The sequence below is a fragment of the Apteryx mantelli genome, chromosome 5 (genome assembly GCF_036417845.1).
Source record: "Apteryx mantelli isolate bAptMan1 chromosome 5, bAptMan1.hap1, whole genome shotgun sequence".
Classification (NCBI taxonomy): domain Eukaryota; kingdom Metazoa; phylum Chordata; class Aves; order Apterygiformes; family Apterygidae; genus Apteryx; species Apteryx mantelli.
In genome coordinates, this window is record NC_089982.1 from 47,104,532 (window position 1) to 47,176,620 (window position 72,089).

General features: G+C 35.3%; 1 protein-coding gene across 1 annotated transcript; it reads right to left on the reverse strand.

Moving 5' to 3' along the window:
• Nucleotides 1-8,341: 8,341 nt before the first annotated feature.
• Nucleotides 8,342-50,351, reverse strand: GPM6A (glycoprotein M6A). Its single transcript, XM_013942161.2, has 6 exons — nucleotides 50,238-50,351; nucleotides 36,310-36,466; nucleotides 20,965-21,118; nucleotides 19,150-19,226; nucleotides 17,734-17,799; nucleotides 8,342-10,618 (listed from the first exon to the last, which is right to left on the reverse strand). The coding sequence occupies exons 1-6, from the start codon at nucleotides 50,276-50,278 to the stop codon at nucleotides 10,466-10,468; spliced, it is 648 nt and encodes a 215-aa protein (XP_013797615.2). The 5' UTR covers nucleotides 50,279-50,351; the 3' UTR covers nucleotides 8,342-10,465.
• Between the last annotated feature and the right edge of the window lie 21,738 nt (nucleotides 50,352-72,089).

The window sequence follows — 72,089 nt, forward strand, 5'->3', positions numbered from 1 at the left end:
AAATGCATTTTTAAAGTAGGTGGCAAAATCACTAACCACTAAAAAATGCTTGTCAAATTATAAGTAATTCCAAGAAGTGAGGTCACCACTGAATTCCTTTTGCTGACCAAAGATCTAGTTATTCATTTCCCCTAAATTTACCAATTATGACTAAGATTTAAGGGATAAAGCTACTATATATTTATATAAAGAGACAGTGTCTTTGATATTTCTAAGGTATAGTACAGAATATCTTTCTAAATACACAGAACTAGAAAAAGAACAGACAGAAGTATTCTCCTGAAAGCGATTATTTGAAATAATATTATTTGAAAGTGTCTTGCTAAATCATTAGCCAAACACATCTTTCCGTTTTAGGTGTTTTTTTCCACTAGAGGTCAGTATTTTATAACCTTCAATATGAGATCTTACATGGTCTTCCCCTTCAACCGTTTTCCTCATTGTCATTAAAAGTCACAAAATAATACTTTATGGATAATCTCCTTCTCATGTGTCTATTTTTAACATGGAGCATATTTAAATATAATAGGGAATAAGCGTGAAGACTGAAATGCTTTCACTTCACCTACAATAGTCTCTTTTTCTGCTATTACTCGAACATTGTGTTCTGTCATAAGGACAGAAAAACATGAATTCCATAATGCTAACCCTTCTTGTAGGGATTTCACTGATGATTATTCAACATTACATCAAACAGACCTCATGGATAGTCATCAAGAAACAGACTGCCTGAATTTCATAAGAAGATTGTTAAACCAGAACTAGAACCTTGTTAAAGATTCACTTTGAACATCAGAGACTCTGGGAGCATGATAATCCTTTAAAAAGAAAGGATAAGTAAATTTAATTAGTTTAGTTAGATTTTTCAGTCTCAACAAATCAGTTGAAAGAAATAGACCTGAGATGATTGTATGATTGTAAATTTCTACAGAAAAGTATATTACAAAAAAAAAGTTTTTGAATGAGCAAAAACTTCAGTATCATACAAATGGAATTCAATTTACAACTTCTTTCTACTTACAACCCGGAAGAAATTAAATTAGGTCAGCTCTAAGTATGTGAAGTCATAACTATACCTGTCAAAATAGAGAAAAATGTAGAATAAACAAAGGTAAATTTTTGACTCTAACATCACTGAAGACAGAATTTCAAGGTAACACAGTCTGTTATACTGGCTGACAATGATCTATGCTTGACAGTATAGAAAAAAAAAGAATAATCTCCACAAAATTTATCAAATTGGTCTGTAATACAAGATTATGTATTTCCCATTCCTAACTAACATCTAACTAAAAGCTCACAAGTAATAGCCAAAACAGTGTTGGATTAAATACAGATTTATTTTCACCTTCTCTAGAAGGCTCTCTATATTCTTTTTTGCAGTAGGATAAAATAACAATAGGACTATGAGAAGGACTTTGCCCCTAAAAAAAGTGGCAAACTATGGACTGTTCCAAGTTAGTCTCCTGGGAAAATCTGTGACACAGAGTTTAACTGTAATCTTACTGCAACATGTTTATTTATACATAGTCTCAAATTCTGGACCAGAAATAATCAAATTTTCTGCATGTCTATTCATAAATACTTGTTCCATAGATCTGGTACATATACTAGTCTAGGGACTGAGTGGATTTTTTTCTCAAGAATTTAATCTAGTTAGATTAATGCAGATAACAAACTTACTGCTCACGATGCCACACAAAGAAATCTCTGGTAAGAAGACATGACTTTTACAGAGGTTGATGGCTCCTTTATGCACGTGGCTTTCTATTATATTTTAATGAAATTAAATACAAATGGATATATGAATCTGTGTATTGTCAAAATGCAAAATGTCACATCCTACACAATTAATCAAAACATTAAAATGTATCACATTAGTAAATAGTGCTAACTAGTCTTGTATTTAAAGAAGGAGATTTCTTTTCCCTTTTTTCATAGACTGTTTCTTTGGAAAAATGATGAGCATTTATTATAGTTCACTTAAGTGTACTATATATATTATTTGGTATAATCTCATATTGTTGCTTTCAATATTTTTTCATAAACTTAATAGGGTTTTTTTCTGATTCACAGAATATTTGAGGTTGGAAGGGACCTCTGGAGATCATCTGGTCTGACCTCCCTGCTCAAGCAGGGTCAGCTAGAGCAGGTTGCCCAGGATGGTGTCCAGCTGGGTCTCCAATATCTCCAAGGATGGAGACTCCAGGCAACCTGTTCCAGTATTCAACCACCCTCACAGTGAAAAAGTGATTATCAGATGTGTTGTCCAGTTTCTCTCTCACACACACACCACTTTTATGAAGAAAATCTCTTGTCTAACATTATTATTTATGATTTTGTCTAGTTTGAAAGAGAAGCAATAATGTCTTGAACATCAGTTGAAAAGTGTTGCACAGCACAAACTTACATAGGGTTTAAGGTAACATGATATTGTATGTATATAGATTTCTTCCTTTCCTGATTTTTCTTTATTTTACACTTAGAATATTGAAGGACAATAGAAGCTGTTTTAAGGAGCTGAAGTTTTTCTCCTTTGTCTTCTCCATAGCCTTCACAGGATATCTGCATTACTGTAATGAGCTTATTCCTCGAGTTTGGATGATCAGGCTGAGAATGTGCCAGAACAAGTATGATTAGTAATTGTGGCAGGGACTTACTGGGTATAGCTTCACGTTTGCTCAGAGTCAGATATCATTAATCCTTATGCCATTCTCAGTAGCTTGCAGCTAGAGCAGAGCTGACTTGCTGAGACAGAGGTGGAAGCCATGCCCAGCAATGCTTTGCCCCAGGAGGCAATGACATATCGCTGAAGGGAGCTACCACAAGAAGAGTTAGGGGAAGGCAAGCATCAAGTTCCAGCACTGGAGGTTAAACTCCAGGGACTATACAGAAAGAGGAAGAACAGTATTTAGAGTGTTAAAATGAAACAGGAAAAAAACTGCTCACACACACACTTACACACATTAAGTTCTAGTTGAAATCCTAAATACTATGTTTTACATATCTGCCAGGTTGTTTGGAAGATCTGAAGAGGGAAAAAAAAAACATGAAGGCCTAAAGGCTGACTTTTAGCAGAATTCACAAGAAGCTGAATAGTCCCATAAAGAAGAGCCAAAGCTGCTATTATTTTCATATTTTATCTTAGCATTTGCACAAATATCTGATGAATATGGTAGAGTAAAATAAATGTCATTTTTAACAGGAAAAAAAAGTCACCTTATCACTGAATTTCAATTTTCCTTTAAGGATGTCTTTAATATTAATGTAGCACAAAGGTTTATTCTCTGCATGTGCAGCTGTTACAACCTTCTAAGGAAAATGGGATACCTATGGACGTGTTCAGTACAGAAGGTGTAGCCAGCTGCAGTACCAGATAGTACAGTTTCAGACAAGTGAGCATTGACTAGTTGCATATTAAAAAACATTTCTATGTTTTATCAGACTATATATATTTTTGTGTGTGTTTGTACATATATGATTACAGCAACTTCTGAAAACGTAATCACTTATCTTTAACTATTATGTTGTAAAAAATTCTAATGTTTCTCATTTGGTTTTAAGCAAATGATACAAATCCAGATTGCTGGATCTGTAACCCTGACCACATTGACTTCTGTTAGTGTCTTTGCTTCAGTGGGGTTGGGATTACACGTATGCAATGGTGGACGTCTTCTGCATCATCCACTCAGCTGCTTTAAATGACACAACCTATACCTGATTATTCCATGGTGCTACACATGCAGCACATCTGCTCGGCCATCATGTTACCCACACTGGGAATGGAAACCAAGAGCACACGGCAACACCACCAGATACTTGGTCCTACTGTGACAATTAAAGGCAGCTTGGAGCTACAGGTTTCCCTCAGCCATCTGTTCCTTTAAGGAGAAATATGGCTTGGGCCTGCCCAAAATTAAGATGCTCCAGGCAGCACTGGTCCTTTGTAGCTTGTCAGAAGCTCTCACTAGACCTTGAGTTCCTTAAAGCCAACTCAAGGTGGAGGATGCTTGGGAATACCTGTATAAAATTCTTTATTTGAAGTGCAGGTCTTGAGCCAGACTATTAGCTTGCAGGCAGGGCTACTAGAAAGAGGAAATTTTATATTCCTCTGTCCTTCTCCTGGTCTTTCTTTCTCTCCTCATCCCTATTTCCAGCCATGTGATGCCCCAGTCACTGGCAGTGGTGATATCTCCCTTTCTCAATAGCAACAAGGTTTATGTCACTTAAGCTGCATTTCAAACTACAGCACAAGGAGCAGCAGGAGCAAATAGCAAAAGGAAAACACAGACATGAATGAAAACATCCTAACCTGGTATTCCTGCCTAACATGTTATTTCATGTTACATAGCATAAAATGATGGCCCCAATATGAGGGGTTTTTTTGTGTCATAAGACTACCAAGGCTGCCTTGTTGAGAGATTTCTGTCTGCCTAATCAGCTCAAACCAGCCAGCTGAAGAACCTGAGGATCTGCTTCTGTGTCTAACCATGTGATTTAGCTAATTATTAGAAGAAAAAAAGAAGAAAAAGAAAGGATAGAACTTGTGAGGGTGTGAATGTACATGCAAACTGAACTGACTGAATTACAAACTTCCAGAAGATGATTTACATGTTTTATATGGGGACGTGAACTTTCTGAGGATAAATTTGTTCCCCTAAATTCATTGTTAAATTAATATTTATTTTTTTTATGAAGAATGCAGGTGACTAACGCTCTTGTCATTACTTTTTGGCCTATGAAGCATTTCTGGCTTGAGTAACTCCACATGCAGAACTGTAGGATATTCACGTAAGCCTCTCGTTAATTTTTTCAAGTCTTTTTTCAGTCTGCTTGCAATCTAGTGGCACCATTTCAGTTGTTGCCGTGTTACTGCCACAGCTGTGGCAGCTACTGCGAAAAGAGCTTTTGTTTGACATTCCCTTCCCTGGATGCTAAACACTTCTAGAGGAGAAAAACCTATCCCCCAAACCATCCCTTTCAGCCACCAACGGTTCAGCAATGCAAAAGAAAAGCAGGCAGATCAGAAGTGCCAATTCAAACAGCAACTAAAATATCTTTCCTGGGGCTCACATCCATCTGGCCAGACTCAACCTGATACGGGAAAAGAGTCCACAACAGCTTGTACAATGTGGGCAGAATCATCTTCTTAAAAGAAATACCCCCACAGAACAGCTACTAGTTTCCTGGCTAACACTCAGAATCTTATAATCCGAAGACAATCTGTTTCGATACCAGTAACCAACTCCCTCACTGTACCAGCAGAATTACTTACCTGTTGCATCATTACTAATAACTGGTAGATATGGGAGTAACGCTCTGAAGTGATGAAATCATCTGCAGAAACCTGAAAGAACAAGAAACTAGAGTTGGAAATCTCAAAATTCAGCAATTCTTAGAGTTCTTCCCTTGTAAAGGATACAAATCAGAAGAATCTATGTGGGATGGAGAGCTGCTAAATGTATAAATTGCTTGTTCTCTTCAACTGTTATTTACTCAAAATATAGGCAGCACTGCGATATGATAACACCTGGAGACATGGTTTGATTTCCTGCCTAAATAGTTTCTATTTGCAGAGTTCCTGTGCAACTCAGTGGAAATGAAATGTTGCTCATCTTTAAGAGAATAGTTTGTAAAAACACCACCTTTCCACTCCTGGGATGAAACACATTATAGCCTGCTCTTTTACTGGTTAGCTGAATTGAGCTGTGCTCTTCAGAAAACCAACCATATTAATAAATACCTGTGGCAACCCAGTACTGAATAATCTGAAAAACATATTGGAACTTAAAGATGGAAAGAACTATATAAACTTTTGTCACTGATTATTATAGTAAGTATGGTACAGAAATGTTCTGTCCTAAGATCTACTATAACAACTGCAGGTGAATTGTAACCACTGTCATGTTCAACCAATATTTTTGATCAATGGTGGAAGATAAGCTACTATCCCTTAAAACCTCTCAAACTGAAGGAATGGATTAATTTACTTTCGTAGTATAATAAAATCATCTGGACTATGTTCCATTCTGCTGTACTCAAATTTGTGGGAATGAAACAAGAGGGTTGGGTTTTTTTTTTTGCCATTTATATAGTCTCTAGATTTTCCTACCAGCTCCATAGAATGTATGTAATTGGGACTAATATTATTTTATGAAGCACTCTAATAGCAGCCGCAGGGCATCAGAATTTTATAAGAGTGCCAATAGTCAAAGCATAACACAATTATGTAAACAGACTTCAAATGCTAAATAGTATGTACATATTAAAATTTAAATAACTGCACTAAATTAACATTGATAATTGCATATATTATTAAAAACAATGAATTTACAATTACATTTATAAATATATTAGAAATCTTCTTGCTTTAATTTAACTCCAGTAACAAAAAAAAATTATTTTTGTACATTATGTGCAACTTCAGTAAATCTAATAATGGAATTATTGGAAATAATTCTTCAGATTATATATATGTGTGAATATATATGGGGAGCGAGAGAGAGAATAATAATTTTTCTAAATTCTAGACAAAGCTTTTTGAAAGTAGGTTATGTTTGTGAAGGAAGAGTGTATCAAATCATTAAGTAGTTAGAAACATGAAATTAGCAAGTCATCGAACTGCCTTCTGCTTTTAACTTCACAACCCAGCTACCTGCTTTTAACTTTACAACCCAGCCAAATGATACACTGGCCTCATAAGGAAGCTGGCTTAGCGGTCTCTTTTTCCCCACCCCTGCTGTGGACATTCATCCCCGCGCCTGTGCTGCACTTCACCATTGCCTAAATCATGCTGATTCGATGGTTTGTGAAGCTGTGCTGAAAACAGATTTACTGACACAATACTGCTGAGGAATAAAATAACTTTGTGGAAAAAATGAGGTAACTGGGGCAGGGGGGAGTGGGGGGCAAAAAGCATGCTGCTGAAGGAATAAGATAACCTTGTGCAAGAAATGAGGTGATGGGGGGAAGTGGGTAGGGAGAAATTCTAACTCAACCACTGTTTTGTAGCATGCTATCAGCACTACTGATGGGACAAGTAAACTGGGAAGAAGGTGTGAAACTGAGGAGCTGGAGCTGGGGACCTCTTAAACTGGAATCTTCATTAACTACATCCTTTTGTGTAGCAGCAGGCAATTCCTGCACCAAACTGATTTATCTAAAATAATTTCTGGTTTCTAAAAAGCACAATAGTCACAGTTTAAGACTAAGTACAGAATTGTCTGTAGAGAGCAAGATCCATGCAACCTACCCCAGGATAAATCATCTTAGGCTGTCAACTAATAGAGAAGAGAGTGGAATAAACAAAATACACACAGACTTTGAAGTCAATCAGTTATGACTGATGTGCTGTGCTGTGGGAAGCTCCTCTACCCCCTTGGCTTGTGCTGCTGCTGAAAAATTGTTTGCCATTAGGGGCACCTGTTCTCATCAAAAGCACACAAAGAGCTACATAACAGCTAGTTAAATGAGAAACAAACACATTATGGATGTACAGTTTAATTACCTTTCCTCAGTGATATCATATTAATTGACACTATAGACTTGTCTTAACCTTTTAAATTACTTTACACACACATAGGTAATGTATTATCATCATCATGGTTTCAAAGTATTAGCCACTATAATATCCAGGTACCAGCACCTTCAGCACCAAACTGATGCCAGAGCAGCTTCTGTTAAGCTGTCCCAAATGACACTGCAGTTCTGTGAATCTTTCATAGTTATTCTCATAACTGATATTAAAAATATATTCTGCCTTGCTCTTCTTGAACTATGAAATTCTGCCCTTAGAATATATTTTACTCTCTTATTCTTGGAATATATAATTTCCGGTACTAAATGTTGATTTTAAGAGGTGCATTTGAAGTAACCTGCCTATGGGAAGTGACCAGAACTTTAAATGCAGTGAACTATCCATAACTGAGGAAGAATTTCTAATCACAGGAAGGCTGCACATTGTGTCTTTACCTGTGCATGATTTAAGAGATACACAGGCCAGAAGGAATTCAGAGTCATGAAACAGGTGAGACTACCACTCTGTTTTTTGTTTATTTTTTTAGTTATTGATTGTAATGAGAATTTTTTTTATCACAGATCTGACAAAGACATCCTCTATAATTAATGTAATATCTCCAGATTATATTTTATAATTTTACTTTTTGTTCTCAAATTTCTGCTAAAGAGACTGTCTCTTGGATCATCTAAAAGCTGGCTTTACAAAAAAAATGCATAGTACTGAGAACACTCTTTCAATAGCAAGGATATGGGAACAGGCTTCTTCCATTTCTGGTTGCAATGATTCTTCAGTATAGGAAAAGAAAAAGACATACAACACAAGTAGTTAATAAGTACACAAAGTACACAGGTGTGTTTATTACATTTTTGCAAGCACTTTGTTCTACATTTCAAAAACGCCACCATCAAGCTGTTGGCACATTTATGTACAAAACAGATTAATTGTAATGCCTGCTACAAAGCATTCTTTGTGAAAATACAAACTCTAATACCAGAGAAGAGCCAAAAGCATTAACATCATTACAGGAGTTTAAAAGACATAGTTTTAAAAATCAGCACAAACGTTTTAAGACACAAAACTGAAACAACTACAATATAGAATCCAAAAGATGTTCCTAATACTTTTCCAGAACTGTAATACCGGTACTGCACATACCAGAAAACTGTTGACCCCGTAGGACAGCTCAAGTGTAAAAAAAAAAAAAAAAAGAAAAGAAAGAAAGAAAGAAAAAGAAAAAGTCAAAAACACAACCAAAAAAAACCCAAAACAAACAAAAGAAAAAAAATCCAAATCAATTAACTAATACTACTTAATGCATTATCATGCCACAAATAACTATAGTATCACCCTCTACTTACTACAAGAATTGTTAAAAATTACTGATGATGCATGACTAGTAATAGTACAAAGAAGAGTTTTACTCAAGAAGTTTTATTAGAAATGCACTTACACTGAGAGAGAATTCACAATGGTCCAATAAGTGCACAAAACTACCTAAGATTTTTAACACTGACAAAAATGTCTTGTCAGGCTACATCACTTTAAAAGACACTTTACAGCATTCTTGTAGCATTAGAAATAGGCAAAAAAAAAAAAAAGAAAGAAAAAAAAAGAAAAGAAACCACCAAATTTGGTCCAATAATACTGATTTTTTTTAAATAGGATTTTTTGTTTTCTTTTTGATACAAGTAATTCCTTCAAATTAAGATGACCTACATTTCTGATAACATTTTCCTACCAAAATAAAGGTTCAAATATATTACTACACTTTCAAACAATAAGATCTGTAGTGGTCTTTCACCTCACTTTAACATATTACAGGTAAAACAGTATGTGTAGGAAAACTAGAAGCCAAGCTATAACATTTATGGAAGTCTCCTTTAATATATCTTGTACAGTTCAGACAGGTGCAATCCAGTTAAATTTTTAAAGCAGGTAAAAAGACTTCTGACTCCTACGGTCACTGTATATTTGATATATTACTTTCATAAATGTAGCTAAGCAGCAATTTTTCACATCATCATATGAACAGCTCCAATTTAGCATAACCATCATTGAATTAAAGAGAGATCATTCTGTAAAAAACTATGGATAACTATATCACTTAATTAACAATTGTCTATATACCATAACTCTTTAACAGGTAACCGTGGTATTGAATTCCTTCAAAAGGCAAGTGGCCATGCATTGTTAGCACCACGGTCTGCATGCTCACAATACAAACAGGAATTATCACCCATGGAACTTGGAACAAGAGAATATTCTTTAAAAACATCAAGAATAATACAATGTTAACAAAGATAAGAAGCACTTTTTTCTTTTTTTAATCTTTTTTCATTTTTCTTTTTTTTTTCTTTTTTTACCCACTATTACAAATTTAGAAATTGCACCTTTGATTGTTTAAAATGTTCTTAGGACCTTCATTCAAGTTGAGCAGGGTCCATCTGGCAATATTTCCAAATATAAAGGAAAGTCATCAGAGTGTTTTCTCTATATATTGTACATCATGTACAATGGTCCCTTTGAAGTATACCTGTAGTTAAAGTAGTATTGAATTTAAAACTAAAAAGTATAAAAAGCTATTTTTTTCAAAAACATATAAGAAACAATGCAAAAGGTGTTATGCATAACACATACAAAGTGATTAAAAAAATCAAACACATTTTTGTATTTGACAATAGTTTAGTATCCTTGATCTAGCAGAACTAATTGGCTTAAAAGGATTCAGGAAAGGCTATTTAGGAGCTTTGTGGTAGAGAATGGTCACACAAAGTAAGAACTAATTAAGAAACAAGTGCTAGACAGCCAAGAATTGTACATGGGTGACATGTAAGTCACCCAAACTATCTTTTGTGAGAAGCACTTTCAATTGTTTTTAAAATGGTTGGATGGCCTTTAGTTAAACAACAAAGCATTCAAATGTTAGAAAGTAAGACAAGGTTTCTCTTATGTGTACGCGTTGAGCCGCTCTTTAGAGCGAGTAGAATGAATATCATGAAGCTCTTGTTCCTCCTTTGACTTAATATCCTCATACTTTTGCATTCTGCAAGCATCTTTCACATAGGCCCAGTTAGCAGACAAGACCATGAGATAATGAACCTGCAAGAGAGGTAACACAGGGTTAGAAAGCAACAGAGCGAGTCAGAATGCAGCACGTTCAAAGTTGAAAACTACAGGATAGATTTTTGGATTTCATCAGAAGGGACTAAGCACTGTTAAGTCAGGAAGTAGTATAGAAATAATATGTAAAGTTCAAGCTTGAGCTTCACTAATCCTAGGGTTACTCAACTCAAAGCTGTTGCTGCTACAGTGACTAGCAGTTGGTGGCAGTATCTAAGCCCTTCGCCTTCTATATCCTGAGAGCAAGAAAAGAGTGTGGGACAGGAATATGTACATTAGTCTTAAGTCAATATAAAAACACAGTGATCTTCCTGGAATCATCACCCGAGATTCATCAAGCTGCTTTAGCTAGTCGAAGCATTTTCTCTCCTCTCCTCTACTTTACTGTTTCAGCCAGTTTGCAAATCTATATGGAAAAAATGCCTTTTAGTTATTTCTTGTAGTTTTCCCTACTGAGTCACTACTTGTTGAAGCAGTTGCTTATGATGAAAATATGATGTAGATTTGCTGTAGGGAACGGCTTTTTCTTTATGGTTGAAGCTTGCATTGGTTTTCCATTTAGCCATGATTTCTTTCATTGACCTACAACTCTAGCTATTTCATAAACAACAACTGATTTGGGAAAAATGGTCAAGAATTGTTCAGCCATGCAAAATGTGACAAAATATAATTATTACTAAGCTTTCTCTTACTAAGGGCAATATATTTGCCACCTTTTAATCTAGTAATTATATTTCACTGTTATATAGTTATACCATTTTTTATTTGTTTACTTCTTAAAAATGTTTAGAGAATAAAAAAGTGATTTGTCTGATTTTAAAGACAACTTTTACATACACCTGAATAGAGCAGAAATGATATTCTTGTCCCATGTAAATTCTGAAGATTTAAAAATATGCTTTTTATTTTTCAGGAGAATAAAACAGAACTTTCGAAGTGTTCCATCCAAAAACAAAACAAAAAATGATCTGAAAAGAAGGGAAAAAAAGAAACCCCACAACCCACAATTAGAAATGCCAATAAATTGAGATTGGACTGGCTCACACGCAGCCATCACAAATCGCTGGATAAGCCGTGATGACACATTCCCAAAGAACTTGGTTTATTTATGCTAGCAAGTGTGGAGGACAGAATGTCTATGAATACTTCTCAAGACTAAACACCAGTTAAAGGATATTGGCAATATTGGCACAAGAATAAATGTAGTAACATGGCTCAGAATAAATTTAATCTGAACATTAGTGAAAGTAGAAAAATTAGATACAGCAAATGTTTTCTATTGTGAATACAGGAAGTAAAACACCTTAATTACCTTTGAGATGGAACTTAGTAGTTTATAAAAATCAGCCAGTGACTGAGCCTAATGACCTCTGGTTGTCCTCCCAGTCCTATGTTTTGAACAGTGGCAGTGTATGAGCAAAAACGTGATAAATTTTATTACAACTCCAGGAACACCAAGGAACTACTTCCAAAAAGAGTTTATTCAAAACTTTCTCATTCAGGGGCATCACATGCTGTCTGCAGACAGAGTTTATGTTCCTCATTCAGTCCATTTCAGAGTTAGTTTGCCTAGTCTTTGTGTTTATGTGTTCATTATGCATAATTTAGACTCTGGCTGCCTGTTAGAGCAAAAAACTGCTTTCTTGCCCACTTCAGCTTCCCAGGAGTGGGCCTTTCAGAATGTTTTCAGACTACCAGCTTTGCTTTCAAAAGCGGATCCCAAAGTCCTACCTTCAGTCTGCTGGATCCACTTGCAAGGAGCCTCTGACTTTCTCCAAACTTGTCTCCCTCTCACCTTAGGACAATATTCTTTACCTGACCTCTGGGAAGTACAACATGCTCTATTCACTCTGTATTCAGCTGGAAAACAACAATGGTCAGTGACAACGTCCAACTGGTTTATTCCAGGACTCTCTGGACAGTTATTCCTCCCCTAGCAGGCTTTCAGACACTTTCTCATGGAAGCTTCTCTTATGTTTATAGTAATCATCTGCCTCAGAGGACATGAATAATTTCCTGAAAACAGAAAGATGCCATCCCTCCCTAGGAGATCGGGAAACTAAACTGGTATTCAGTTAATGGAAGATGGAATACAGTGATGTTAAAAACAACTTGAGATGATGCAAATTTGTATTAGGCTGTTGTAGGGCTATGAATATCTTAGATTCATGCTAAATGTACAGAACCAATTTCGCATGTTCTTTCTTTTTTGGAAATGCCAATGCTGGCTTTTTCCACAAATGTTTGGTGACAATCGTTGCTGATTAGGGCAGGTTAGCACTGTGTGCAATTCTTAATCCAGATAATTAAAATCAAGGAAAGCATTCTGAAGGTCTTCACAGGAACAATTATTTTCCATGCCTTTTTTTGGCCTACTAGCCTATGGCAAGCTTCCCCTCAGTTAAACCCTATTTGAGGAATACAGCCTGGGTGGAGGAGTCATAAAATAGAAACAAGTATTCAAAGAATCTGTCCTCTATGAAAAGCATGTACAGAGAGTAGTATTCCTGTATATCCTTAGGAGTTTCTTATTATTCCTCATAGAGTATTAACAATAAAATCTGTGATGACAATGCAAGTGTTGGAGACGACACTGTGCACTCGTGTGTTACTCTGGGACAAATTCTGTTGATCATTTAATACACAGGAAAAAGAAATGCCCCTTATCAAACTACATGATCCCAAAAGATATCACCAGGAATAGTCTCTGGATCATGCATTTGTGGATCAAATGGGAGACTCTGATAGTAAATACCCGCTCAGCTGAATGAAATGCTTTAAATCTCTTTCACAGTAAAACTCTTCACAAAATTCAGAAGAAACAGGCTGGTAATTCTATTCATTTTATCATCTCAGACAATTATGATTTGCAATCCAACAAAAACACCAGTGCTACTCTTTTGAGGAAAAGATTTCAATTCAAAAATAAAATCTGAGCCTGGAAGAAGTAGACTGGTGAGAACACTACAAGTTGGGGGTTTCTGAGCAGTGTATTCACGTCTTCCTGACCTTTTAAAATCTATCAGTCAGAAAAGTTTGCAGTTGAAGCATACATGATGAAAATAGGACCATGCAAGCACACTTCTTACCCATGCAAAATACTTACTCCGTAATGTCCCACTCTGAGACAAATTTAAAACCAATGTCATGCAGTTTGGTATTTATGCTGGATTTTCAAAAAACTATAAAACAATGACAAAATACTCTGAAGGTACATTGGCCACAGTCTGACCTTCATTATACTCCCATTTTTCTCACATCTCTATCTTAAAAAGTTACAGAACCAAAGTTCTGGCACAGCTACTGAAAATTCTTTTGGAGTGCACATTTACTACAAGTAGATTGGCTTTCCTGGAAATAGCTACTTTCACTCATATAATGAACATAATCTCAAATACATGTACATGTTATATAATTACATATATGCTAAATAATCCTGTGTAATTTGGTACCTAGTGATCAGTGCAACTTGAAAATAAAATCTTACCATGTACAGCCCCGTAAGGCCTTTCTCCATTTGAACAAGAATAGCAAATATTTGGAGCTTTATTCAGAGTAGACTGAAACCATTCAAAGTCCTGCCACCTTTGGTTTTTTTATTTAACACCAAGTTCCTGGCTAACATAGTCACACTAAGGAGGTCATCTCTAAGTGGCTGTCTAATTGCATTTCACACTTGCATGATCTGATCAGCCTGAAGTTAGCGGGACCATGTCAAGGCTTATTCAAACTGAGGCAGGGCAGCTTCCACAGTCTGCCTCAGGATGCTTCAACTACAGACATATGCAAGACTCCATGCAAGGGGGTCTGTTCCTGCTTAGAGTTCTTCTTAGAGGAGAAAGTATGCTTCAGCCTTTCAAATCCGTAGAATTTGTATTTCCTTATTTCAGCAGGGCAAAATCTGAAGAAGTGTTTTTCTACCCCTCACCTGCATCTAATATCCCTCAAAAGAGCACAACTATACTGGAGGAGAGGAACTAGCCCACTTATATAGCACATTCCCCATGCCCCTTCTTGTCTCAACATAATTGATTGCATCTTCATGTTACAGGACATAATTAAACTCAGTTTACGAGGAAGTTTAGGTGGAAGAATACTGTTCAGATGGTCACTTTTGAGAAGAAACTGTATACCTGATAATTCAGTTTTGGCGTGATGGTTTTTGGAAAACATTACAGGCAGTATTTTTACTAGTTTTACAATCAACCCTTTAAGACACTAGCATTTACATTTAAACCACTTCATGTCTCTGTTTCTATCTGACACAACTATGAAAATTAAAAAATTAAATCATATTACTTAAATGATTATTTGTGTAGACTTTTATTTCTATCCAGACACAAGAAATAACAATCCTATTCATTTTCACAATAAATGCCTACATTTTTCTAAGTTATATTTTTAAAATACAGATTAATGAAAAGTATCCTGGTGATAGATGGCCTTAATATTTATGAACAAACTGATTTCTTTAGTAAATTTCATGACAAACATTGACAACTCACAGAATTAGAGAAATCCAAACACATTAAATAGTCTGGCTCTTTGAAATGCCCATATCTCCAAAAGTGATACTAGCGAAGCCTATCAACGTCAATCACTTAAAATGTCATTTGAAAAAAACCTGGTTTTACCATTTAAATTATGCAGCATGGATGATGAAGTACTATTACTAACTGGTAATAAATACAAAATACTTGACTACAATAGTCAGGCAGGATATTCTAGTTGAAAGTAAAGAATTGTAAGAAATCTTTCAAATTTACAATAAAATCATGAGCTTCCTTTTCTGTAAAGCACTTGTATTTTAATCTCATTTTTCTGTTAAGAAGTCTTGTTGAGAACTCACCAACCTGGAGATCTGCTACTGCTGTGGATACATGCAAAGACACTAGACTGTAACTTCATTAACTGAACGCATTGGTGATTCATCTAGTGACAGCACATATGAGGGAAGCTACTGTCTAGTCCTCTTAGATGGCTTCTGCACGTTTTGTACTCTGGCCCACTGCTGATACCCTACCACCTTCTACTGTCTTGAGGGTTGGATCTAGGAAAAAGGGAGCTTTGTTCTTGCTATATGAGACATTTAGGATCCCAAATATATTCTTCCTCCCCTAAATCTACTTCTGAAGAAAGAGGACCTGATAATATCTGCTTGTCCAACTGCAAAATCCTGAACTTTCCCTCCTGTCTTGTCTACAGTCTTTGGGTTATTGTGTAGGGTGTGAAGCACATTACCCAACCTATAAATGTGGTCTGGTACGCCTGGTATTGAAAATTATCATCATCAGAGTGGAATGTGCTCGTCTTCATCAGGTACCTTGAGATCACCAAGGTAGGGTGATCATTACAAAATTGAAGATTCATTACAAAATTGAAATAGAGACAACACAGTTGCAAACATTGTAATAAAGGGTAAAAAGAAATTAGAAGAACACTAAGCAAATATTTATGAGCTTTTACACCCTAAACGCTTTACAAGGACTTAGACCCTGAACTTACATTTCTGTTGAAATAACCAGAGTGCTTTCATACCAGCTTTGTACAGTCACAGAATCCAATAAAAAGCATACTTGCATAAGGGCAAACCATGAAAAACATGTGAATAAATGTGAGCTATCAAAGTGAATTCCTAGTGCGTTGGTGCTCAGTGTATTACATTCATGGCATTTTTGATATGGAATTGTGAGCTTTCAAGGGCTTCTTTAAACTTTCTTTGAAATATCCTATGCTAAAAGTTCAATACACCTACTTAATGTATTTCCACTGAAAACTTACTCAGTTTGTTTTCACTGAATATCTGCAATTTCTTTTATACTCCAAAGGCAGTTTTGGTGGCTAATTCTGATTCAAAAATCTTCTTTGAAATGCAGAATGGTTATCTGAACAAATTAGCATTTGATCAACTTCCCATTACAGGTGAAAATACCTCAAAACAATACTGCACTGGAGAAATAATGTGCTCTTGAATATATACTACTACTACTACTAATGTATATACATAAAAATTACTACTTGGTCACCATTTTTTCAGATAGAGTCTATTTTTGGAAAATCACAGAGTGAATTAATTCAATTATTAATATAATATAAAGTACTATACTACTATTTTATTTATTATTTGTCATCTTGAAACAAAAATTACATTAGAACACGTAATTTTCATTTAGCTAGCTATGTGGCAGGATGTCATGAAATACTGCAAAAACTGTAGGTAAGCACAAAAACTCTAATATGACAGGAGTACTAGCTTCATTGAATATTCTCTGGTTCTCCCTTTTAATAAATGTAGTTTGAAGGAGAAGAAAATGTTTATGGCCCCAGCATTCAATGAAAAATAGTACCGCTATCATAAAGCATAGTTCCTATTAATATAAGCATTAGTAACAGTAGTAATAGTAATCACCATCACTTACACTTTCATTATGGAATACCTCAGTACCAAGCAACAGTCGCTTTTTATTCCCTATTCCAGGGGGTACCATACACGCCCGCAGTGGTACAGAGCCCCCACTCTCAAAATCCTGGTGTTTAAGAGGACATGGCAAACAAAAGCCAGAAGAACTGGGCAATAGCCGCCACGCAGTCTCCCTGAAACATTTTCATTGGCAAAATGTCATCATATTCAAAGCAATCTTCATTAGGAAAAATGGCAAAAATTAGTCCTGTAAAAAGAACTAACACATGCATGCACAGAATTTACAAAAAGAGTCTGCTCCTAAAACAGCAGCATGGCAAGCCTGTGACTACCCAAAAAGGCACAGATCATAAAAGATTATTACTATGGTCTTGAGGCATCCAGAAGACACTTGTCTGAACCCAACAAGGGAGTGATAAAAAGTTTTTGCATGTACTTGAAGGAATTTTATATTTAAAAAAGTAATCAGAACATTCTACTTCAAAAGGAATCCATGAATATATTTAAAAAAAAAATCAAGAGATAGTATTATATTATAGAATTATATTTTACTAATAGCACTGACTGATAGTGTGCAAACTGAATGACTGATGCTCAGTAAAGAATCAGAATGTATCAGTGATTCAGACAACACCAGATCTAAAGGGTTCGGGAAGTGTGTTGGGTAGCTTACCATAGCAATGACTGCTGCTCCAGCTCCAGCGAGTGCCACAATGAACAAGTGGAACGTCATGTTTAGCTGCAAAGGGGGACAAAGAAAGGGACTTTCATCGTGGTAACAGTAAACAGAAACTGAACAAAAAGTCTGAACAGTGCAGCGCAAATAACTATCTTCCTGCTGCCACCCTTCTACAAAAGTAATGATTACTGATATTTTTTCTGAAAGATCGAAGGCACTGCCTGGCATTGTATATGTACCTATGTTGTAATAGTACTTATATCAAGAATAAAGCACCAGCAATCCTTAAAAAAATCTATTTAAAAGTAATTAAAAACAATAATAAATAATTTAAAAATAATTATTTAAAACTAAGATAATACAGCATTTTTCTTCTACAGTTACAATACCATCTAACTAGATCAGCAAGTGGACGTAGTCCTTTCTTCAGAGGCAGAGACAGCCTAAGAAAACCCTGTTCCCTCTGTCAGCTGCAGCTTCCCGTACTCACATATTAATTTACTGCCCTCTCAATTTTGCTAGTAAACTTGTTCATAGTGCTACAGTATAAATCGGGTTACTGAAATAATCCAAGTTAGCCACCTCTTTCTTCCTTGCCTCACCCAAACCAAAGCCTTACAGTTGTTTTTCATTTTAGATCTGGTTTACATAGCAGCCCCTGGCTGAGGGCTGACTGCACAGTAAGGGTTCCATTTTCTTAAATGGTTTTGGTATAAAAGAAGGCAGATTGTGTAACTTCAGTCTAGGAAGATTTATTCAGGCAGGGTAAAACCCAACAAAACAGATAGCAAAACACCCGCTGACTTCAGAAGGATCAAGATTTTATTCTCTTTCTGTTCTAGATAGACATCATTTTATTTGTCCTGTCCTCCTCCCTGTTCATTTAAAAACAAACCAAAAGTCTCAGCTGCACTGCAATAGGTGAATTTTGCCTAAGGGAAAAACAAAGAGAAAAATATACTAGAAAGTTGTTCTCTTCGCCCATTGTAAAAAAAAAAAAAAAAAAAAAAAAAAGTTGGTCAAATCCATTTCTAAACATTACTCTCCTGTCACAACAGTAATCATAATATCTTCAAACAGTGATTCCATATACAGTCAATTATATTGTGCAGTAGGTGCATTAGCCTTCAAAAACATGTTAGTAATAATACACCTGGCTTAATGGAATCTTTAAAAAATTAAAATAAAGGTGTATTTAGAAAATTAATGGCTGGAGAAACTGCACTGACTAATTTGGGTACCTGGTAAAAGAGTAGGGAAAGTACTTGATGGTGTATTTTCCACTGGGATTTCATTCCATCACTTTAGCTAGGATTAGTACATTAAAAGTAAGAAGAAAGCATACTCATCAGTTACTTCCTATTATAATATATGTTATGGTTTTGCAAAAATATTATCACATTTTCTCACCTCATTAGAGTCACACATCTTGATGAAACTTTCCGACATGGTGCAAATCTTCTTTTCCTCTCCAATAGTTACAATACCTGGAGCAGAATAAACATGCACAGTATTTAGTATTCCAGCTATGCAGTAGCTTACTTCATATGAGCCAGGAAAGCTGAGATACAAATTCTTGGCTGCCACGCAGAACTTTACATTACAACAAAATCAATGTCTCCTACTTCAGCTGTCACAAAACGGACATATTACCTATTTAGCAAAAGCTGTAGTAGGAAATATGCAGGTAATAATTTCTTAGCCATTTTTTATAACATCTTCATTCTAGATTTTGATCAGCAGAGTATTCAAATGCCAGAAAATAACTTGCAAACAGTGTGTGCACTTACCTTGTTGGTATATTCATAAGTATTCTTTATCCTCATGTTGAGGAATGTGCCATATATTGTATTCACATGTGTTGATCTGATACAAAGCTTCTTTAAGAAGTTATAAAAAGCATTACCCAAAGACATGCTTTGTTATAATTAGTTTCTATCAACAAAAACTCTTGCTATTGAAATTGCTACACTGCTTGCTTTAGCTGATGATCAGATACTAAATCAAAGACCAGCATGAAGAAAGCAGATACAACTGAGTTACCATAAAAAATGGTAAAGCATTCTTTCCTATTAGGAAACAGCATTTTTTACAGTGGACTGGACTGTTTAGGGGAGACAAATATATGCACAGAATAAACATTTGATATATTAGTACTCTATGCACACTTTAAATAAAATTAGTAATAAAATAGGCATAAGTATAGGAAAACAAAATCTCATAGAGAGAAGAATGAAGACTCCTGATGAAATCTATACAGATAATTGCTGCCAGCCTGAAAAAAAAATCAATAAATAAAAAAAAAGATTTTTTCCCCCATTAAAACAATGATGTGAAATATTTTGTTTCAGGTGAAATTAAATGTTCAATATGAACCAAACTGTTTCACTCCAAAGCAATACACAGTTTTTTATATCTCAATATAACATTTGAGAATATATAGTAATTTTATCTTAGGCCAAGAAAACAAAAGAATTAGACTCACAAAACTGCCCAATAATGATATGAATACCAAAAGCTCAGTGGGCTAAGGAATCACTGATACCTAGAATATCTAGATTCAAATCAGTCTTCTGATAGAAAGGAATTGAATTGTCATTGCCAACATATGAGTTCTCAGACTTTTTAAGATTCCAGCCCTCCTTTTCTCCAAATTTTCCATCCCTCACAAACACATATTTGTGTATATCTCCACTTTATTCTAAATTCCATGGTGCAGCCTGTAGCTCCCCTTCTCTCTCCATCACCCTCTTTGAGTATTAGTATTGTTAAATGATAAACTGATAAACATTTTATTCAAAATGCATTAATATCTAGCCTCTGCAGGACAGATGATAATTTCATGTTTCCAAATCAGTGTCCTACCCACAAGATTAAAGAGTCATTCTACAGATCAATGACTAATTAAGCATTTTGTACAAGTTTCAGCAGTTCCAAAAGGAGAGACTACACAAAAGCCCACAGTGAAATTTTCATTACTCTGGGAAGACTGACAATTTTGCTCCAATTTTCTTAGGTCGGGAAATGCAGTGAAAGTGAATCCCTAATACAGTACACTGCTCAGTGCCTTGACTACTGGGTGAAATGATGAAAAGAACATTACTTTTTTCTAGATTGCTTAAAAACTGTTTCAGAAACACTGGAATAGTTCATTTTAGGTATTTAGAAGCAAAGAAAAGTGACATTTTTTGAAATCTTGCTTTTTAATGTTCTTCATTTACATACCATACTGGCGAAGATCCAAGCAGAGATTAGCTCCATCCACTAAAGTGGCATTTCGGCAAATGGTCCACAGATTGAAGTACATGTAAACAGGCAGAGAAGTGAAAGCTGTAACGCCAAGCCAGGCCAACATAAAGATGTATGTCAGCATAATAAACTGCAATAAAGGAAGGAAAAACAAAATTAGTAGTAAGTCAAAACCTAGCTGATATTCCATTACAAAAAAGGAACTACACAGAAGCAACACAAAAGCATTTCTGATTGGTTTTGTCTTTTTTTGTTCTTATTTATATTATGGTTTTGGTCTGATAATCAATTCATGATCTGGTCAGAGTAAGTGACAGGGCACTAGCCTGAAGTTTCTGGAATAACAAAGAAATTACGCTTCCAGAAATGGAAGCTTACTCTCCCTTTCTATTACTCCTGAGCCTACAATTGATGGAAAGCGCCACACCTGAAGTACAGAGATATGCACGCTTTGTGAAGCGTATCTCTCCCTCTCTCCCTCAATGCCATCACCACTACTCCCTAGTTAAGGTAAGTGGTCACTATGTTTTTTTCTTCCACTATCAATCATGATGTAAAAAAATAGAATGAAATACTACACAACTTCTTTGCTTGCTTTTGCTTCTAAAATCTGGTTCTTAATAAAGATGAATCATTATCCATGTCAAGCACAGAATCTCACTGGCAAATCCATTTTGAACTGAATCAATGAGAAAATTTATCTGTCATTTTTTCAAATGGGGGACAAAATAGATATTGGGGTCAAATACAAGAGAATTCATCATTCAGAACAAACTAGAGAGTTTACCTCTGTTAATAAGAAATGCATTAAACTATATGCTTTGCAACATGTGTTCTCTAAAGGATATACCTTTTCTTTTTTATCCATGAGCCTCAAGAGTATAGCAGTGTGCTTGCAGGCAGCATTGAACTGCCTACTACTGCCTTCAGGGCTGGTAGTTATGCTGGCACACGCAGCTTCTGTAAATATGTAAGCATGCTACATTACCACACTGCTGATAACCTGAGACAACTAGCAGACACATACATCAATAAAAAATTGCCATTTCATTTTATGCTGTGGAAAGGATAAGAAAATGCTACATGGTTAAATGTGGAAGATAAGTCAGCCTCTAAATGATGAATCAAAATAGCCAAGATTTAATGGCTTCAGAAATGTTGATGCATCTAAGCACACTGCTGAACCCAAAAATTTTCAGCACACAACATTTTTGTAGAAGCTTCCCAGCCCCTTATCACAGCAAAAATACTGAATCCATACAGCCAGTATCAAATACTGAATCTGAGAATAAGAAAGAAGATGTATTTCTGAAAGCTGAATAAGCAGGTCCACAAATTAAAATTAAACCTTAATTTTAACCTTAAACCTTAAAATTAAACCTGCTCAAAATTAAACCTTAAAGAGCAAGTAAGGGGAAAATGGATATCATTTTCCAGTTCCTTTTAATATAAGATGTCTCAAATCAGGAAATAAAGAACCTAATATAAATACAGATCTTAGTTATCTAAATCAAATAAGGTCAGATTCAAAAGGGTTGTAAATGCTAGTGAAAATTATTAGACACAGGGCTTGTCTATAAGGAGTTCCTCAGGAAAATGAATCTAAAAAAACAAAAGGTTTGAATTTTAGGTGAGGTAGTAACGTTACTTTGAAGATAGACCTTCTGAAACAATAGACCTTAATCTTATTTACCTTAACTCACTTCTAAAGAATATTAAATAAAAGCCATTTTAATTCTGAAGAAGTGTATTTACATAGGGGTTTAATGTACCTTAATTAATCCACTTTAAAATTCAATTCAGATTAATTTTCCTGATTGTCCATAGGTAGATGAGTCTTCCAGCAGTAGAAAGATGAAAAGAAAAAGTGGGAGAAAAACCTGGCGAATTTATAGCACCAAAAATAATTATCAGAAGGATGCAAGAAATTAAAAGATAAAGTAGAACAAAGAACAGAAGTATTCAGTCTAACACCTGCAGTATCTTCTTTCTACCATTCTCTTCACTTAGTATTCAACACTTCAGCTTAACCTGCCAATTTGTAAGTTAAGAGCCATTTTAATTTGTCTCTTAACATCAAGGTTAGGTTGAAAGAGAAATTAATGCATCTAATTTACATTTAAAGATTTTAGAAAGTGGATTCATACACATAAAGGTCAGTTTCCTTTCCAACTTCTCCCCCCAGATGCACCTATTAAAAAACCAACTGAAAAATTTGAGAAAATGATAGCTGAGTCAAAAATAAATGTACAGTCTTGAATGCTGCCGTAGATTTTTATCCATTGCTTTACATAATGGAAAGTCTATTGCATCTATTGCATAGAAAATGGTCAACACAGTTAAATACTTTTTCTTACATGAACCTATTCCTTTTTTATTAATGCTCCTTTATTGTTTTCTTTTTACTTCTCTCCATGTTATAGAAATAGTGCTAAAGCTGATGAGACAACATCTGGTTCAACCCCAGGCACTCATTTACAAATAATTACTTGGAAAATTACTTGGAAATGTAAAGTCACTTAAGGGCTATAAATTCCCAACTAAAATGCTATGTCTGGTCTTAATTTATTATCAAGCTGAAGAGCTGTACACAGTTTTTCTAAAGCACAAATAAGAAAAAAAGTTTCTCTGCATGCTTATTCTCAGAACAGCTTTTAAATTCAGTTTACTTTTTTCTAAAAGTATTTTAAAGGTAAAACCAGCCTCCTAGATAATATTCTAAGATTTTGCCCAAAACAGGTATACCTGAGGTCTTATTTTTGAACTTCTTTCTGGAACTTCAGAACTAAATAACATTTAATAAATTTGATACATCACTCAGTGTAGTACCTGTATAATAATTTAACAGGCAGAACTAATTTTTTTTTAAATTATATTACAGAATTGCACTGTTTTTCAGATTGGGCTCCGCACAGATGCAGAAATCTTCCTATTCAGTGATTTAGGATTACCACCAAAAGAAGTAAAAAGCTCAGTCTTAATATGAGCATTATAATTTCTGTTTAATATTTTTGGATTTTCTGATCTGTAATAGGGATGAAATGTCCTGTAGCCTGGAACAGGAAGCATGCTTAGGAATCTGGACTGAGATAATATGAAACACTGTTATACCAAGGAGGAAAAAAGAGAGCTCATTAGCCTCTAAAAAATCTGCCTGGGGCATACAATAAGACCAGGAGAAAGCTGTCAGATGATGAGTGTTGGGAGTCACAAGAGCTCCCTACTTCTACTAAGGGAACTGCCCGCTCATTTATGAAAGGGATCCTCTTTTAAAAACATGAATCTATTTGGTTTAGTATCTCTGAAAAAGGGAATCAAATGCTCCTTTAAATTTAAAAGTGCATGTTAGAAAAAGATTTGAAATAAGTTTAAAGGAAGAAGTTTATCTTCCCTCTTTCAGTCACTTTTGACTAAAGTGACCAATGATACTCATGTCACAACCTTCAGAAAACATAAAAAAGAAAGTAGAGAAATTTCCCACTTTTCATGCAGGATTATCTACCACGCAAAACTTAATGTTAAAACTATTGGTATTTAATAGCTGTCTCTGGAAGCTACCATTGCTGGCATCACTGGAGCAAAATATGTGCTCTAGGCAATATACTTTCTGCTCTAGGTAGTCTAAAACAAAAGATCAGCCTTGCACAAAAAGTTTTTCATTTCTAAGCAACAGGAGGTGTGAGTTTATAATGTCTTGTTATAATGGAATGGAAATGTGAATATTTTTTGTTTGAAGACCACAAGTGAAGGACTGTATTTTTTAGATAATTTTCACTGCTATGACAATCTTCGCTCTTTGCTCTAGAGGCCTTGCCAGAAATGCTTAAGGAACCTGTTCACTGCAGGAAGCAGGAATTAAATTCAGAACTCAACCTCCTCAGAGTCAAAGGGATTGTTCTCCTTTGAAGTAGCATTCTGCTACATGACATGCCAAAGCAATGATGTATGAAATAGCAGAACAGCATCTTAAAAAGGTACCACAGTTTGTTCTTTAGAACACTACGTATTGCATTGGCAGTAAAAATGACTTTCTCTGAGTAGTTCAATCTTCACTGCAAGAAGCCAACCCCCTAAATTCAAAACCAAATTCTCTTTAACCTTTCACTCCATTTCAGGGTAGGTTCATTCATCAGTTACAAAATTTATAGCTGTGGTGTTGACCCAAAGTGTGAAAAAATTACAAAATGACTTATTTCCAGAAAATTTAAACCAGCGTTGAAGTTGACTAGACAGCCTCACTTCTGTTCTCTTGGATCTTGTGAATGTCAACAGATTTCTGCTTTTATGTCATTTTTCTCAGAATCGTTCTCTCAGCCTTTCTTCCCCCAAATAAGTCTAATAATTAAGCAGACCAGTTCTCACCTTTCCCCCGCAAGAATGCGTGAGTCGTACAGTCTATATCTTCACTGCTAACAGTAGCCCCTGAAAAAGATCTAATTTTGTCAGTTGTATTCTGCCTGCTTTGCAGAATTATGAGAAACTGTGGAAATGACAGGGAAATTTGGCTACAGAATCATGAAGAGTCCACTAATCAATATTTGGTTCACATTTGGAAGGATAACTAGAGGAGATAATTACCTGAAAAAACAAAACCTTTAACCTTTGTAGCAATTAATTCCTCGGACCACTCAGCCTCTAGTAAAACCCTTACAAGCTTGCAGTTGCCAATAATGGCTTTCTTAAATCATGGTTTATCAAAGTAAGCAAGTCACCAACCTTTCTAGAAAGATTTTATTATAAAATCTGTTCAGCAGATCAAGGACAGGAGGTAGTGATTTCAGAGCACTTTCTGAAATGGTATATACCCAACATATATATCCAACACAACAGATTTCATGGTGGTCACAACTGGGTAAAAATCCACTGAAAACTTTACCAAAATCCTGTGTATTTTAGTAAGATCAAGATTTCAGCTATTGCTTTCTTACTAAAACTTGTGCATATTTGCTCCCATGAAAAGTATATTCGTCGATTTTCAAACACTGTTCTTGTTTTGGTTTTGCTGTGAATATTTTAATTCCCCTAAAGAAACATTTTATGATTACTTCTATGACTCTAAGAATAGAAGGAGCAAAATCATACCTAAAAGATGCTGTTACCAGAAACAAAAAGGAGTATATATTTTAGGAGGATACTGATGGTTGTTACATAAAAATATAGAGAAACATAGCAACAAATTCAGAAATGATGGAATGCATCTTAATTCCAAAGCTGCATTTGTCTTGCAACTTAATCTTTGCTCCAAACAATTCAGTATTTACATTTACACTTCCTCTCAATTTATAGTCATATGCATATTTTATATAAACTCCCCAACATGAGCTCTAAACCCAAAGAGTTCTATGAAGGTGGACACCTTGCTGTGTTTGTATCTCATTTAGATATTATTAGATATTATTATTCTATGACACACACATAAAATTTTGTTGTTTACCTCTAGCTCGACAACCTAGATCCCTCCAAAACTCTTTCGAGGCTCAGAAATTCTCTTCTACAGTTTTTGCCACAGATCAAAACTTCATCTATAGAGAGCTTTCTCATCTCTATCATGCCAAAAGTCTGTTATATTTTACTATGAAACCCTGCCAGTTCAGAACATAACCTAAACATTAGCCCAGAATTAGCCTGCTTGTATCTGAACTGGGAGAATTTTACTTCTGTACTTTGGGATGTTCAGAATTTATCTAACAGAAGTTTGCAGATCCACACTTTTTAACAAGAACTTCTACATAAATATAAATACTTCAGTCTGTTCCAAATGTGTTTTATAACAGCATCTTAAAGGTATAGTTCCCCATATGTAAATACTAAAAAGAGCAAGTGGAAAACTGGCTGAATTCCCCTGGAAAGGATTTTAAAATTAAAGACATCAAACAGTCTTTGTTGCATAATGAAAAATTTTATGTTCTTTAGAACCAGCAATACTATACTTATTTATTTAAATCCAAATTAATCACATTTTCCTAAGTAGCCAAATGAGAAAGTAATTTACAAGTGAAAAAAAATACAGATATCTTTAAACTCATTAATATATCAATGCTTAAGATGTTATAGACCATCCTTTGCTGTCCTAGCCAACATCTCTTGGCATTCATAGGCCCTCTGAGTTCTTACACACAGTGTAAAATCCAGATATGTTTAAGAAGGACTGTTAAGTAGTTCACAACTAAATTGCTTCCTCTAATATTCTCAGGTCTGTATTAGCATCTCCTGCATTCATGCCTCATTCCTGAATAGAAGTAAAAGGTGAAACATAAATATTTCAACTTATCTAGTTAAACATACAGTGCTGCTGGATGAAAGAGAACTGGTGTTCTAATATTACTACTAAATGCTCTACAAATCACAGCAAATATACACTTACAAAGTCTTTTCTGCTTGGTCTAAAATATCACTCTCATTCCTAACACTCACTTGTTGGTCATTTATTATTGTCTCTACAAAACATGTTCATGCTCTTCCTCTCTGCCATATTATATTCATAGGCACAGCTCCAAGATTCTTCTTGAAGCATGGATACATTTCATGCTATGTCATTACTGTAATGTGGTTGATTCTTCTTGGCTTGCATTCAAGTCAACTGCTTAAAGATCAAAAAAATGCCAATATTAGTCTTAATTTCCCTTAATAATCAGATAGACTATAACAGCCAAAATAACTTCTCACATAATTGCATAATTGCAATTCATCTATATACTAGATGATGTGACATTTCCTAGATTGTTAAAAGATTGTTCAAATCTGTTACAAGAAAATGATTAAATCTCTGAATTTTAACTTTTGAAGCAACATCATTTTATGGAACTGTTTTTAACATTTATTTTCTGTGGACATAGTAGATTGATGGAAAGCTGCTTCTGAAAAAATTAAAAGCAATTCTCAGTATTACTTCCATTTTTCATTTGCACATGTATATTTCAAGGTTGAAATATTCTATGCATGGTGTCTACTCCATTGTAACTACCTAGCTGCCTATGAAAAGCTTTTTAACTTTCTGATTTACTGTGACTTAATTGATTTAGTGGTAGTGGTGGGGGGAGATAAATTTCCACAGCCATATTAGAAATACAAAAAAAGATTGTCTAACAAATTGATTCATTTTTGAAATCTTTGCTTTGCAGATAAACCCACTAACAACAGAACATACTCATTTTGCAGAAGATGGCTTTGCATTCATACAGGACTGGGTTTTCTTTGAAGATTTTTCAGTTTATCTTTTTAGCATTTCCTTGTAAACCAATTCTTTTCATTTTTTTATTTCTGAACTTCCTTTTGAATATTGATAGTTTTGTAGTATTGTACTGTTCAAAATTGTTAGCATTAGTCATTTTATGTACCCTTCAGGCAAGACTATCATTTTTGTAGTCCAATAGACTTCTGAAGTCCTACAGAGCATTGGATCTTATCTGCTTTTTAATAGCAGCAGAATTTCCTATCTAATTTTTCAGTCTTCCATACAGGATTTTTTTTCCTAGCACATCAATGTTTTCAAAAAAACCTCCTTTGCATTGTTAGTTTGACTCCAAGTTTTTATGCTTACATTTTTACATCCTCATAGTTTTCCTCCTCCTCTCATTATTTCTTTTCAGTGGTATTTGCAACGCACTAATGTATTCTCTTGGAATGTAGTTAAGATACCAGTTTTATATTCTTTAAATTATGATACAGAAAAATAATCTGGTTTTAACATTGAAAAATGTAGTAGATATCTTCATTAAATACTGCTGTTTCACAGCTTCTTCGGGCTGTGTTCATACCACATGCTATGATGGTTCCATCATGACTCTCTCCCTGCCAGTGTAGGCAGGTCCTCGCAGTACATTTTCCAGATATTTTGGTTCCAAAATGTGATGCTGATACCCTGTTTATAAGAAGCCCATTCCATAGTCTAATGGTTTCCACTGATGACAAGTTTTCTATACACAGAAAAGATAACAGTCTGGAGGAAGACTGCTCTATACAGATAGTTTACATCTTCTCTTTTGCCAAGACTGAGGTTATTGTGCGGGAGGTTTGCAAGGCTTATATTTGGGAACAAGACAGTAAAGTTCAAACTAGAGAGCAGAAATATCATAATTTCTTATAACTTTTTATAATTTTTCTAAACAGAGGTGTCACTCCAAGTAAATGTTTGGCTGTCAAAAATAAGATCATGTGATGCTGACTTGCTCTTTAGTGGGGCTTCAGAAGCCTATGATATTCCAGAAAATTAAGGGTATGGACCATTCTTTTTCTTGTCTCCTGTCTTGCTAAGCAGTGAAAGCTAATAATGTGGCTTTTGAGTGATCAGCCAGCGGATTCTAAAAATGCAGCCTTTCACACTTCTCAGAAGCGTTACCTTTCCGAGGCTTCAGAAATATTACAGGATCTTTGTATCACTGCTCACACTACCAAGATTTTCTTCACAACCACAACGTGAACAGTCTCGTTATTTCATGTTCATGAATGCTCAAGCTCCTCAGCTGAATGAAGTATTGATAAAAATATTCTGGCTTGCTGACTAAGTCTAACCAGCTTCACTTGAATGCTAACGATCATGTGCTAGTAAAAGGATACAAGCAGGGAGAGGGTAAATTTAGTCCATAAAACACTTCAAGTTGCCCTGCTCCTTCCAGGGCAAGCACTGTCACAGAAAACACGTACAAGTTATTACCAAGGAAATACAGTGGTAAGTACAAATTCATCAGGCATCGATAGGAGGACACAGTTCATATGAAGGACAAGTCAATGGGAACAAGTAAACTGGATATGGCTTCTGCAGATTTGGGGGATATTAACTATAAGTGGGAAAACCAAGAAACAAACAGGCCAGAATTAAAGGGGAGTGGATAAAGGACATGACTTTTATCATAAAAGCATGATTTATGATAATGCCACTGACATTTGTGAGTTTAGAGCACTATAAAACAGAGTAAAATGTCTAGATGTAGTAAAAAAAGAATAAGGCAGCCAGGTGAGAACAAAGAACCACATCAGGGAAAAACTGTGATCATCCGATGAAGTATTCAACAGCTAAAATTGAGAAGGACTATCTGAAGCTAGGGAAAATAGAGCTATCAGCTTGACCAATTTATGATGGCTGACAATAGAAAGGTAAAGTGCATGAAGAAAGTGTAACAGCTCTCACAGTCAAATACACTTTGGAAACAGCATATTTTCAGAAAACATTTTGCTCAGAAAAATTACTTACTGATTGAGCTTACATACAAAAGAAAAATGCTATCCTCGGTGAGAAAGATGCATTCATAGCACAATTTGAAGCAAAAAGATTTTGTCCAGTTTATTGCCAACAATAAAAATTCTGTCAGGGAACAGCAAGCACAAAAGAATCTGAGGAGCGGCTGGCAAGGCATGTTACAATGTCTTGCACACCCCCCTTTTAAAGGAAACAACTAACACTGCAGCCAACGAAAGCGCTGTGTATAAAATACATGCTAAATTCTGTGAGAAGAGAGACGATCAGACAAAAGAATGATTTTATAATATCGCTGCGTGGGAAAAGCTGAAAGTATAAAATAGAGAAAAACAAAATAACCCAGACAGATTACTGAAATCAGACAAACTGAAACTACACTCACCATCTAGAAGTATGTAACAATCAAAATTTTTTTTGAGCTCACTGCAAGAGATTTCTACATAGTATAGAAAGTACAGAAATTAAAAGTAATAACTGGCATTCTACTTTATTTTTAAGAAACCATATGTGTATTAACAATGTAGTTGGAAAAGTAAAGGGATAAAGATGAAAGCTTATTAATAACTATCCAGCTGAGTCCTGAAATACTGCAAAGGTTTGTCCTCCCTATTTCAAGAACAAGCACATAAGATTACAGGGAACCCAGGCCCCTAAAGAAATTCCAACACTAGTCTAGTATCCAGAGCTAAAACGACTTCCAGAAAAATATAAAACCATTAATATGTTTTATTTTATTTTATTTTCCTTACTAACTGCAGCAGCGTTTAAACGGCAAATGTTATTCACCTAAACTCCAAACAGAGAGGCCAGGCAGGATATATCCTACCTAAATTTAGACAAGTGACCGAAGTGCTTAATTTAAAAGACTTAAAGACTTTTCTCTTTACTGCAAACAGGGCATTTACCTGCAGAAGCATTCAGTCCATCTGAGAAAGTCTCCCTAACCCTCTCTCTCTCTGTTGGCTACTGCAGTAGTGTAGGCACGTAACTTGGTGACCCTAGTGAAGTGCTCAGCAAGGTGTATCCACATCTGTGTCACAGGACATTCCTTCTGAAATTAATATCTCCACTGGTGTCTGGTTCATCTGTGATGATACTTCATGATTCTGATTTTGAATTACGCAATTTAAAAGGTCAGACTACCATATGAATTTCACCTTCCCCATTTCCCCTGCCAGTGGCTGAGACTATTTAAGGCATTCCCTACTTAGCATGTATGGGGACATGAAAACATGTCATCTCTCTGTCTGTTAGCTCAGCATTTTGCTACCAGAATATCCAGATATGGGATCTCATTTTCAGAAATGAGATCTCCATTTCCAGCATTCAGAAATGAGGCATCTGTTCTGGGTGCGAAAGCCAGCTGAGCCTGCACTGAACCCTGTTCCTTCTGTTACAGTAGAATCAAATGTAAACTTAAATTAAAACTTAATTCAGAAATGTTTCCACAGATTTAGGTATGTGACTAATGTCTATCTAGAGATTAAGGGGTTTTTTTTCATTCCTCTGTTTTGTTTTCTTACTCACAGATAAAGTTAAGACGAAAATATATTTCTCAGCAAGTGGCAAGGATGATACTGGATTATTTAAGACAAGAATTACATGAAAAAGCAATAAAAGCATGATTCTGGATCAGTACCCTTTTTTTTTGAAGTAAAAATAAAACTAAAAGGAGAATCATGAATATACTTAGAAAACCAAAAAAATAACCACAATTACAGAACTATTTTGCCTAAAAAGATCATCAGTGGGTAGCTAAATACCAGTAGAGTAAGCCAGATTCTTTTGAGACATCCAAGATGGATTACATGCAGCAGAAAGTATGCCAATATGACAAGCAGTCATTTAAATCTCCAGAGAAAATAATTTCAGCACCTACAATGAAAAAATTGTGAAAGATATGGAAAAAATATTAAAACAATATAGACTCTTAAAATGACCAGCTTGACCATCTGGTGTCATGAGATTGCTTACTTACTTGGAGTGAAGAAAATAAAAGGCAAGATCTTACTAACAGCTAAATGATATGTGAATGATTATCCCATATATTGAGAATTCACTTTTTTTTAGGAAAATAAAAACATGAATAAAGACACATCTTTCTAAGACTGCTAAATACTAATAATTTTTTCCTGTCTAAATTGAAATTTAAGGCCATCCAAGATTGTATTCAAAACAAAGGTATGCATCACTAAGATTTAATTCTATTAAAAGGAGAGCTGCATAGAAATAGAATTGTTCAGTAATGTGTAATGAATTAGGTCTAACAGAAGTAAGTCTTCCATCTTGTACATTAGGTCACTTTGAATAGGTAATAGCCAGTAGTTGTCTCATAAATATCTAGCAGTAGCAGTATAAAATACTGAACATAAACTGTTTAAAAGCATACCACAAACTTCTACAACTACTCCTATTCTTAAGTGAAATCTGCACAGGCTGTGAAGAAACACTCTCCTCATAAATGGCACAGCTGCAAACAACATAATGCATCTAAAAGACACAGCAGATAAAATTAGTCCAAACCAGAAGATTAAGAATCCTTCTGTAGAGCCTTAACATGTACCTTTTAAAAGCTAAAAGATACAGAGAGGTAGAAGTATCACTGCCAGGATGAAATCTTTATCTAATGCTTTCTGACGAGAAAAAATGAACTGCTTTCCCATTTCATAATATAAAATTTTCATAACAGTAAAACTTTCAAAGGAAGAAGAGTCTCAGTTGTGGATCTTTGTCCATTTTTTACTGACTTTGTAAACAGACATTCGAAGACAAGGCAGAAATGAGGCTTTCCAAGATCAAGGTAGCTGAATATAAATAGGACGGTTATTAAATTGCAAATATACAAACAGTGTCACAGTTGGCTTCAGGCCTGTCTCCCATTTTTTACTATTCATGTTGTACCACAGTTATATATAACTGCTTCTTTAATCTCTAAAAGCATGTTCAGGCATTGAAAAATAAATACTAAAACCACAGCCATCCTTATCTCAATGTGACTAGCATTGTTATAGTGCTTTAATTTTACTTCTCTTCACTGTAAATTCCTTCTGAAAATGTTGTCAGTGAGAGTCTTCACTGCCCCTGTCACAGGTCCTCTCTGAGATGTAACGGGGGGCTTTCCACCGCAGCACTGGCATAACTTAGATGTTAAGCCCCTGAAAGCTCCTGCAGGCTGATTAATCACCTATACAGTCACTGGAAAGGCTGCGTTGGTTAGTACTTTTTGCATTATCTCAAAGGAAAAACAAACCTTCCTTCTGCCCATGTACGGAGATGCACAGCTGGAAAGTAAAAATGAGTGAAAGCCACAGGGAAGGAAGGAGGTCAGGAAAGGGATATGAAAAGTTTCTGTAGATGCTGGTTTTCAGAAAAGCAAAAAAAAAAAAAAAAGTTTGCTTTTTCAGACTTCCAGTGAGAAGTCTAGCTTTTCCATACAAAGTTAATACAAGCTTTTCCTCCTTGAAATTTTCTGTTCAATTGTTTTCCTTTGTTTTCCTACTAGGTTTAATGACAAACATGGTACATATGCACAAGAAGAATATTAATGACAAATAATAGATGACAATGAGAAAGCAGAAAGAACTCATTTTCATTTTCAGATCTCAACATGCTAAACTGCTATTTAGAAAGTCATGTTTGTTAATGATTTCGGCAAATTTGATGTGGAATAACAGACAAAATTAGATTTTTACAAAAGTTGTTTTGGATGTAGAGCCATTTTTCTGATTTTAATTCTTCAGAAAGACAAGTATCCAGTGTACATATTTCTATCAGAATTAAGTTACTGGTAAAAGAAGCCAACTGTTTAAAATCTTTGAGGGCTTAGATTTTAAATTTATTTACAAAAATTAAAAAGTTTTATATGAGGAGGCTTGCTTGCAGCATGTGGGATGTGCCAGTCCTCTTCAATAGCATTATTTCAGTTTGGCAAACCATACATTACAAAATTTCTTACATCAGATTTACGTAGCAGTAGAACCATCTAGACTAGACACACAAGGGTACTGATTATGCTTGAGGTACATCTCTAGTCATCTGCCTGTTTTTCTTAGAATTTATCTCTTCATACTATTGCATGATGTAAAGAACTGAATAAATTATAAGTGCTTTCAGGCTGAACTGAAGTATCTTCTATTTCCAGATGTGCTTTTCAAATATAGAATGCTACTTTCCTCTTAAGAATTTTAAATCTGAGATAATCAAAAGAAACTTGTACAAGAAGGGTATCACAAGTTTTAATTGACAAAATGCTATATATTGTCTTACTCCCAAATTTCTAGTGTGTAGAAACAAAAGCCGGAATAATAATTCAAAATAGTTGCAGTCATTTGCATAGTATTCCTGCTGATCTTAAGTATATCATCAGAATCGGAGCAGCAGTCAAACTGCAGAAAGAAAGGGCAGGCTTCTCTGGCAAGGTCCACAGTAAAGAAGAAACATCCACTAATCTCAGTAATAATTATTGCAATGTATTTAACTCAAATCTATTTATGGCTTATTTGTGTTTTGGTCACAAACAGTACATGGCCTTAATCTTAACTGCACAATGTTTATATGAACTGTAGTTTTCTTAAAGTAAAACACAAACATTACGAATTACTGATTAGGCAAGTAACATGCTGAAGGGATTCATTTTATGAATCATTAATCACAACAGTGATATTAACCGTAGGATAGGCACTTCACTATTCATTTCTTCTAGGCGCAGACTATGGAATTACAGCTCTTATTACAAAGGCATCAAAACTGTGGGCGGATGAAGCATTGCTCATTGTACTGAGGACAAGCGTTTATGGAAACTGTTAAGAAAAATTATGTTCTGAAAAGTTTCCTATTCTATGCAGAATTTGAACCAGCTCCGTAGGTTCTAAGTGTATACAGATTAGAGATTACTTTGCAAAAGATGAAAGCAGGAGGTGTTGGTATAAATATGTAATAATTTTTCCTCATTTAAAATGTCTGAAATCTTTGTTTATATATTCAAGTAAATGCTTTAAAACAATTCTCAAAGATCCAATATCTTACAATGCCATTCAACAGGAAAAAAAGAAAAACAATGAGAAAGCAGCATTACTGTGGAGCATGTTACAGTGGTGTAGGGATGGCAAATATGCTATATTCCTCAGTTTCCAATGTGTGGATTATCTGTGTTCAGTTTAACCTTAAATGTCAGTTTTTCCAAAGGATAAGTTTTGATAGCTTTTAGTACCACTGAGGGTGTTCATTGTTGCTTATATTTGTTCCTAGCCCATAATCTAGTTAATAAATACTGACGTTTGTGGGAGAGCACAGTAAAAAATCCTGCTCTGGCTAATATTTAATATATCAGTTATTGTCAGTATAGTCTAAGACTTAGTATACCTTGATACCCAGAGTTAGTTGGGTATACTTGATAATTTATTTTTCATTAGAAAATATAACTTGTTGATACTGATGGTGTTTTCAGAAATATCCAGCTCCAACAGCTACCAAGTGATAAAGCCACTCACCTAAGACGCAGGAAAATCAAACTCCAAAAAATTTAGTTATTTACCTGACATTGAACAGACCCACTCAGAAATCTTAAAATAATTACAGGCCCAAATAGTCAACACTACCAGTATGATAAACCTGTATTTAAGTCCCAGTACAATTCAATAACTTTTTGAATCTAGGTTTTCTAAAGTCATAAGTGAATGGCCTCTCCACACCAGAGATAACATAGGAGTAAATAACCATCTGTTTCTCACTTAAAAACAAAACAAACCCTGATGACAGCTCTCAGCTTGTCCCAAAATGGAATGAGCAAGATTTCTAATAAGCAAGAAAAACATTTCTCACGTAGCACAGCTGAAGGCATTGCACGCTTTTGGTCCTGTCACAAAGAGGTTACACTGCTGAGAGAATAAGCTTTCCCATTCAGCTAGTGAAATGAATTTCTTCAAAAACAGAGTTACTTAGTGATTAAATGACACAGAGACCACTTCTAATATTCTACATTCTCCTTTGCTAGGATTTTTAACCACTAAAGTGAACTATCAGAAAATATTAAAGAAATAAAACCAAAAATAAACATCATAACTTACTACAAATATATAAAACATGCTGAAATTGTCTTAAGTACGAAGGCTGCCTTATCCACTTACCCAGGCACTGACACATCTGCCGCAAGTGGTGATTTTGAAATCCCCATAGAGATCCTTGATGGCACCAGTTGTAAAGAATCCCTCCACCATCAGCAAAATGCCATATACAAAGAATGCAGCTGCTACACCATATATCACATACTTGAAGATGTCAATCCTGTATAGGAATAGCAAAAGTTATTTGTCTGCATAACTGTTTAAAATGATTGTGAAAAATGAGACCCTCTAGGCATCAGTTTCTACTCTGGAGTCAGCTTAAGTGCTGATGTGCTATAATGATAACTCAAGCTGAGGACAGGAGTGAACTTTGGAATAAAACAGCATTGATACCAAAAACATTGGGCCATTTAATTTAATAAAATGTAAAAATCAATCTGTATAGGTAAGACAGAACAATTTGTCTGAATAATTTGAAAGCGAGTTAATTATCTTTTTTTTTCATCCAGATAAAGTAGCAAAGAAGAAAAGAAAAGAAAAAGGAAGCAAGAATTTGACACATTCCCTGAGTAACACACTGTACCCATCATTTAGTGCCATTTCATTATAGAAAAGACACTCTGTCACAATCTTCAATAAACCCTTCTACACGTGCAGGTAGTTCTTAAATTGCAATCTCAATCTCTGCTATCCTCTCCTCGCTATAATTTTTCCACTTACTCCTCAATGGACAAAGTGTCTGACACAGAATAATAAAGGCATCGTAAGACACCCCTAACTTCAAACTAGGAATAGGTATTGCTCAAACTATAGCAATAAGGTCAGCTCATCAGGTGTTGCTCTACAGCAGGGCTTTAAGACCACCATTTCACGGAGCTGGGGCTGGTCCCAGTGCGACCAGCTGTGGAGGGCCCATGGGTTGCACAGGTAGTTTCTTGGGCCATCCCGTGGTCTAGCAGTGTCCGGAAGCTCGACCGTGGCGCAAGGAGGCTCTGCCTCCTCCCAAGTGATCCCTCACGCTCAGGGGTTGTGACAAGACGCTAGGATGAACAAGATGAATTTTAATATGCACCAAACAACTCCCCAAACTGGAAGTTCCTTTAGAGATAAGGATTAATATCTCTATTTTTATGAAAATAAATATTTAATAATATGGTTTCTTTAGGATCATACTTTTAAATTTCACCCAAGAGACATCTCTCAGTATATGTTTTACAATAACAAGTCTCAAAAGCTCATTAAAATATCTTTGAATCTGAATGGTTTTCAAGAGATTCAAACTCAGATTCAACTGTACAGTTAATATGTCAGATATATTAGTGCAACTACAGCTTTGCTGAATGTATATTAAGCTTGCTTTGAACAGTGTCATAAAAATGCAATTAAACTTATGACCTGATGGGGAGAAAACAAGTATAATAAATGAACTCTGTTGGCATCTATTATAATATTTTTCACAAAGTGTAACTGAAGGGTTCTGGAAAGGAGACAGGATAGGATTTTTCCTAACTCATTCCAATAACAAAGTCTTCTCAACTTTTTTGCACATCACTTTTTCTTTCATAGCCAAGTGAAAACTTGGGAAAGTTGACATTTGTATGGAATAGATACACGAGCTATTCAAGATGCACACATAAATTTAATGCTGCAGACAGTATTAGACATTGAAGATGCAAAGATGAAATTTATTTCAATAATTGCTGATTACATTGTAAAAATCCCATTTTCCCAATTTTATAGTAATTCAGCCAGTGTAACATTGTTCTAACAGAAAAACCAAATGATGTGTTTTTGAGCCTTTCTTGACATTATTGATGAAAATAAACTTACGATAGGAAACAAACAGTGATCCTATGAGTATGCCATAGGATCTATTCCAATTCCTACATTATACGCCTTATAAAAGTGTGACATCCACCAGTGGCTGGAGTATGGGAGTTTTGCCAGCAGCAGCTCCTCGCAGACCTCAGTGTGCTCAGCCCAGTAGAAATTACAAGCTGTCATAGACCTAGAGGGATTAAGGCTTTTGGAAGGTCCAGAGACTATTTCAGCCCCTGCAACAGCTCTTTAAACCATCTGTGCCGAACCTCCTACTGAGCTGCTCATATCAAAAAGCCAAAGTACTAAAAGATTTCCTTCCCAGCTTTTTCCTCAGCCTTATGTGTAACTAAAGGAATAGCTGTCTTTTAAGCCTTCTACAAGGAAAATACAAATAATTATACACTAACCAAATATAGAAATCAATTTCTTCCTCATATTCTTTCTACAAAGAGAAGTAGTAAAATCTCTACTGATCTGATTACATGATATGAAGTAGCCAGACTTATTCCAAGGAGGAGGGATCTGGTATGATGCAAAGAGCAAAAAATAAAGGAAAATTGTGAAACCATCATTTACTGCCTCTTTAAAAGCCAAATTGAGTTGTACTGCAATATAACTACTAGGACTGCTATACTTAAAGAAAACAGATTACAACAGTAACATTTCATCACACATACTTTTGAAGACTGTGTTGGTTTTAAATTATTCTCTAGCATCTAATAAAGTTCATATAAACTTTGATCTGTCAGTGAAATTATAATAGATAATAAAAGGTAGGCCTTGTAAAATGGAGATGCCAATCTTTAAAAATAAAATCTGATTCTTTGTGAATGAGCTCAGGGAAATTAATGGCCATCTGTGTTGCCGCAAAGTCTCAAATGCTGGGGAGAGAGCAGCAGAGCAGCCAGGGAGCTAGGGAAAGGCAGAAGGGGTGATGAACAGGAGCCAAAGGGCAAGCTGAACAGGGACAAAGCAGAGGACCCAGCAGGGCCAGTGCTTGCCCAGAGTGGGTGCAAAGAAGGTGGCTAAGGAGCAAAGGAAGCAGAGAAAAAAAAGATAAATAAAGATATATTTTGTGCCCCTGACAGGATTTGAAAGATATACATTGGGGGAAGACTAAAGCTACTCTAAATCAGAAAAATAAAAAGAAATCTTGAATACCCATTGACTACGTAAGACAGGAGTTCTATGGATATAGGACTATGGATATATAATGATATAATTAAAATCATGAAGCCTTTATATAAAAAGACAGTGAATGAAGTTTGCAAAGACAATCCTGATTTTAACAAATTCAAGCTAATCATGCAAACCTCACGTGCTAACATAGGTTGCTGGATATATAAGCTTATGTGAACATGCATATACAGAGTATAGTTTTATGTAAGTCTATATATACACACAAACACTCATACACAGTATTAGAATAAACTGAACGATTATCTAAAAGTAATTTTGAAAAAAACTTGAAATTAATAAAAATATCTTTTACAGAATAATCTAAAATGTATTTTGCATACTTAATCTAATAGAGGCTCTATGGATTCCAGGTCAGATTTCCTTCACAAAATTATGTTCAGAAATCTTAAAAATACAAACAAAAATTTCACTCTCTTTTCAATAGGTGATTTAAATCAAGCTGATCTGACTACAGAGTTTCAATTTTTACTATTTTCCTACTGCTGGTCATTAATTATTTCATATTAAGCAGACTTCCTAGTTCATTAATCTGAATCTGGAGTCTATCCAACAAGACGAATATGAAAATAGCTCTAGAGAAAACACTTTCTTCCCCTTACAGAAGTCATTGCCGGAAGCCACCAATGCTAACACCTTAAAAGAACAAACTGGTTGTAGCTGAGTACAGAGTAGACTTTCCCAGCAGTGACAAGTCAGAGGTGGCTGAAAACATTCGTGGTGAGCCACATCTTTGTTGCAGATTTCCTACTGTGTATTTTGGTGGTGCTTTGGCAAATTCAAGGATAAAAAATTCACAGAAAGTAAATCCAAAATGCTGCCTGATCATGTCTATGCGCAGCAGGCTTTTGGGAAAAGAGTGTTATGACAAATGAGGTTTTATATTGTGGTTGAGACTCTTTCAATTAAGTGGGCTCATATTAATTATTTCACACACTTTCAAAAGTACTTCAATATTCATAATTATCTGACCAATCAAAAAGCTAGTGAAATAATCCTGGAAGGTCCAGTGGTTCTTTGGTGAAAAAAATACTCAAGTTTAAAATGAAACATGTTTGCTAAGCTGAAGGGGACTCCTCAGATGTCTGCAAAAACATCTTATCTCAGGCTTTCTGGGTAATGTGGGTGTCAGCAGATAGGAAAGGATATACCTACTTGCTAATGAAGCAGGAAGCCAAAGTTGGCTGCTCTGATAGGAAAGATATGATTACTCATAGAATATACACATAAATATTATGGTCAAAATAATCTATTTTGATTACCTGGTATGACTTCCAGCATAACAAAAAAAAAACAGAGCACCATCAAGCTCCCTGTGCACAAACATAGATACACTAGAGTGTAATCTAACATCCCAGCTGTTAAATTAGACAGAATAACTCTTATTAACTACATTTAAAATATTGGTAGTCATTCTCAAAAAAATGATACAAGTTTAACCATACAAAATATGAGTCCAAAGTGAGCTAGAATGCTCTCATAAATTAGCTTTACTCTCTCAGAATTAAATCATTAAGCTGTCTGGCTTTGGAAAGAATGAAACAGGCTGCCTGCAACTGGGATACTATCTGAAAATTCTCTAAATTATCTTTCTCTGACATTTTCTTTCCCATGAGACTCTTCTAGAACAAATTATTCTGTTCTTGGGAGGAACAATCATCACAAAATTTTGCAAAGATCTCCACTCTTCTGGCTACAGATGCTGATCACTTGCTGTGGTTTTAATACTTTGAGAGGTAAAGGAGGATACAAACAACATGATTTTCTGCTTGGTATTTGTATGAAATCAGTTTGCCATTATTCCATCTCCCAACATTATGTTTTAGCTCCTAAGAACTGTGTCTGGAAGTAATAACATCCTGGGCTTGAGGAACTAGTGCTTGGCTGGTGTAAACCAGTACTGTTCCTTCATAAGTGGATTTACTAGCCCAACGGATCAACCAAGAAAAATTGTCAACATTGACCTTTTATATCTTTTACTCTGTCCTAAAAGGAATTATAAATTGTAGGAACTCTGAGGCAATTACACTATTCAGTCTAATCATGGTACATTTTCTACCCCCAATGCTGAAGATTAGTACCCAGCTGGTGCACACCAATATATATTTTCCTGTCAAAATTATTTAATATTGCTTTTGAACAATCAAAATTCTTGCTAAAGATTTTTTTCTTTAATTCAGTTAAAAAATGATGCTTGCAGATGCTTATTTGCAATGGACAAGAACAAAAAAACCCATTGGTTTGCCCTGTGAAACTTGATTCTCATGCTGTGCAGAAAACCTTTGCATTTGAATAACGTGTGTGTACATTTCAGCATGAGCAAGAGATAAAAGTCTAATATTACAGTGGTTCTGGTTGGTCTAGTCCACCATTACACCAGGTTTTACTGTGAAATTAGTTTTTCAGCATTTATAATTCTACCTCTAGTTTCTCTTTCTGAATTTGTAACTTAACTTCTCCAAATATAGATAATGGCATTCAGAGACGACAGGTGCCGAATAGCACATAATTGACAACAAATTGCACCTGTATTCTCTGAATGCCACTAGCTTCAGCCAAATGTACCTATTTTCCAGCTAAACAAAACCGAATAAGTAAAATAAAATAGCTGCCAAAGATACTAAACACAGTACAATTCCTGCTTTAAAAATGCAGTTATAGCTGGCATAGACTTTTTAGAAAAAGGAGCATTGAATGTAACCTTTACCATTGGCAGAGGTCAGTTTTGCTGGGGATACACTGCATACAGTATATGAGCTGGGCTTTTTCATTTTTTGACTTTTTTTTTTTTCAGTCACTAGGAGCTTTGAAGAGTTGACACTCACCTCTAGGATGCACAGTAACATCTGTCACTCTGTAAGAGAGCAGTACTGGCCTTCCAGATGATCCCCTTGGCCTCTCAGGGACTGATCCCAAGAGATGTGGAAAGACTGGATAGCTGCCTGCCACCTCCAGCTATCTCAAGTTTGTAGGAACAGTTTTGCAAATGTATTTTTTGAAGAGAGATGAGATATAAGGCACTGTTTGTAAGCAAGAAGGTTGGTACAGAGTCTGCAAAGCTCTGCCCCATGGAAATTTTTAAAAGAGGTTCTCCGGCTGTGCTGCATACCAGTTGGGAACAATTTCCTACTGTAAGCTCATGATGTTATTCACTTAAACAGCTTTAGCAAAGAAGGCAGTTGGTACCATGAAGCACAGGGGAACTGCTAGCAAAAGGAGGTGACAATGGAATTATGTATCACCTCTGGGATTCAGATTTGGGTAGAGAAACCAGCAAAGACAGACTTGTGAAGAAAAACATACAGCCAACAGGAGAAAAGGAGGATTTGCTAATAATCATATACTACCTGCAAAGTGAGACTACAGCAGAAAAAAGGTAAAAGAGACTAAAATATCCTGAGTGTGGAGAAGAAAAAAGGGAAGCTAATTTAATGTCAGCAAAGCTTCAGAGATTAGGTTAATACAGAGTCTAAACTTCTAATATACAGGTGGGATGAAGCAAAATTGAAGTACAGAATGCTCAGTTAAAGTTTGCAGGGAAAGAAGGACTAAAGGAGAAAGGCTTAATAATAGACAAAGAGGATAAGAGCAATGAGGGCCTTAAGAGTATTTTTGATTAAAATAGAAATAAAAAGTATTATAAAGAAAATAGGTTGAGTGATATATCTTTTGGTTCTGTATTTTTGGAAGAAATCTTTTATCGAATCATATCAAATTGCTTGCTTAAAGCTAAAGCCAGACTCATTTGCAGGATATTGAACAACTCCATACAAGGATCCAGAATTCAACCCTAAGTCATCATTTTCTAAAAATTTGATGGTTGCTTCTTTCCTGGGAAAGGCACAGCTGAGCTGGTATTTCATGGAGTACCTCTAGAAACAGTACAGAATTTGCAACCTAATGGAAGAGGAATACGAGAAGCCTAAACCACATTTCATTTTTCTGAATATTACAACATTCTTGGAACAGGAAAGAATCTAGCATAAAAATTTAAATAAACACAGCTTGTCTGAGTCCAAAACACATAATTCTGACTATGACAAAGGGATGAGGGTGCCTCTCAAAGTTGTTTCTGACAACCTAGCCTTGTTCTGCCTTCTCACCTCTACTAACAACCACTTTCTTAGAAACATTTTTAAAGATCATTCCAGAACAAATTTAGAACCCTCTTTGCCTGCAGAAGGCCAAAAATACATTTTAATTAACACACAGTAATGGACAGATGTCTAGCAGAATTACATGATGGTATTGTGCATGATGGATACTGAATTTCCAGTCAACTTTCCTTAGCAATATACAGTACGAAAACTAGGGCAAAAACACACCACAGGATTTGTGAGTAATTCATTACTACAAATGCAAGCTTGGAGTCATACCCACAGCATAAGACTGACAACTTATACTGAAACTCCAAACTGGGATGGTAATACTTAATTTTACACCTTTTAGATCCTCTAGGGAAAGGTAAGTTACCTGTTGCATGGTACATGAAGCAAGATTTAGCAAAATATAGATTACAAAGGAATATATGTTTTCCATTTTACATGTGTAACACTGTATAAAGTAAACTAAATCTAAAAGGAAATAAGGCACTTGAAAGAGAGAGAGGGAAAAAAAATCATACAAAGATGAACTACCTTCCGGGAAAGGTCTCTTGCAAATGTTTCAAATCACAGGCACACAGTGATTATAGCCAACCTAAAATTCCACACAGCCAAGAAGGCTAATGTTTAACATAGTGTTAAATAATATAGCTGTCTGCCTAAAAGTAGTGGATTTTATTTGCATGGACGAAGACCAAGAAATTCTTTATTTAACATCTTTCTGCTGTTATTCACATGCACTGATATGAATTTCCTTATTCAGTTATTTCATCAAATGAGGACTACATTTTTGCAGGTACTTCCCAAATCCCATTTAACTTATATAGATACTTGCTGGTTTTGCTTTTATCAAATACAGAACGTTAGGATACATAATACAGCTGACTGTGTAGTAAAAGTGACTTTCATCACTGTATCATCTTGCAAAGGCCATATTCTCTGGTGCTGGCATATTTTGCCAGATTTGGTGCAGCTACTAAATGATACCAGATCTGGACTGCTACCCTCTGCATGTAATCTTTAATATGTTATTTCTGTCCAGTGTTACTTTAGATGTGTTACTGCACCGTTCCAGTGAAATAGAAACTGTCTTTCCTAGGTAAGCTGTATTTTTTAGAATGAAAAATGCATACCAATAGTATTGTGCTCTCTCTGGGGGTTCCTATCACTAAGAAGATACATGGACTATGTAGTTAGGCCTTCCTTGCAAGGATAATTTCCTTCTTATACATGCAGTCAGAATCCAGGCACAGGCACCCAAAGAGCATTATTAGTGGAAACCCTCATCAGCCTAGTTAGCAGCCTTTTTTTTTACAGCAGATCTCAGTGAATGAACCTTTAACTTTACAGCAGTAGGGATTATGGGTTCATCCCCATTAGTGTTTTGGCTCAGAATGTTTTTGTTTGTTTGTTTGTTTGTTTTAAGAAAATCCCCAGCTGTCCCCACTGGTTGGAATTTGGTTCACATCGTGGTTCAGAGTGCACAACGTGGTTCCTTTCCAATTAAACTAAATGGGAAGTGTGCTCCAGGAGTGCACCTACTGCACTCCAACCAGTAATGGATGCTCAGTCCATTGTAGCAGATGAGCTAACCCAGAATAAATCCCTAAAATATGTACTGTGTGAACAGCAAATTATTAGCACCAAGTATTTATGTCTACAGATCTGTTTCTATTGCGCTACACTACTTTCTAATATATATGTAGCCATATGACTCTTCCACTTAACTCTAGAATACATCTTCAGAGCTTGCATCTCAAAATACAGTGGATTCTCTGTGGATTTTGAAAAAAGGTTTGAGTAAGACAGTTCTCCTCATCCCACTGTCGTCCATTTATTTTAGGAACTTACATTATACAATGACTCAATACTTATAAAGCACCATGGGTTTACCTCACATTGCCCTACTGGTGCAAAATGATTATCAATCTATGCAATATGCACAGCAGACACACAGTATCACATACCAAGATAAGATTTCTATAATATTTATGTGAAATAAGATTAACTGAAAATGTTTTGCTATTATTGAAGAACTTACACATCACAAATTTATCAAGGTACTAATACACAGGGGTTTTAAGGAGAGTTTCTAAGCACTGCATTTGCAAATTATAGTATTTTTCCTGATGTTTATACGCCCATAATCATTTTTAGATATGTTTAGAGGTATCAGGTTGGCCAAATACAACATTAAAATCTATCTAAAAATAAATATTCTTATAATTTTAAACAAGTATACTTTAAAAATATTTATTGTTGATATCAAACTACTATTTTTTAAGAATCTTTTAGGGTTGATTGTATGGATATGAAGCTAGAAATTTTAGATTACATAAATAATGAATTAATTTGATATTTAAAGGAAAAGTAATCTATTGTTTAAATAGCTACTTGGATAATATTACTTAACCATGTATGAAATTAATCCTTACCAAAAGGCAGTATATGCCTCCAAAAAGGCAGTATATACTTCAAGATTATAGTTAAGCAGTTCTACACATTCTCTCAAATGTTCTAAAATAATTTTTAATGACATGATAAACTTTTCTTTTAAGGCAAATAAAATTGCTTACAGTGAGAGTACATTCAAAGAAATGTGACAGTTTCAAGACAATCAATGTAACAATAGTAATAAAATATTAATTTTAGTGGAACTGATGCTTAACTTACGATAACTGCGAAGCCAACAAAAACAAACAGAAGAGGAGAATAGCATCCATTCATCTACTTCTCAAAATGCTGTTTTCAAACACTGTGAGGCGGAATTTAAAAATTTCTAGGAGTGTTCTTTTGATTTTCCAAAAATAAAACGGTTGTGCATATTACGTTTGTTACTAAATAACATTCTTTTAATAAAAAATGACTACACTTACTGACAGGGCAGTTATCAGCAAGCATCAAACCAGGGTACTTCAGCATTTAAAACAAGGGCTTTCACATTTTGAAGGGAAGGAAATTTTTAGCTGTAAGAAGGGGGCTACAGTGGAGTGTCCATGGCATTTCCAGTGGCAAACATGGTGACAACAGATTTACAAATTGTAACTTCATTTAGTTTACTATTTGGTATCACACCTTTAAAAGGCAGTGAATGTACAATAACCTAAATTAGCTTTGACTGTAGCAGGTAAAGGTTGTTAATATTTTTTTCAGGAAGGTTTCTTCATTTTATACTCTTAAATGTGATTCCCTTGTTTCACGGCCTGTATTTCACAAACATCTGGCAGATGGTACTAACTAGCCTTGCATACTAGAAAGAATGAACTGCAAAAGGATGCTGCTGGGAAATACACCAACCATGTACCTTGTGCTGCTGATTGCCTGAAAACCCTCTTCTGGAATTTGTTCCAAACACTATAAAAGTAAACAATTTTGAGCTCACACAATATACATTCAACAGTCAGCCATCTATTCCCACTGACTTTGGAATCTTGTCAAAATCAGTGATTAAGTGAACCTATTTATACCCATTACTTTGCAGATATACTGTATGCTGCAGTTTATTAATTAAATTATTAAAAGACTGTCTGACTACCACATCCACCTCAAGCAGACTACAGAGCTGCTAAAGTGACAGCGGGCAACAGAAAACATTGACCTCTTACAGTTAAAACAGCATAAAGACAGTTCTCAGAATAATTTTAACAACCATATTTATTTTTTTAGAATTCTTCTGAATCACAGGGAACTAACATAAGCAGCCTACATTCACTGAAAGAATCCACATCGCAAATACAGCTCATGACTTCTCTGTATGGTTAATCCCCCAAACATGCATTTCTTCACGTGGGAGAAAAAAAAGGATATCCACAGAAAGTGATAATATTAATAGTGAAGAAGTCTGGGACTATGTGAAATGAAGTTTCACAGAAATGATTGAGAAAACAATATAATTAGCAGTTAGTCCTGATAAAAATGTCACTCACTGATAATTCAAAATGGGTTTTATAATCATCCAGTTTATTAAAGGTTTATGGATTTAGGAACAACTGTGTAAAGACAGAAGAGTCTACACCATTCAGCTTAATGACTTCTGAAGATTTGCGCTCTCCATAATGAATACCTGCTTGTTCTTAGACAGAGATTGTTTTTTAGACTGAATGACATTTGAAACCCACCATGATAATGAAAATATAGACAGAAACCATAAGCATGATTAAATGGAGTTTAACACACTGCAGTCCACTACAGAATTTGCCTAACACATTTATCACTAATGGACAGACTCCAGGTTAGTCTGAGACACTTTAGAGCATTAAAAGTATTAAGAACCAGAAGCTCTTAAATAACTTTAAAAGTATAATATAATGGGGCACACTGTTATTTTTTTTTAATTATTATATGTAATCAGAACATTAAACCAAAATGTTTTATTTCCATTCAACTATGTATGGTTTTGAGAATGTAGATACCACACTGTATGTTTCTATTTACATAATTTTTCTGCTTTTTTGACTTTCAAAGCAATATAATTTCCACAGGGCTTTTGTACTGCCAACTGTTAATCAATAGTTGTGACAAAATATCAAGCATAGATTCTCCCTACAAAATTATCTTAAAAGGCAGAGTAATATCTATTTAAGCAGGTGCAAAATTGACGTGCAAATTTCTTTGAGAACCACACAGTTTATCCAGTTACAGACAATAGCTCATCTGCTTTTAGTCAAAATATTTGCTCCCTCTCTCCTTAAGACTTTATTTTAGAGACATCATTCACAATTGAAGTTAAATTGAAGTTTCAATCCCAGTAGGTCTGCCAGTGAAAGAACTGGCTTTAGTAAGTCTTTAGGTAAACAAACAGATGAACAGACCAAAAATCTATGGACAAAGCCAAACAATTAGATGTCAAGAAAAAAAATAAAAAAATTCACCTTTACAGTTCCTTAATCATTTCCAGTGAATTATCTGCAGTTGAACAATGGCCCTTGACTGATATTTGCACTTAAGCATTTGACAGAGAGAAGCTGGAAAACTTGCTATGAAGGGAAAGCATCAATTTGTGGCTGTTCTGCACTAATGGCTTCCTAGGGACTAATAAAATAAGTTAGAGCCTAATAAAATGACTGATCTTTCATTCAGGATAACAATGAACCTTAGCTGCCAAGTCAAGTCAGACTCATTATTCTAAATGACAAGGCAAAAAAGGCAAAGCAGAAGACACATATTTCCCACCAACCCAATACAATATTGTACAAGAACATCTAAATTCCTCATGCCTAGGCCAATGAAATTTGAAGGTAGCATAGTGGTGGCATACTTGTTCAGTACATTCCCCTTGCTGGCTACTAATTCAACAAACAAGACTGTGAATGTTCACAGAGAAGCCATGGGAAGGATGGTGATAATACAGCACCGCACAAGTCAAGAGATCAAGATTCTGATTCTAGCTACCATAATATTAGTGGCACCAAGTCAGACCAAATAACTATCTCGTCCATTTTCCCATCTCAAACAGTGAATATAAATGGTGGCCTCAAGAAGAATAAGAACAGGAAAGTCCATAGGATACTTCCTCCCAGCACTCTTCCAATCTCTGGGACTTCCTTAGCTGGGTAGATTTATTTGTCATTAGAAATCATCAATGGATTTGTCTTCCATGGATGTACCCAGTCTTCCCTTGAACCATATACACTTTTGGCATCCATAATATACAATTAGTTTCACAGGTCTGCTATACAGCAATTGAAGAACCACTTCTTTCTTCTGAACCTGGCTTCTACTAGTTTCCATTGGTATCTCCTACTTTCTCCAAGAGAGGAAAATCTACCCTTATGTACCTCCTTCACACCATTTGTGAATTTACAGACCTCTATCACAACACCTCTTAGTCACCCCTTTTCCATAGTGAAGAGTCCTGGTATACTCAAGATATACATCTAATCATCCTTCGTTCCTTTCTTTGGGACACCACAGTTCTGGGGACCAGAACTGTATGCAGTATTCATGATATGGATGAAAGATGGATTGATACAGTGGCATAAATATATTCTCTGTTTCTCTATGCCTTTCCCAGTAGTTACTGGTATTTCATTTGCTTTTTGATCACTACTAAGCACTGAGCTGACATTTTCATGGAAGTATCTATCATAAGATGTCTATGTTTTGATGAATGACCTCTGGCAGATCACTTCTCCACAAACATTCAAGAAAGAAAAGCCTTACAAAAGCGTGGATAGGATTCTTCAGCTTCAGTTAGGAATATTAGCGGCAAAAAGAGGAATCTGGAATTCAAGTATCTAAGGAAATCTTGTTATAAAGAGAAAAGAAAATAGAAGATGTCATTTAATTTTAGATTAAAGGAGATGCTCAACAAAAGTAATATTGCATTTTTTTTCCTAAAACCTTTCCAAAAATATGTTTTCAGGAGTAACAAGGCATGAAAACTTCAAACTAGCTGAATTCTAGGAAAGCCAATAAAACAATAAAGTTTTGAAACTTCAAGTCCCATGGTTCTGCATAACACGTCAGTTACCTTCTTATTGCATTTATTCCCAGAACTAATCTGTTACTTGTTGCACACTCCTGCTTCATCTGTTTGGAGTATTCAGTAAAAAATTTTGCATATTTCAGCAGAGAAATTTTCACAAGATGTAAGCAAATATGTTGTATGGAACAGATTCATCAATATATGAAGTAATTTTTAGTATTAAATTGCTTATGATAACTACTGGATATTAAATGTTATTACAAATTACTTGTATACAGTAAAAATATCAGCTCTGTCAAAATTTCCTCTGCTGAGCTTATCTGACATAAAATCGTACTTTCTGTGATTTTTATTGCAGCACATTTTCTTGAATCTAATGTATGTTCCCTGCACAATTTTAAGCAGTATTAAAAGAAAACTGTTAAAAGAAATTAGTAACTTACATGGTAAAGACATCGATAACATCTCCTGCAGATCTTGTCATCTCAAAGTAGGTTTGCAGAATGTTGACAGTTCCTGAGAGTGCTTCATGTCCACAACCACAGAAGAGCGCGACTCCTGCATACAGCAGGATGGTGGCAATCAAAGACGCATAGGGAATACCCCCCAGGCATTTGATGCAACACTCAAAGCACCCTACAAGAAAAGAAAGTTATATGTTAATATATTATATCAAAGAAACAAAAAGAAAGTTTTGTGTTTTCATTCAGAGCAGGTTACAGTGTCAAACCTAGGTTACACCTATATTCACAATTCCTGTTGCTCAGCTACTGGATTCCTGAGGAGGATCCTCAGTAACAGAAAAACCATAGAGAGAGGGTATCCAGTTCATTTCCCTCCATCACCATAGGCTTATTCAATATTTTTTTATAAACAAGTGTTTGTGTGTCACTCAAATAGCTCACAATACTAGATGAAAATATATGCTAAAAAGGCACACAATTAGAAACAACTGTAGAAGCTGAATTTCCTCTCAACTTATCTTACCCTCTGCAATGCTTCCTAACTGAGGGCCACTGCTCTTGAATTGTGCCAGGCCTGCCATCTTTTGTCCTAAAAGAAGTCCTAAACAGACAGCACTGGCACTATTAAGGAAGTTGAACAGAAACAGGGGAAAATTCTGAAGAAATGCACTGACTTAGTAGCCAGAAGCTTTATTTTCTCCTAAGCATTACCAGTTTGTGTCACAAATACAGGATTTGGATAGAAAAGAAAGGGAGGCATATAAATTGTAAAAGTTTATAAAGACAACAACAATTAAAAATTAAGTATAGGATGTTCAACAGATACAAGACAATTTATCATTGCACACTCCAAAAGCTATAGGCTACTGTACACTCTCTAGAGATATTTTAAAAACAAACTTACAAAATGCCTTTCTTTAGATAAAGTATGTCTACACAGCTGAAAGCTAGCAAGCTGAAATAGCAGGAGCTGTCTTTCTGCAGTATCATAGAGCTGCACGTGGGCTAATTTTCTATTATGCATAGTATATTCACACTGCTATTCTACCTTAAAAACAAAATTACATGTAGCCTCTACACGTAATTTTATATTTTGTCCTGTAAGCTAGTAGGTTCTTATTTCCTTTAGCCTGAAAACCAAAGTAGACATTTCCTCTGTTTGTTCAAACACTAATTGTCTGCTTTTTGTGAATAAATATTAATCTGTTTATTTTTAAAATACGTATATATATTTAGCAGCTATTTATAAAAATCAAAAATCTCTTGAGAGAACAGTTTCAGCCATTTTCAAATATATACATTTCAGTTAAATCTCTATTTCTATTATTATTATTACTATTATTGAGTTATTATAGAGTTAAACTTCTATTGACATTTTTTAATTTTTAATTACAGGTATTTTATTAAGAAAGGCAGTGTTTGAACTGCTGGATAACATGAATAGAATAAATGAAAAAATATACTAATATTTAAATGTGTAAAGTACAAGACAAACAGACTTCAAAAGCTGGGGTAATTCCCATGTATGTATGCTGGTTGTGTCAACAGAAAGGAAGATGTAGCTTAAGACTAGTCCTTTCATTTAAGGACAAATTACTGTGTCACAATTGTCTGTAAAATACCAACTTTAAAATGTACAAATTCATCCTCTTCTGCCAAAAACTTACTGGGCAGGTAACCTATTGTATAAGTCACCCACCTCCAGCACCCATCACATGCCTGTATGGTTGCCACACCGTCCTGCTTTCCAATATTTTGGGAACAGCATTCCTTTTTTCCTGAGCCCATCTGATCCTGGGATACATTCCTCCTGCAGTCCAAGGCATCCTACTGTGTCGACACCCCTGCCCGGTTTTGGCAGCACGGGGCTTTGAATGTGCAGCGGTCGATTTGTGTCTTTCTTCAGCGACCATTAGGCTACTAGGAAGGCTGTGGACTTTCTACCAGTGGCGGGGTGTTAGAACAGACTAGGAAATAGGGTAAATGCTTTTGGAGTAGCTAATTCTGCATGCGTATAAATCAGGCAGCTCTTAAAATCCCTTCAGCTCAATGTTTACTCTTTACGATAGCTATAGTTAATTCCTCGGTGTTTATAATGCCTATACAAATAATAGAAGAGGGTCCTTCTACTGTCTAAAAGGCATAAAAATAAAAGATGTGTATGCAAAATATATACGTTGAACAAGGAACACAGGAAAATAGGTACTCTGTGGTTTCAGAGCTTCTCACAAAATGCCCATTGCCCTTTTCAGCCCAGAAGGCAGGAGCAGGCCTCAGGACAGCAGTAACACTGTACACCTGTTAGCAGGGTATGAAATAGTAAAAAGAGGGGGGAAGATGATGGTGGAGTGATAATGGGAGTGATACACTTGGTGCCATAAGGTCAAAGGTGGGAAAGTAAGAAAGACCTAAACATTTGCCGGGACACATGGACCGTAAGGAAAGCGCTTCTTAGCATTGCAATGGCTTGGGGCAGGAAACGGAAAGAGAAATGTTCTAAAGATTTCTTTTACACCTTCTGACACAGACAGAGTGGAAGACAGAAAGCTAAAAAAATGACAAAATAGGAACAAGAATAGCTAAGTAAGGAAACATCAGGATACGCATGGTCTGAATTAGAATAAATCTGATTAAGATCACATTCATATACAACTTCTGTAATAATACTGTAAGTATCATTACGAGGAAACGGTTGCCTGTGCACTACCCCGAGGCTACAGCCCCAGCCCACTAGGTCCAGTGAGACCCATGCACACAATCTGACCTCACAAACTACGGCAAAATCAGTGTCAGTAATATTGCTCTAGGTTTATTACAGTGAAACAGTGAAATCCAGTAAAATAGTATAGCACAGTAAAAAGAGTATAATACAATAAAATAGCGATAGATGTCATAACGTGCAATCCAATGAAAAGCTCATCAGAAAAAAAATTCTTCTTTTTTTAATTGTTTTAATTTTGAAAAGTAGCTGGAACAGATTTCTATTTTGTGAACAAGAAATAAAACACTTCTGTTCCTCTCACACATTAAGACTCTACATGCTCATAAACCTCTGAGGGAAAATTTTAATAGTACTATGTTGTATCAACTCAAGACTTCATCACTGATAGAAAAAGTGATCAGAAGAAAAATCCCTCCGTCCATATTCTCAAGGCTTTGCTCATTTATACACCTCTTCTGTAGACCTGCTGCCTTTTTTACTATCTCGTGAGTAATTCCAGTACTTCCAGTTACGTTAAACTAAGACAAAAATAAACAAAAGCAGTGAATCAGGACTAAGATTTTTAAATGCAAATCACACGTCATTCATACACCACAGAAAGCAGTGTGCTGCAGGTAACATTTGCTCCAGTTCTTTTCTTTCAGCTGTGCAGAATGTGAAAACAGCTGTTTAATAACAGAACAACGGAAATGCTACCTTAACCAGTACAATGCTACCGAGGCACCAGTGCAACGCTGCTGAACCACCAGTCCAGGACGTGACTCAGCTGCGCGGTGCTTATCCATCTCTGGGAGAGAGACAGTCAGTCAGTGCTCTCAACACCATCTTAATGAGATGGCATTCGCAAGGTAGCGAAACCACAGCCACAGAAATAATTATCGGGCAGATAAAGAAGGGTGTATGCTGCTTTGATGTTTCTTTTCATCTGGAAATACAGGCTTCAACACTTTTCAAACAGTTCCCTCTGCACAATAAGCCTGTTTAATCTTCTGCAACAGAATTCAGCATTTATTTTACATATTTTGCCTATGTTTACCAATGTTTTCCCTCACGTTAAAATCTAGATCTGCTGAAACTATTTATTTTTACATAAACCATACATACAACCATCCATAAGCTACAGGAAGTAACCTAAAATGCATTTCTTCCTTGGAACTTCCAACATGAAGAACTGTATTGGTCATATCCATGGTCATAAATCATTCCAAGGAGAAAATGCAATCCGGAAATACATGGAAGATTACAAGACAAAGAATTGTATTTTACATGGGTAAAGTCAAACTCCAAATAATGGCTATATCTAACTACCAAAATAGCACACGTTAATGTCGGATTACATATATCCACATTCCAGCCAGCGAAGATCTCACAGACCTCTGCTCCTCTTAACACAATTTTTCTTGTCTATATCAGGAATGCTCTTGGTATAGGAGCACAATTGGCAATTTCTGCTATAAGAGGCTTGTCAAGTACTCCTTAGACAGGCTTTGCCTAGATAAATTCATGCGCACCTCTTCTAGTTTATGCCGCTTTTTGAGTGCAGGTTTCTAGTGTGTTTCTAAGTAAACCAGCCAGCCATAATTTGGCTTTGTGTGTGCATACTATCTTTTCTTTACACTAAGGAAACAAATGATTTACCTATTGGAGGAGAAAAAGAAATTCTCCTTGTGATTTACATACTAATTATGCACCCAAATCGCACCACCAGAATCATTTCTTTGTTTGTGTGCTAAAGATACGTGAATTCTCTCTCCTCAGTACAGCTCAGGATATGGCACTGACAAATAAAACAAATAATCCATTTCTGCCCAGTACATTAAAAAAAAAAAACCACAAAAACAGGCCTACATCTCACATAAGTCTGTGAAAGTGAAGTTTAAATCAGTGATATCAGAACCAATCTCAGAATGCAATTATGCTATTCTCTTTTACGTACGTTGTTAAGAAAACTGACCCACCCCAGAATTCCATGGAAAAATAAAAACATAAAACATAGAGAATATAGAGAGATTCTTTGAATTTGCTTCATTTCTCCTCTACAAGGCATTTCTAGCTAGAACTTCTATGGAAGTCCAACTGTGACTGCTTAATTACAGATAACTACATATCCAAAGCTAAAAAGTACCTCAAAAGTTCATATAATATTTTAATGACATTTTAATCAAACTTTTTTTCTTAAAGACTTTTATTTAATATTAGGAGAGAGGACAGCAAAGCCCAGGTAACATGAAAGAGACTACATAGACTTGAAATGGAAAACAAAGTACAAAAATCTTCCTTGACTTTCACGTCTAGCTAAGCAAGGGATTTTTTCATATCTAAATTTGTACCACTTGTCACCCAGCTTTCATGACCAACCAACTTAAATTCAATACAGTTTCACAGACCATCATGAAATGTGTAGATTTGTTTGTGAATTTTGCTAAGCTATCCTTAACCTTATGAAGGAAAGTTACTGTTATGTAATGTTTGAATTAACAAATACACCCATCAAAATATATAGTGCTGAACAAAAAGCAACACGTTTTACTCAATCTAGTGCCAAAAAACCAAGGAATTATTCAACGGGTAGCATGACTTCCTGATCTGAAACTGTTCTCCTTGGCATTTTACAGACCTATGCCCAAGAAATGTTCAGCAAAACAAATGAACAGTAAGTAGAATAGATTCCTACGGTTTTTTTGGTTTTTTTTAAACATTCTGCTTATAAAACAGTACCCTATTTTCAACAGCACCACATTTCCAAAAGTTTTTTAAACAACACTGCAATTTCTAGTAGTTAATTTATGCTTAGAAATGCCTGCCTCAGAACTAAAACCTTACTGCACAAAAATACTAAATACCAGAGTATTACATTCAAATGCATGAGTCAAGCTCATTATAATTTCCTTCAGCTTTTTTATATACAAGCATAGGAGTATAAATTCTAGGAGTTTCTATTCTGTTCTAGGACTAACTTTTTGACCACTCCTTGTCTCCATGGTGAAGTAAATTAAACTACATACTCATCGAGTACATGTGTGTGTATTCTGAGGCTCTGAAATCAATTTTATTGATCAATCACACCCACAAATATAGCAGATATGCACTCAATGGATATCATTGTAAGGAATTTAAAAAATCATTCTGCTGAATAATGACGAATATGACTATCACATTAAGTTATGAAGAGAATAAATATCTTATAAAAATTGTATCTGCACTTCCCTATATGATCAAAAATCATATGATCAAAATATTTGCTCTAAGTAGCACATGGCATTGAGAATTTTGAGTTGCATATCTGTATTTTGTCAGCAAACTTTCCTCTGGTCTTCATTTAAACAGTGTTTTCATTTTACCTAAGAAAAAAGAAAAAAGCCTACTGGCATGCAGGCACCAAGGACGTCACAGCAGAGCACCAGGCAGAAGCAATGCAGCTCTCTTGATATTGTCCCAAGTACAGCACAAAGACAAGCCCAGCAAAGATCAACCTTGTGCTGTAACAAAAAGCTGTGCAAGAACTGCTGCATACATGTCCCACATAATTGTTCTCCACCTGTTCTCCACCATTGCACAAGAACTACTGGAAAGGAGAAGAGAACTTTATCGCCTGGCTTTACCAAACACTAACAACTGCAGTACCTATCTCCATCTTATTCAGGAGGTGGTGGCTTCTTTAAATTTAATTTATTTGAAAACAGGTTTCCTATTAAAGAATTACCTATAAAGCAACAAAAAAAGAGTTTTACCACAAAATTAAGTCCAAGATCCTGGCTTCCAAGAGTATGGTTAAAAACAGAATCACAGAATCACAGAATGGTTGAGGTTGGAAGGGACCTCCGGAGATCATCTAGTCCAACCCCCCTGCTCAAGCAGGGTCACCTAGAGCACCTTGTACAGGATCGCGTCCAGGCGGGTTTTGAATATCTCCAGAGAAGGAGACTCCACCACCTCTCTGGGCAACCTGTTCCAGTGCTCTGTCACCCTCACAGTGAAAAAGTTTTTCCTCATGTTCAGATGGAAGTGTCTGTGTTTCAGTTTGTGCCCATTGCCTCGCGTCCTGTCGCTGGGCACCACTGAAAAGAGTCTGGTCCCGTCCTCTCGACACCCTCCCTTCAGATACTTGTACACGTTAATAAGATCTCCTCTGAGCCTTCTAATCTGTAAAAGAGCTTGAAGAATACTGCCCACAGAAAAACCCAAAAAGGTTTTGAGGAAGAAGGCTAGCTAATGGCAAGAAAATATTATGCAAATATGCAGATATCCTCTCTTTCTCTTGCACATTAAATTTGCTAACATAACTGGATCTACTTTGACTTGTTATCTGTTAAGTACAATTGGATGTTAGCTAACCTGTAGGGCACAGAAATTTGAAATGTTATCCTTTAAGTCTTTGCAGTCATTTTACAGTGAATAAGCGCATCAGCTGCTGCAGTCAACATGGGACCAAAGCTAAGAGGAACTGTGAATGACTTTTGACTTATTTCTATATGTCTTATTTTGACTTATTTCTATGTAGACTTTCCGGAAATGGATTCAAACACCTTTAGTCATGCATTCTCACAACTACTTTAATTCACACTTGCTGGTAAGATCCCCCTAGCCAAAATGGCAACTTGACACAGTGGGGATACAGGCTGGTTGGGCTGGATTTGCAGGCAGCTCCCACAAACTCAGCCCATCATTGAATGAAATAAATACAATAAAGTGGTCCAAAAATGGAGTGTTAAAGAACAGCACAAACTGAAATTGTGTGTGAGGAATCATCTAGTGTCAAAATGCATATAATTTTATTACCGTCTTTAAGAACAGATTTTTTTTCTGTAGCTAAATGCTGAGATACTGATAATTGAAGTAGTAAAGGTGGAATAGTTCCTCCTTCAGCATAATTTGAGTTCCGGAATGTATTTGGAAACTTGTATACAGGCATTTAAAAAAAAAAGAATAAAGTGGTCAAAAGGTAAGCAACCTAGCTTAGTTCTTACTTCAGCTCAGTTCTGTCTAACATTATTTTTTTCTTAATAGGCTCACAGAAGTCAAATGAAAATAATCCACTGGCTGTTCACCTTATGCCAATGTTAAGATTACCTGTACCATATATTTTCCAGTTTTTGCCAGTGCAGTTGTACTAGAAAAGTACAAACTTACAAATATATTGATGTAAAAAGCATTTTTCTAAATAATACACACTCATTTAATTCTTGATATCAATTCATCTTAAATTGGTGAGACTTGCAGTGGCTTTATTTAAGTCAATTCTTGGAGAAATTTTAGTTAGAAATCTTAGGATTTTAAAGCCCAATTAGGTCAGAAGTCCAGTGTGAACTCAAATGTATCATGAAATGCAAGGGTTTTTTTCTTTTAAGTTTGCAAAATATCCTTATAGCACGACCAATAATTACTAAGATGAAAAAAAACAAATTTTTTTTAATGGGAAACACCACTAATACCTTCGAAGACCTGCTTTACAGGCCCATTTAAAAATACCTTTTTTATTCTAAGTGCATATACAAACTGTAAAGTTCTTTCTTTTCTTTCTGAAAAAAATTTCAATTTAGGAATACCACTAATAATCCATCATGATATTCTATATCAGAAACATAAGTTTGATTTGCATTTTTGTCATATGTCTTGAATACATTTGTTCAGTTATATTCAAGGTAATTAAATCCCAAATGGGTTGCTTAAATGGATTTCAAATAATTTAGTTTAATGCACAGTGGTAGCGATATGAAATATGCTTCTTAGACAAAGAGATGAAATATCGTCCCAAGAAGCCTGCTATAGAAAAATACTGAGCTATTCAAACAACAACTATATTTAGCAAATCCACCTGTCCGAGCTATCTATAATTTCTGTTAGCACTACCTCATGTAACAAACTTTCAAAGACCAATTAAAGATGTACTTTATATCTAACTGAGCTAAATGATATTAAAAAACAGTTTCAGCTAAGTTTAAAGGAACATGCAACATAAGTAAATGTTTTTCATTTCCACCAAAATGTATAGCATGGCAACTTATAAAGCAAGCAAAAAGAGGTCCCTTCTTTCCCCTATAGATTAGGAATTATATGTATATACTTACTTATCTGACAGGTAACAAACACTCTTCTATTTTGTTTCCTCCTCCTTAACTGCACTGAAAACTGAAAAAAAATGGCTACATGTAGCATATTTTCCTGGGTGACTGAAACACACCTGGATAGCTATATACACCTCTCTCATAAAGTGCAGCACTTAATAGAATGAAATGAAAAATTTATTTATTGAATATATTTACAGAAGTAAATTAGAATTAACAAATGCATACAGCAATTTCATCCACATCTTTTATGTCTGCATATTTCAACAATAATCATGATGCGAGCATGAAAACTCGCATTCTGTCATACTGGTCCGTACTCTTTTTTAGCTTATGGCTTCCTCAGTTGCACCAAAATATTCTGCCAAGTACTGGGTCAACTTTCTAATGAATGATGAGATTATTAGATGCCCAAACATTAACAAGAGAGTACTGTAAAGCAATCTATGTCATTCGTACCTTTTGGCAAAAGGCAGATCTGAGCTATTGTGACAGGCTTGGCAGTACAGAGTTTAATCATGAGTCACCCCCGAAGGACTAGATTTCACCTAGCGAAGGTAAATCCCAAGCTTTGGCGGAGGCTGCACAACATCATAAAGAACTACTCTACATCTCTTTCTTTTCTACTCTACAACTCTCAACAATACAGGGAAACCATCTCCAACTGACTGGAAGTACTCATTTAAAGCAAAATGCCTCATTCTCCTTGTTAATCAGACAGGATGCTAGCTATTCTTTTTATCATTTAAATCTTTTTGCTTCTTCCCCCCCTTTTTTTTGGATAGCTAAATGATTATCCTTCATGCTGTAGGTTTCCTTTAACATATCAGTGCCATCTCTCCAAACCCTGTCAATTGTGATTCTAACAAAGAACTAATTTAAGAGAAAGCTCTTGGCTGCACATCTCGCAGCTTGTCAAGGAAATTGTCTCAGTTACTATTTAGGTGTTGACACAAGGCTCCATTTAGTAAGGTATTGCATATGTGCTTAACTGAAAACATGTGACTTGTCTCATCAACTTAAAATCAAATTAACACTGTAACTTCAATAAAATATACAGGATCTGAGACAAACACTCAGAACTAGGTGACATCACACCATGAATATTTCCAAATAGTACAGACTCAGCCTATGTCTGAATTCATTGTTCTTTTGAGTAAACATCCATGACAACATTTAAACATCTAATTCCCACTAATATATCTTTTATCTTCTTTTTCTTCTTTACTACTTGAGGGCCTTCCTATCAATCATTTCTCATCTTCTTTGCCATTTTATCCATAACTGGTACCATCTTTTATGTTGCTCTTTAAGCCTTTTTATATTGTTTAACAATTATATTGTGGAAGTAGCTGCAAGATCTAATAAGAATCAGATCCTAGTGGTGCTATATAAAGAATAATTATAAAAGTGGACACAACCTAGCCTGGATCTTACCAAATTTTAGACACTAGGACACTTCAGTTATGACCAGATACTTGCTAGTTAAAGGAGTGTTGGGTACCTGCAGAACTCGCCTATGATTGCACCTAATGGCACTTTGCACTAATTGCACCTCACCTATGCACCTAATAGCACTTTGAAATTGTCTCCTCTCCTTTATTTAGAGAAGGAACTGGAGCAACTGCCATAGTTTTCTCAGTTAAGTGCCTGTAGTTGTAAGAGAGAAACAGGGCCTAAAATCCAGGAAGCTTGATTTTGCCTTTCCAAAACATCAATGCCAAGTCTCTTCCTCTGAATGCATCCTTCCAGCTTTATCACATGAAAATTAGCTTAAGTCACTTCCAGTTACGATAATGCTCTGCAGAACACAGGCAGACTCAGTGGTGGCTCAGTGGCGGAGCTATTGCTTGAGGGACAATACATATTTGAATGATGGAATGGTTCTACGCTGATATTGTTTTATAGTGGCAATATTAATCTTATTGAATAGAAGATTCACAACAGAATAGAAGATTTTCTCAATTTTGACTGCTGAAGGTTTAGCATAGTGGCTTTTCAAACGCTGTGAACAAAACAGGCGCAGTATTTCTCACTCAATCTGACCATTTTTATGGATCCTTGTAACACTGACAGCTTTTGATTATATTATTGCTCCACACTAACAAGTACAGCAAATACCACAAATCAGAAGGTGAAGCAATAAAACATGACACCATCTTTGTTTCACATTCGTATAAAACATTACACATGTGATATTTATAAACAACCATGTTGTTTGCATTTATCCATGTCAAAGTGGTTAACACTTCTTGGGAGAGAGGAATTGATTATTAAGTGAAAATATTGGAAAGGGGATCTGTAAATGCTTGAGAAGATTTTCTCTTTTTATAGGCACTGTTATAGTTTGCAAAATAAATTAATGCAACATTTCCAGATAAAATATTAAAATATTTGATGTGTATACATGCAAAAACTTGCACATTCATACCTTTGAAAAAAAACTTCATAACACAAATGAATACTCACATTTATGGGACACTGATGATCATGAAAATGCAGAGAAAACTGTGTTGTGATTAGCTTTTATACACTCTTCAGTACATTAGGTTTACTGCAGTTTAACAAGACATATTTTCATCTAATGGTTAATCAACATTCAAGTTATGGACACAGAGAAGTCCCTGCATGAAATACAAATCAGTCAGGCAAAATGCGGTCAGTCTATTTAATCTTAAAAAGATTGCTGGCTGAGTTAATGCAGAATGCCATTTGTCACCTTCAAAATCATTATAAAGCTAAAGGGACAGGAATGAAGCAAACTAGTTGCACAGGGGTGATACAGATTATGAAGAATTTCATCCACTCCTCCCACTAAGAACATATAGCAAATGGTTTGCCCATTACATGTACTTTATATTTCATGTATTTAAGATTTGTACATTGATTCTCATTATTGTTAATAAACAGCTTATAAACATGTTATATGTATCAGTAATGTATAGATGATGGTGGAAACTACTATAGATAACTATAACCATGTTTTTGACCTGCTGTAAACAGTGAGAGTTTGTAAGAGCTTATTAAAACATCTTGCAAGCACATACTAATTCTATGCAACATTTGGAATTGTAGTCTCATTATAAAGTGAATGACACTGTTACGGATCACAAAACTGGAAAATAATTATCCTTTTCATGCCTCTAACCTAAAGTTCATAGAAATCAATCCCTCTCCTCATCCTTGAACAGAGCTATTTCTCCCAAATGAAAAGCAACTATGAAGTATGTATTGAAACATAATTCTTCAGTGTTTTTTTCTCATTCACAAGTAGGCTGAGTTCCACTGGACTTTAAGCCACTTCTTTTTTCATTTCTTTTTTTCAGCACATCATCCAAATCTTGCAACTCAGAGAACATTTCTCCATGAATTTTCTGTGCACTCATCTGTTTAATTGGAATGTTTTACAAACTTATTGCATATTAAAATGTTATTCCTAGTTTATAAAAACCTCATTTCAGAGAAGGTAGTACCCCCTTTTCTCAGGTGGCAGAACAGAAGAACAAGCAGGTTATTTGCTAAGTAACTTTTCAGTTTGGTACTGAACTCAGGATAGCATGAATATGATTTTTCAGAATACTCACATTTAGATACCTCTTTATATAATCAAAGCATGGTTTATTAATGCCATTTGCAGTTGCGTGTGCTTAGCATGCGGAAATAAAGAAAATACAATTAAAGGTCTGTTGTGAGTATTTTGATGTCAGCAAATTTTCCAGCATCTGTACAAGATGCATTGACAAGAAGTGTATGGATACAATTTGCCTTTAGGGCATTCAATTGCCTTAAATGATCTCTTTTTTCTTGCAAACCGTACCACTGCCAAAGCAGACAAGGTGAGTAGGTTATACAGCTATTAGCTAATGGTAGTGTAGTGCTGGAACTCAAGAAACCTGGTCAGTAGGGTGCTGTAGTGATTACAACTTTCTTTTACTTGGCATCACATAGCCTTTGCCCTTTATTCTCCATCACATACATCTTATAATGCTATGTCCTCCTGCTCTCCTTTGCTTTTATCTCCAAAGCCTCTCTCTGACCTCATCTGCTCCCTTTGCCCTCAGGCTGTCTCTGTCCTGGCTACTCTTATCCCTTTGAATGGCTATTAACCCCAAGTAACAACCGCAGTAGATAGTCTCCCTCAGTCTCCTCAAAGCTGGGCAGGAGAAAGCTCATTGCTCTGGGGGACACCACCAATCCAGCCTGGTCACTAGAGTCCTCAGAGGGTCCTGCAGCCAGTGCATGCACTCAGATTAACTGGCATGCCACATACACCTCGGACAACAGAGTGGCACCATCCTCTTCTCTCCCTTGTCCTTCTAACTACCCAATTCCTCCACCCTTCCCCAGGGCACTGAGGTACTACTCAATGGAACAAACACACACAGTTTTAGTGTGTATTTATTACCCAAAACGGTAGAATAATTCCAACCGAAATAGTGAGGAAAAAAAACATCAATATGGGAAGATTCACTCTGAGATTTTGAATGTTCTGACTATTTCAGTCTGGAAATAAAATCATCATCACTTAATGGAAGCATTAGGTAACTTTATATATGACTGTCATTGTCAACACTACAGAAAGAAAAAGAGATGGAGAAATAGAGGATGATGGGGTTGACTGTTAAAAAATTTTACTGGCATTCCTTCAGGATGACCGGAATAATCCAGTTATGACTTGGTCAGTTATAAGGAAGACAGTTCCAAGAAACTAATAAATGCCATCTTGCATATTTTTCAAAATATATACGTGAATATGTATCTAAACTTTTACATATGCTATTCAGAATTCTCTGCATGGTAGTTAACTGTTTAACCACATTTTAAAAAAAAAGGTCTCAACAGTGCTAACATAAAGGTTAACATTTTGAATCTATCAGTAAACAGTTTTGTGCACTTAAATAAAATCCAGAAACAGAAGTGTTAATAAATTTAGAATGAATAATTTAAAGATAAAATTTACTTAATGCAAATATATACATTCACTTTTCCAGTGATAACAGCTTGAAAGGTACAGGTGATAACTGAAGTCTGTGTGGATCAGTACACGTTACCCACTTTCTAAGGCTATGATTAATTAGTGACATAAAATTGCAAACTTGGCTCTAGAATAGAGTCCTTACTTTTCCTTATCACACTGTCTGTACCAAGATCTCCAGATGAGCTATATATTTCTTTTGAACATGAATACCTGTAATAGCAATTTTCACTGGCTTCAAAAAGACTGCATATTTAAAACTTGAGCCAGCTCCCACTAGAGTTAAACAGCATTTATTACTGACTCCAGCAGGAACAGAAATCTCAGCAAGTATTCAGTGAAGTGACAATTTTTAAGAGTAAGAGAATGAATAACTGTATCAAGGAAAATGACTCGTACCCAGGCAGATTAGAATCTAGTGAAAGATCAATCTGCATTAAGCAAGCATTTCCTTCCTACTCTCTATGTAAAGTAGAAAAGAACATTTATTCTTGTATATTAAAATCCTAAAAAGAAGAAATCACAACTAACATATGAGAAGCAGAGAAGAATGTTCCATTACAAGAACACAGACTCCCAAATCATCGTTTATATTACTCTACTCATTCAACTGCAGCATTGCTATGAAAGACTGTTTTCTTTCTAGTTTCACAATGGTTCATAGGTTAGATATTTAGATATGATTAATTTTATTAAAATTCATAGTGTAATCAAACTTGATCTAGATAGGATGCTGAAAGTCACTAATAAATCTTAATCTCTTTTCTATCTAGATGTCTTGCCCTTCCCTCTTTTTGTAGTTTAATTGCCAATAAGTCTTTTCCCAATGAAAATATTTTTAATTTTTGAAAGAATGATTGCTTCACAAAATTAAAATACTCTACTTATACTCTGCTTTGTTCAACTTTTTGAACTAAGAGCAAGGTCAGCTAAACTGAATGACCAGAAGGTAACAGGGAACAGTGCAAAGAGTTCTTCAAGAGCACAGAATGAGAAACACAATTACTATATGTCATAGGCATTTTTTCTCCCAGAAATCTAAAGTCAGAGAGCTATTTTTAAGACAGAATGCATGGAAAGGCAAGAAAACATCAATGGAAGAACAAAGGCAATAAAAAGTAGGAAGCATGTTAAAAAATAAAAGTAAAGCTGTCATTTGACATTTTTATCACAATGGTGACAGACACCTACATATATTTTTTTAACCATTGACTATGAGGCCAAACAAGATCACCTACAAGAAGCAAATACGACCTCATATACAACCTAACCCTTACATAAGATTGCTTTAGGAGGACTTTATCTTACAATCGAATAGCTTTTTAGAAAGAAATCGAGTATTAATTTAAGGACAATGGAGAATGAAGAATGCCTCATATCTAGAGGTGAATTGCTCTAAATACAGTCACAAGACATGAAATTCAGCAGCACACTGGTAGCCCAAATAGATCTAGTTTCATCCTCCAACAACGGGATCTTTCCATACCTTTGTCTAACTTTAAAATGGGAAACAACTGCAGTAGTTGGGTAGGGTTTATGTTGACTTTAGAATGTAATTATTTTAACTTTTATTCTTTTTCCCAAATTCCAGATACCAAGGAAAGGAAACACTACATGAAACGGAAAACAAAAGGCCATCTCTGAAATAAGAAGGCATTGTCCAGCAGCCACGATCCATGATGACTAGCTCCATCAGCCCTCATATACCATGTAACTTCTGTTCTGCTGGTTTGCTCTAAACTGTGAGTGCTCAGTAGTTACCCCACTGCTACAGAATGTTCTTTAATCTCACATTTCACAAGCAAAACTATCTGCCTTCCTGCAAATTATTTCATTGAAGCAAATCCAGGAAAAGAGATGAAACAGAACAAAGCAAAAATCAAAAAGCCAATTTATCATACTCATAAAGAAATCATGGATATAATAAAAATAAAATAAAATAAAACAACAATAAAAAATAAAAGAAAATTTCACAAAAGCATTAGTACCCTGGCATCGATAACAAAGTTATTAAAATTCTATATAATATGTAAGCTTTGTATTGGATTTTTTCTTACTTAAAACATTTCTATTTATTTTATTGTGTTTTTCATTTAAACCAAAAAAATCTTCCAGGCAGTGTGCTAGTCTGCCTTTGAGATACAGATGTTTTTGCTTATGATCTCAAAAGGTTTGAGCTTAAAAGCTTTCTAATATAATATATTATCATATCAAATACAGTGGTGGTTTAGAGCATGGTCACTATAGTAAGTAAACAACTGCTGCTTTAGGAACGCATAGTTGTTATTACCCATTCAAATAACAGACATTTGTCTTTTTTACAGCAGTGATTTTTACCTAACATTGCTGTTACAAGTCCCATGGTGACTATGGTCGTACACTACCGGATGAATATTAGATTTGTTTCCATTTTATTATCTTCAATTTGTAAGTCTTTTTATTCATTCAGTAAACAGGAACTGAATAACATGAACTGATACTTGAAAAAGTAGTTTACCATTATGCCTTATTTAAAAAAAAAAAAAGCTTATCTATTTTTTCAGAAAAAATATACTCTGGGAAGACTAACTGCTTAGTCAAAAGGAAAGCATATTAAGTTTTACACTAGCTGTCAAAATTAATTCACTGCAACCTTTGTTTACTAATTTAATTAAGCTAGCACAATTATCTTCAGAAGTAAGCCTTTTAGTATTTAAAAAAGGTCACAGACTCAGGAAGCCTTACTGAGCTCTTCTATAGTATCTTAATTTTAACACTGTGCTAAGAGCAATATATTTTACTTTTGTGAAATAAAAAATATATACAAGTAAAAAGGTCAACAGACAAAGAGTTGAGACAAAAAACAAAATAGGGATGCATACATTTGGAAAAAAAATCTGCTGATGAAAAAGATGTATATCTACAAGTATCCCTATCATACTAATCCATAATTATCTATGTCAATGTAGGTTAAACTCTGTATTTTTAAAAAACAGCTGGAAAACTTGTGGCTTTTATGATGCAGTATTTTCTGAGAGGGGGACCTCTAATAAATCTAGGTCCTCTAAAATATTGACTTGTTAAAGATGGGATATAAAACTTGAACTTTGAGTGGTACTATGTTATTATGAGTTGTACTTTTCATGGTCTTTTCTTTGGAGACTCAATGAATATTGTAAGCTGTTAATTTTATAGAAATTTTCTAACTAATGTTAATCAAGCAACTTTCACATAAATACTTCCAAATTCTTTTTGCTAACTTAAACATTTTATATTTTATAGATGGTTTGTTAATGTATTTCTTCTACAAAAGAAATGCAGTGCCATTTTAACATTCATGATAAAGAAAATATCATCTTTACAAGACTTCTCATCTGCAGTACAGAGTTATGATTTTCACTGACCCCCCATTTATTTTTCCAGCTTTTCCATGGCTTACTTCCTAGTCTCCTTTTCATGTCTATACAATAATTAAAAAAAAATCCACAGCTAATTCTTCTGAGGAAATGAATTATTTATAGTTGCTAATGAGACTGTCTATATAAAGATTGACAAAAAACTCAACAAAGTAGAGGAATCATGCCCATCTTAATTTTATTAATTTTATTCTATTAAGATAATATCACAGCATGGTGCCTTCCACGTATGGTTTTTATAAAATGCAAAGGTCAAATTCTGTCCTCAGTTATTTCAATGTTTTGTACTAGATACAAGTCTATGCAGAACTTGGCTCTTAATTTATTGGAGTTTACTTAAAAACAATGCTCTCACTTCAAAGAAAAAAGAAAAGGGAACAAACCAACTTCTGAATCCTTGGGCCTTAAACTATGGGCTAGAAGTTATAAAAGGGGCATGCAGTTTTGGTGCCAAGCACTCTGAAAAATCTTTTCACAACAGGTCATAGTTGAGCCACTGTAATTTGGGAGATAATGGCAGGAATTTACAACCATTATGTCTAGGTTTGAGAACCCAAGGATGGTTCCTACATTCTGGGATCTCATGTATGCCTCAGCCACATCCTTACTGCAGGCACACACTTTATCCACAATTACATGGGCAGTTGCTCATTTCTGGCGAGAACAACGCTGTGTTGCCCTCAGCTGCTCGCTGCAGTATGGTAAGAGGCCACAGTCAGGGTACCCACAATTGCAGTATAGAAGAAATTTGAAAATGGAAGAGTTAGTGCAGAATCAACCACTCTTGTGGCCTAATGTCACCCGCACAGACTGCAAGTAGTGATGCCATTTATTTCAATGGCCTCTGGATTGTGAGGCAGTGGTTGAGCTCTGCAAAGCTATGCAGCCTGGCCAGGAGGAGTTCTGCCTGCCCACGGATGCATTCCAAATTTCAACAATGTTTTTTCCCAACTACTCCAGAAAATGATGTTCATTAAAATCAAATCTGCTTGAAGGGAAATCATGATTTTCATCAATTTTCAAAGATTTTTCTTTTTTTAATGTTTTAACATTTTCAAATGGATTTCTGAATTTAAGCCATTTTTCTTTTAAAATTATTTTTTTCCTGAGAGATTTAAATAAAACTAAAACATAATACTGAAATGTAAGCTTTTGATCAACCCAAGTGATTTCTCTGGATTAACAATTCTTAAAAAAGCCTGAGATTTCAAAACTTCAACTGTTTCAGGGAAAATAAATTTTATACAGAGTGTGCAACTCCTGTTCCCTGTATCTTAAGACATTGAGGAAACAGGACAGGAACAGACTTTGGGTTATTATGTAATTATCTATTGCTGCTTTTTCGCTGATAACTTATGCTAAAACAAAATATCAAGATTAAGATAACCTTGTTACTTTGTCTCTTGCAGTACTGTCCAGAGGCACTTGAAGAGTACTGAACTTTTCATTTGTGATTACATATATTAGTTGGACCCCAGACAAACTTATTCTGAACTACTTGTGAACTACATGGACAACCTCTTCTATGAATATGCAACACAAGAACTGAAAGCTTTAAACATCACCTATGGATGTACTCAAGGATTTGAAAGAGAACTATTTTGCAGATCAAATCTTCAATGCACATGAAGTGAACAAGACTCGATAAAATCTTTCATATTAAATTAAGCGCGGTTATTGTCACACTATTTCAGAATACCATCTATTATTTATCATCATGTCGCCAATACTTAACACACATATTCCCTGCACAGGAGCCTCCTTCTTTCATGTGTTCTACACTGAAATTCTAATACCCTTAACTACACAGACATGGTTACAAGTGGAGGGAAATAAATAAAATCGGATTTCTTGTTTATTATTTTTATAAATAACTGAAAAAAGCTTAGCCCCAGAGGCACCACAAAAGCAGAGGCTGTGCTCAAGCAGGGCAGCAATACAACATCTGCAAATTCGTTCTCAGCTTCTACAGTGCTGAAAAGTACCTTGCCCTTTGAAAAGAGCTCACCATAGCTTTCATCAGGTTAAATGTCCCCTCTTAGCGACACGTCTTATTGAACAAGAAATTGATGGTAATAATTTTTTTTTTTTTTTGGAGGGAGGGTCCTCCATTAAAAATAACACAAATTTTTCTTGAATTCTGTGTGAACTCTAGCTATTCTGGTCAGATGTCAACACCACTGAAAGCATACCAACAAGCAAAACAATAGATTAACTATGCACAAGAGAAAAAGACATGTTAATGACGTTCACATTTTGATTGAGAGTTTGCAGTCAGATGTCACTGAAGACAATAGAAACTATGAGACAAGTTTTCTATTTAATTTTTTGAAACACTCGATTTGAGAATTTCAGTTCTATGAACTGGATATTATCTAACATATGAAGTCACAAATGAATGTTTGTTAAAAGACATACAAAACACTGACAAATTGCAAACACCTTGTGAATAAAGTGTTATGATAAAAATATTTGAATTACACATACTTTGCTGATCACATTGCAACACTGTTGGTAAGGATTTAAATTGTTTCTTCCCTAGTTTACTAAAGACAAATCCTTTAGTCTTTCTCATTACACATAGCCAAATCTAACAGCAGTTGAGTGCTGAAGAATTTATGAAATTTCTCTCCAAAGCCGATGATCCCTTCCCTAAGTGCAGATTTCAGAGCTATATAAGCTTCAGGCAAGCATCATCAGGGAGCACTATGAAGAGTGCTCTAACTGCTATTGTAACAATTATAATGAAATCTAATTCCATATGCTGTGAATAGATATCATGGGAAATTTCTGAAATTATGCTCCGATCACTGTTAATCACCCCACTCCTACCTATGATTTTCATGTATTCTTGTAAAAAATGGAATCAGATATTCAACTCCATTTTAATTTGGGGAGCATATCAGTTTGTTACATCCAGCCTCAGGATGGTTTTTGCCAATTGCTTTTCAATCTTGGATTAATTATATTGGTCTAGGTTATGGCCACTAGCAAAAAGAACAAGAATACAACTGCCTCCAGAGATTTCATCAGCTTCCTGACCTAGAAGAATTCATCCAAAGAAATGAGGGGAAAAAAATCTATTTGTGCAAATGACTACATTGTCCACTAAACACCCAGTCCTGTGGCTGTAGGACACATGGTCAGAGAGGTGTCTGTGTACTGACTGAGTATAATAAAAGTTGAATATTTAGACTTCCAGCAGTACTAGAAGATTAGCTTAAAAACAACATACCCAAAAGAAAGACTCCAAATGGATGTTACTGGCCAGTTTCCATATCAACCATGCAGACATGTACAGAAGGTAGAGGCAATGCCTTTCTTTTACATTTACATAATGTATCATAAGTCTTTTGCTATTCATCTTTATTCCAACATTTCAAATCAATAGAAGTTTCACATAGACAAAATCAATAAAAAATCTGTAAGACTGAATTTTATTTGCTTTGCTGCATGTGGATCACCACCAAAATTTATTCATCAGATTTAGAAATGGGAAAATGCAGGCCACTACGAGTGGACTCAGTTTTAGAGTTAATTATTTACAATTGCAAGGAAAGGAGTTTTGGTTTCTTTTAAAGACAAGTTTTTGAAGTTCAGATTTTAATAAGCACTTAGTCAAATTATGTTGAGCTCTTAAAGATGTGCAAGTGATATTTTTTTCCTTAAAGAGTCTGTGATAACCGCATTACAAAAAATTTAGAAAAGTAAAAAAAAGCAGAAGTCATGAGTTATCCAGGATACAATCATCATGCTAGAAGGGACCTAATGAAGTGACAAAGTCCATCCTCAGATTCTTCGGGATCATCCCTGTCAGATATTTATCTTATTTGTTCTTCTCTTGTCTTCCACTAAAGGAAACTCTGTAACTCTTTAGGGTCCCAAAACTAAGCAAATTACTTCAAAGTACTTCAGCCAAGGCCATACCAGTGTTTAGCAGAAAAATAGGGACTTTTTCATATGCCTTACAGAACATGTTTCTAATCTCTGCTTCCTACTGTGGAGTTCGCCTTTTTTAACAACATGACAGTACAACCTTGTGTTTGTTTAGTGATCCACAAAAAGCCAGATTCACAAAACTGTTATGCTAGCCAATTGCTCAATATCCTGTATTTGCATGCTGATTAGCCCTGCCTTGCATTTGACCTTGTTCAATAGCTTCCTTAATCTTTCCATACCATTTCTTCAATTTGTTAAAATGATTTTTAAATCTAAATCTGTTCTCCAGCATCTTGGCAGTCTGGTATTGAGTTGCGTACTTTCTGTGAATATATTAAGAAAACATGCTATTCCTTCATCTGGATAATTCACGAAAATACTGAATAGAACCAGAACCAGAAAACAGTCCAGTGGAACTCTGCTCAACAAATAATTCTTCCCTTTTGACAATAAGAAACTGTCAACTACTGTCTCCAGCTAGATCTGCACCAGCCAAAAAGAATCATGAACAGATAACACATGCAAGCACTTGCATACAGCCTTGAGCCTTATTTAACAGTCTTCCGGGATGAAATACAGCATTTACTATCCCTTTGTCCTTGCACAAAAGTTTATCCTGTTGTATGCAATGGCCTAAATACATCCTGTATAACTTTGTTAACCTTAAAGGTATTGTACCAAAGATATGTACACCATGTTCTGCTGGTGGTAATGTTAGGACAACAGCAGAATCTG

Excerpts from the sequence above, each read along its gene's own strand:
- GPM6A (XM_013942161.2), bottom strand. The coding sequence starts at position 50,278 with ATGACAAGATCTGCAGGAGATGTTATCGATGTCTTTACCAT. Across the intron at positions 36,467-50,237 it reads GTTATCGATGTCTTTACCAT|GATTGACATCTTCAAGTATG; the intron begins GTAAGTTACTAA and ends ATTCCTATACAG. Across the intron at positions 19,227-20,964 it reads CTTGGATCTTCGCCAGTATG|GTATTGTAACTATTGGAGAG; the intron begins GTATGTAAATGA and ends ATTCTGCTCCAG.